Source organism: Macrotis lagotis, chromosome 2 (assembly GCF_037893015.1).
Source record: "Macrotis lagotis isolate mMagLag1 chromosome 2, bilby.v1.9.chrom.fasta, whole genome shotgun sequence".
Classification (NCBI taxonomy): domain Eukaryota; kingdom Metazoa; phylum Chordata; class Mammalia; order Peramelemorphia; family Peramelidae; genus Macrotis; species Macrotis lagotis.
The window spans coordinates 194,019,037-194,091,125 of record NC_133659.1 but is presented as its reverse complement, the minus strand read 5'-3'; the positions used below and the strand labels follow the sequence as shown (position 1 = coordinate 194,091,125).

General features: G+C 37.4%; 1 protein-coding gene, 1 long non-coding RNA gene and 1 pseudogene across 2 annotated transcripts; all 3 read left to right on the top strand.

Moving 5' to 3' along the window:
* Positions 1-11,490: 11,490 nt before the first annotated feature.
* On the top strand, positions 11,491-11,854 carry LOC141511377 (large ribosomal subunit protein eL34-like). Its single transcript, XM_074220596.1, has one exon. The coding sequence runs from the start codon at positions 11,500-11,502 to the stop codon at positions 11,851-11,853; it is 354 nt and encodes a 117-aa protein (XP_074076697.1). The 5' UTR covers positions 11,491-11,499; the 3' UTR covers position 11,854.
* A 17,559-nt stretch (positions 11,855-29,413) lies between these two features.
* LOC141512063 (uncharacterized) lies at positions 29,414-34,420 on the top strand (annotated as a pseudogene).
* A 303-nt stretch (positions 34,421-34,723) lies between these two features.
* Positions 34,724-67,732, top strand: LOC141511376 (uncharacterized). Its single transcript, XR_012475313.1, has 3 exons — positions 34,724-34,877; positions 62,265-62,490; positions 67,511-67,732. It is a non-coding gene; the product is annotated as an uncharacterized LOC141511376 (long non-coding RNA).
* The last annotated feature ends 4,357 nt before the right edge of the window (positions 67,733-72,089 follow it).

Genomic DNA, 72,089 nt, shown 5'->3' with positions numbered 1-72,089 from the left:
TTTCCCAATTTACTACATTTCTTTTGATCTTGGTTACATTGGTTTTATTTGTGCAAAAGCTTTTTAATTTAATGTAATCGAAATCATCTAATTGGTTTTTGGTGATGTTCTCCAACTCTTCCTTAGTCATAAACTGCTCCCCTTTCCATAGATCTGACAGGTAAACTAGTCCTTGATCTTCTAATTTGCTTATAGTATTGTTTTTTATGTCTATGTCCTGTAACCATTTGGATCTTATCTTGGTAAAGGGTGTGAGGTGTTGGTCTAATCTAAATTTCTTCCATACTAACTTCCAATTATCCCAGCAGTTTTATCAAAGAGAGAATTTTTATCCCAATGGCTGGACTCTTTGGCTTTATCAAACAGTAGATTACTATAATCATCTCCTGCTTTTACACCTAGTCTATTCCACTGGTCCACCACTCTATTTCTTAGCCAATACTAAACAGTTTTGATGACTGATGCTTTATAATATAATTTTAGATCAGGTAGGGCTAAGCCACCTTCTTTTGCACTTTTTTTCATTAAACTCCTGGTAATTCTTGACTTTTTATTTTTCCATATGAATTTACTTACAATTTTTTCTAACTCATTAAAGTAATTTTTTGGAATTTTGATTGGTAGGGCACTAAACAGTTTAGTTTTGGTAGAATTGTCATTTTTATTATATTAGCTCTACCTATCCATGAGCAGTTGATATTTGCCCAGTTATTTAAATCTGATTTAATTTGTGTGAGAAGTGTTCTGATTGTTTTCAAAAAGATTCTGAGTCTGTCTTGGCAAATAGACTCCCAAGTATTTTATATTGTCTGAGGTTACTTTGAATGGGATTTCTCTTTCTAGCTCTTCCTGCTGTATCTTGCTAGACATATATAGAAAAGTTGAGGATTTATGAGGGTTTATTTTATAACCTGCAACTCTGATAAAATTACTAATTGTTTCCAGTAGTTTTTTGGATGATTTATTGGGATTCTCTAGGTAGACCATCATGTCATCTGCAAAGAGTGAGAGTTTTGTTTCTTCCTTCCCAATTCTAATTCCTTCAATTTCTTTTTCTTCTCTAATTGCTGACGCGAACATTTCTAATGCAATATTGAATAGTAGTGGTGATAATGGGCACCCTTGTTTCACCCCTGATCTTATTGGGAATGCCTCTAGCCTCTCCCCATTGAATATAATGCTTGTTGATGGTTTCAGATAGATACTGCTAATTATTTTAAGGAACAGTCCATTTATTCCTACATTCTCTAGTGTTTTTAATAGAAATGGATGCTGTATTTTGTCAAAAACTTTTTCAGCATCTATTGATATGATCATATGATTTCTGATAGGTTTGTTGTTGATATAATTGAGTATACTAACAGTTTTCCTAATATTGAACCAACCCTGCATTCCTGGGATAAATCCTACTTGATCATAATGTATTATCCTAGTGATAACTTGTTGTAATCATTTTGCTAAGATTTTATTTAAGATTTTTACATCTATATTCATCAGGGAAATAGGTTTATAATTTTCTTTTTTCTGTTTTAACTCTTCCTGGTTTAGGTAACAGCACCATATTGGTTTCATAGAAAGAGTTAGGCAGAGTTCCATCTTTCCCTATTTTTCCAAAGAGTTTATATAGAATTGGAACCAATTGTTCCTTAAATGTTTGGTAGAATTCACTTGTGAATCCATCAGGCCCTGGAGATTTTTTTTAGGGAGTTCAGTGATGGCTTGTTGAATTTCTTTTTTCTGAGATAGGGTTGTTTAGGTATTTAATCTCTTCTTCATTTAACCTGGGCAACTTATATTTTTGTAAATATTCATTCATTTCACTTAGATTATCAAATTTATTGGTACAGAGTCGGGCAAAATAATTTCGAATTATTACTTTAATTTCCTCCTCATTGGTGGTAAGTTCACCTTTTTCATTTATGATACTAGCAATTTGGTTTTCTTCTTTCTTTTTTTTAATCAAATTGACCAGAGGTTTATCAATTTTATTGGTTTTTTCATAATACCAACAATGATACCTTTTTTAATACTTTAAGTGTTAAGAATTTAATAGACATTTTATGTTATCATGCTTTAAGTGTTTGTCAATTTGCCCTCGTATGTCTTTTGTATCTTAGTATTTCTTTTGTATGGAGAAAATAAATATCTACCCTATATCTGATCTACTCTGAACAGTAAATACCTTCACACTCCGTTTCGAAGAATCCCTAGAAAGGAGCCATACTTAGGCTTTAAGTAATGTTCCCTGAGATTCCCAGGATGAGAGTTTGAAGAGTCAAACAACTCAAGAAAAATAGCCTGTCCTCTTTCCTTAGAGGTCAGGCTTTCAAAAGCCTAAACCCAAGTGAGCCCAGACCTAGGGTCCCCTTAGTGGGAAGGATATCCTGACATTCTGGAAATGATCCTTTCATTAACTTGGAACTGTTTCCAGGATATAAAGGACTGACTCCAATTGACCCTGATTGATCCCTTTTGGGGACTACTACATGTATTTAGAGTTTGGTTTGTTTGCTTTTATTTGAGCTAAACATGCTTATCCTATCATAACTTTGTGTATGTTGTTCCCTTGGTTTTCAGTTGTGTCTGATTATACATGATGCCTTTTGGGTTTTTTTCTGGTAAAAATACTGGAGTGGTCTGCCATTTCCCTCTCCAATTCATTTGATAGATAAGGATACTGAAGCAAAAAGGGTTAAGTGACTTGCCCAGAATCATACACTGGTAAGTGTCTGAGGCCAGATTTGAACTCATAGACAGGAGTCAGGGTGCTCTATCCACTGTGTCACCTAGCTACCCTTGTTGCAGGGCCTTTAGGACTTGGATTTCCTATTCATAGTCAGGGGAAACCAAGAAGGGAATGGATGAGCTTCCTGATGTGCTACAGGAGCCTGTGAAAGAATTTTCACCTTGAATAGCTGGATTTCTCACCTGAAAGTAAGCAAGTTATCTCTGATCCCTACTGGAAAAACTCAAGTATTTTTAGAGCTTATTTGGTACTAGAGTTTCCCTCTGAGATGGAACACTTATTTTGTTTGATTCTTTTCTTTTTTTTTTCACCAAGTTGCTTAAGTTGGGACAGGAAGTAACCTATAAGAACTTTGAAAAATGTTGTTTGTGTGTTGAATTTGCTTAATTTTGTATCTTCCTGCCCACCAGCCATGGTAGGTCTGGATCTTCACTGAAGATTTAATTGTGCTGACTGGGCTGCTTTGGCCTCCATCTAGCATTAAAGAGGTCATTAAGAAGCATGCCATGGGGATCTTGAAATCAGTCTGAAGCTCTGAGAGAGGGTATTGGAAAGCCTCTTAAGATCCTCAGAGTCCTTTTTGTAATTGGGGATATGGACCACATGTGACAAATAGATCCCCAGTGATTGACTGATAAGAGCAAATATTTAATTGGGGGAAGAATATAAAGAACCCATCAGAACAGCCCCCTCCCCTCCTGGTCTGTGGCACTGTGGACCCTAGACCCCTTTCAGTGGACCACATGCAGAGTTCAGTGCTAAAGCACCTGGAGCTTTGGGATGATGCAACTGTTCCCAGCTCCTATGCCAACAGGGTTGGGAGAATGCAGTAAGAAAAGCAGGGAGGATGGGCTGTGTCAAAAGTACATCAGCCACTGAGCCAGAAAGAACCATCAACTCAATAGATTTTAAAGTAAGAGTTGACTCTTGCTTCTTCTTCTCTCTGGAATTTAAGGCATAGAAATTTGTATCTGGAATTACTCTATCTTACTCTCTCAATAAAAACCTTATTTCTTACTTTACTCAGAAGCAGCTAATAGATAGCTGGGTCTGGAGTCAAGGAGACCTGAGTTCAAATCCAATTTTAGGCACTTACTAGCCATGTGACCAAAAAGTCAACGGTCAGTGTCTAAAGCTAGATTTGAACTCAGATTAGGTCATTTCAATTTTGTCTGCCTCAGTTTCCTCAACTGTAAAATTCAGGTAATAGAGTAACACTTATCTCCTAGGGTTATTATGACCTCAGACCTTAGTTGTGTGACCCAGGCAAATCATTTAAATTCTGTTAGTTTTGTTTTCTTTATCTATAAAATCAGGAATAAAAGAGTACACCCCTCCCAGGATTGTTGTGAGGATCAATTGAGATAATATTTGTATAGTGCTTAGCACAAGGCCTGTTATTATATTATTAGATATCATATACATGTCATATTATATATTATCAGATATTATATATATTGTATATATAATCAGGTATAAATTGCTAGCTATTTGTATCTTTATCATTTTGAGAATGAAATTATATATTTGTAAAGCTTTAGCACAGTTTTTGACTTATAGTAAGTGCTGAATTAATGCTTTTCCCCCTTCTTTCCTTCCTTTTTTTTTTAAGCTAAGAAAATTGCTAATAGAATTCATTCTTCCTATTCTTTCCACTCCATCTCAAAACCTTTTGACAATCATCCCTGACTATCTCCTTCTTTCTCACAATCTCTGGTAAGGAAGTGGCCTTTCTCTAGTCAAGGCCAGTCCCTTGAAACCATCCCTTCCCTTCTCTATAAGATTGTCTTTTCTATTATTCCCTGACCCTCCCACCATGTTTAATCTCTCCCCATATGCTAGTTCCTTCCCTACTGCCTTCAAATATGCCTTTCTTTCTTTAAACTGATGACTTTGTGACTTGGAAAGTCCTAAAAGTTTTTGGTTGCAGCAGTAGAATTGTCTCTTGGCATGGCAGTGGCAATGGTGGTCATTGAACCCCCAGTGACTGAAGACAGAGGAAGTGTTCACTCAGGAGCAAGACTATCAGAAAGAAGACAAGCCAGCTTGGCCTTTTGCCAGCTACATTGTTCAGATACCCAGTCAAGCCAAGGAGAAAAGTGAATTGGTGAACCAACAGCCCTTAAAAATATTTTATGTTTTAATGAAGCTTAAGTGTTTGCTTCCCAGAAGATTGTAATCATATTTATGTTACTGAATCCTGTTTAAAATTATTCTGTTAAAATACACAATTATTCATTTACCTTTATCAGAAAAAAGTAACATCTGATTCATATTGCCAATTGGGTTTCCCTTTACAGGAAATCCAGATGTGAACCATCATTATAAGTAACATCTACCCTGTAGTCAGGGGTTTATTAATGAACCAAGTACAGGAGTACAGGAAATCTACTACCTCTAATTAGAGGTCAAGTTTTCCCTGATTGAACCCAAGGCAAACCACTATATTTGGACCCAGAACATACAGTAGTAACAGTAGTGCAGGGTACTAGCTCCATATGAGCAGCACCTCTATGTTTGACTTTTTTTTTTTTGTTTTTGAAAGGTGGGGGGATTAAGTGACTTGCCCAAGGTCACACAGCTAGGTAATTATTAAGTGTCTGAGACTGGATTTGAATTCAGGTCCTCCTGACTCCAGGGCCGGTGTTCTATCCACTGCACCACCTAGCCGCCCCTATGTTTGACTTTTTAAAAAACCTTCCCTAGATCTCAATGTGCCTTTGGGGTATTTTCCCCTACTTCTTTTTTCTTAGACAAACTCTTCAAAACAGAAGTGTATGTTCATTGCTTCTGTTCTTATTCACTTCTTAATCCTTTACAATCTAGTTTTGGATCTCATCAATATATTGAAATTGTTCTCTCCAAAACTGCCCAAAATTTCTTCATATGATGGGTTTGTATTAGTCTCCTCATCTCCTTGACCTCTCTGCATCATTTACCACTGTTGACTGTCCTTTCCTATATGTTCTCTCCCTTCTGAGTTTTAATGAAATGCCTCATCCTGGGGCGGCTAGGTGGTGTAGTTGGGGTGGCTAGGTGGAGTAGTGGATAAAGCACCGGCCCTGGAGTCAGGAGTACCTGGGTTCAAATCCAGTCTCAGACACTTAATAATTACCTAGCTGTGTGGCCTTGGGCAAGCCACTTAACCCCGTTTGCCTTTGCCAAAAAAAAAAAAAAGAAATGCCTCATCCTACCTGCATGGATGGTCCTCCCTCTCCTTCACTGGTTTATGTCTATAGAACATCCCTTAATTATAACTGTCTCTTAATGTTCTTCTTCTCCTCTCTCTCTCTTCAATATTTCTTCCTGACCTCATCATTTACTATGGATTTAGTCATCATTTCTATGCAGATAACTCCCAGCTCTGATCTCTCTCTTGAACTTTAGTTCTACAATTGTGATTGTTTAGTTGTGTCCCACTCTTTGTGACCCTTTTTGGGGTTTTCTTGGTAAAAATACAGGAACAGTTTACAATTTCCTTCTCCAGTTCATTTTACAGATGAAGAAACTGAGACAAACAGGTTTAAGTGCCTTGTCTAGAATCATACAGTAAGTGTCTGAGACTGCATTTAAATTAAGAAAGATATGTCTTCACAAATCCAGGCCCAACACTATCCACTGTACCACCTAGCTATCCCACATTATTAGCTACCTATTGATATTTCAAACTGGATGTCCCAGAGATAACAAAAGTTGTTATTTTTCCCCTAAAACTTCCCCTTCTTCCTAATTTCCTGATTTTTGTTGAAGGCACTATGAATGTTCTAATTCCCCTGATTTGCAGCCTCAGCATTATCCTCACTTCTTTAGTCACACTAACCCCACATATCCAATCACTTTTACCCCCACCACATCTCTTAAAACTGCTTCCTACTCTTCATTCACATAACCATCATGCTAATTTGGGCCTACATTGACTTTCAACTGTGCTATTTCAATGACCTCTCTACTTTCTCTCCTGATACAAGTGCCTAAACCATCCATTTTCACAACCACCAAAGTGATTTTCTTTAAATACAGATCTGATCAGATCTCTCCCCTATACTATAAACTCTTACACTTCCCTGTTGCCACTAGTATAAAATCAAAACTCTTCTGTTTGCCTTTTAAAACCTTTTATAATCTAACCTATATTTCCAATCTCATTATACATGATTCCCTTTCTGAACTCTATAATCAATACAAACTGACCCCTTCACTCTGATCTCAAAAGCAACATTCCAAGTCCCATCTCTTTGACTTTGCACTGACCATCCTGGTTGGGAAGGCCCTCTCTTTTTCCTCACCTCTATTTCTAGACTCTCCGGCTTCCTTTAAGACAAGACTAAAACTTCACCTTCTATAGGGATCTCTCCTGATGACCCCCTACTAGTGACTTCGTACCCCTGTATCCATGATCCCTTAAGTTTAATTAATTTTTAAATTTATTTTCTATTTATCATATGTAGACATACATGCACAGATTGCCTCTGACATAAACTCTTTGAGAATGGAGATTTTTTTATTTTGATTTTCTGTAACCCCAGCATAATTCAGAAACTGAGGGTCTAGCAAATACTTATTGCTAACTTGCTTAATTTACAAAGTACTTCAAGCATTTACTTCCCTGTTAAGATAGGGAGTAGGAGTATTTTGTTTATTCTTTTTCAACAATATAAATGTTTATTGATAACTTTTGGTTTAAAGTCATCTTCACTCCCAGTTCCTTTCCTTATAATAAGCAATAAAAAAGAAGACGGGGAAAAAAATTTCTGAAAAACCAACCAGAACATTGATCATATCCCACATTAAATGTGATGTGGCACAGGGGTTACAGTGATGGGTATAGAGTCAGGAAAATTTGAGTTCAAATCTGGTCTCAGATACTTATTAGCTGTGTTACTCTGGGTAAATCACTTGACTTTTGTTTGTTTCATTTATTTCCACTGTAAAGTGGAATAATAAAACCTTTCTCTCAGGGTTTTTGTAAAAGTCAAATAATTTAATATTTGTAAAGCAGTTAGGAGATTGCCCGGCACATTGTTGTTCCTTTTCTTTTATCCTCCAAGAGGACTGATTGCATCAGGAGGGTGATGTCTTAACTTGCAAATGAATTGGATTGAAGTGAGAGAGATTAGAACTCAAACTATATCCAATTTATACAAATGACAACATCTTTGCAAAAATAAGCATTTTTTTTAGGTTTTTGCAAGGCAATGGGGTTAAGTGGCTTGCCCAAGGCCACACAGCTAGTAATTATTAAATGTCTGAGGCCAGATTTGAACTCAGATACTCATGACTCCAGGGCCAGTGCTCTATCCACTGTGCCACCTAGCTGCCCCCAAAATAAACACTTTTGAAAGACTTTTGATTGGTGCAATAACTAATCATGATTCCAGAGGATTAATGATGATGTATGCTACCACCTCCTGATATTGGGTTCAAGGTTCAGACTGAGACATTATTTTTTTTGAACATGGTATATGTTGGAATGTTTTTTCTTGACTATGCATATTTGTTGCAAGAGTTTTGTATTCCTTCCTTTTTCAGTGGTGGGGAAAGAGAAAATGTTCAGTGGAAAAAAAATAAAAATTTAAAAATATTTTGATGATTCTGCTTACTTCACTTTGCATCAACTCATAAAAGTTTTCGCATGCCTTCCTGTGTTCTTCACAATCATTTTTTTACATTTATGTGTCACAATTTGGTTAGCTGTTCCTTATACATATCCACTTTGTTTTCAGTTCTTTTGGATTTCACTGATATGGAGCATACTCTCAGTGAAGAAATTTTCTCAGTGCAGATTTTCAACAGATTCTGCAATTTAAGAGTCTTAAAAAGCCTCCTAGGGACACCCAAAAGTTAAACAACTTGCCCAAAGTTTCAGAGTATGTCAGAGGTGGCACCTGAATCCAGGTCTTCCTTATTCAGAACCTATCTCCCTTTCTACTACTCTACATTGTTTCTCATGCAAGTATTATTATCTCTATTTTATAGATGAGGAAACTGAGATCCAGAGAAACAAATTAACCAAAGTTATATAACTAATAAGTATCCTAATAAAGTATTTGTTCTTTATTTTTTGAATTAAATTTTATTTTATTTCTATTATCAAGCATTCATTTCTCCTCCCTTCCACCCCCACTAGAAAAAAGAAAAACAAAGCCTGGGCAAATAAAATATAGATCTATATTGGTTATGTCCAAAAACATGTCTCATTCTTCATATTTAGTCTGCTACTTCTCTGTCCACAGGTTGGTAGCATTCTTTTGAGTTATTTTATTTTTAATTTATTTTTTATTTAAGGCAATGGGGTTAAGTGACTTGCCCCAGTAGCATTCTTTATCATCAATCTTCTAGAATCATGGTTAATCTTCATATTGATTAGAGGCTCTAAGTCTTCCAAAACTGTTTTTACCACATGGTTATAGTTGTATAAACTGTTCTGATTCTGTTCACTTCTCTCTGCAATGATTCATTCAAGTCTTCTTAGGATTCTCTGAAACCATCTCCATCAATTTCACAGCATAAAAATATTCTATTACATTCATATCTCTATAGCTTAGTATTTGAATCTATCAACTGGATCGAACCAGCCTCTAACCTGTTGATGGTTGAACAGAGCAGGCTAGAAAGTAAGAAATCAAAGAATTTAATTTCAAAGTGAGGGGAAACAGCTTGCAAGCAAGGAAGTAAACTAGACAAATGTTCCAGTCCCTTGTGAAGGGACTCACTCTATAGATTTGTGGCTAGTCAAAGAGTCAAACAGTGTGTATTTGCTACATTACAACAACAGTAAGGTAAAGTTGTATAGTAATGAAAAGTTTCTTCATAGCAGGAGTTCATGTCTGGACTTCTTGACACTTCCCTGAGCTCAAGGATCACCAGTTCTGTGATTTAGTTGCAGCAGTGTATATCCAAAGGTTGAGAAGAAATGGATTGTTGTTACAAGAAGCTCAGAGCACAGTCTGCTTGCTAGGTCTTAGCTCCGGATAACAGTGTATCTCCTAATTGATTCTTGACAAACACAAGTCTTCTTAACTATACATATTGCCTCTCAAAGCAACCTATCCATAGTTCCAACCCATTATTTGGTTCTAACTGAATAAGCCAGCCCAGAGTATGGCAATGGGATTACATTGCCCAAGACCACACAGCTAGGTAATTATTAAGTGTCTGAGGCTGAATTTGAAATCAGGTCCTCTTGACTCCAGGGCCAGTGCTCTATCCACTGTGCTACCTAGTTGCCCCCGATGCCACCTTAAGAAACTGGAAGGGAATGTTGGAAGAATAAAATACCTTATTCTAGGTTTCTCTATAGAAAGATCTTTAAATTAATAATAATAATAATAGTATTTTTATATAGGGCTTAAAGATTTATAAAGTGCTTTACAAGTATCTCACTTGATCCTCATAACAGCCCTGGAGATAGACATTATTATTGTCTCCATTTTACAGATGAGGAAATTGAAGCAGGCAGAAGGTAAGTGACTGGCCTAGGAGCACATAGTAAGTATCTGAGGCAGGATTTGGTCTCCTGGACTCCAAGTTCATCATTCCAAGGCCTAGCTAGAAGAGTGTCTAATGAGATGTGTCAGAAAAAGTAGGACATATTGGAGTGAGTACTGGTAGAACCAGAATTAGGAATTTCAGATGTGAGACAAGACAAGAAAGGTACCCTTAGTCAGAGAGAGGCAAGACTCTAAGATACAGTCGTGAGGGCCATAGAAGAGGAGGTCATTCCTACATACCATCTGGCAGCTCCCAAATACAATCTAACGAGCATTTATTAAGTATCTGCTATATCCATGACACTTCTAGTCAGTGGAGCTATAAAAATAAAATTAAAAAAATTCCTTTCTTCAAGGAGCATACATTTTATAGGAGGATACATTTAAGTACAAATAGATACAATGTAACTTGAGGATGGGAAAATGACTAAAAACAGTTATAAAATACTTGCTCATGATTAGACCGGGTTAATATAATAAAAATGACAATTTTACCAAAATTAAATTGCTTATTAAGTGCCATACCAAGCAAACTACCAAAAAACTATTTGTCAGAACCAAAAAAATAGTAACAAAATTCATCTGGTGCAACAAAAATGACAAGAATATCAAGGGAATTGATGGGAAAAAATGCAAAGGAAGAGGCTGAGCTGTACCAGATCTAAAACCATATTATAATGTGGCAGTCATCAAAATTGCCTGGTTCTGGTTAAGAAATAGAGTAATAGATCAGTGGATTTGAATAAGTACAAAAGAAACAGCAGTAAATGATTATAGGAATCTACTGTTTGACAAACCCAAAGAAAGTTTCTGGGATAAGAACTCATTTTTCAACAAAAACTGCTGGGAAAACTGGAAAATAGTATGGTTAAAAACTTGGCAAAAAACCACAGCTCACACCCTATACCAAAATAAAGTCAAAATGGGTATAAGATTCAGACATAAAGGGTGATATGATACTATAGACCAATTAAGAGAAGAAGAAATAGTCTATCTGTCCGATCTATGGAGAGGGGAGAAATTTATGACCAAACAAAAAATAAGGACATTATATAAATTACAAGAGGGATAATTTTGACTATATTAAATTAAAACATTTTTGCATTAATAAAACCAATGCAGCCAAGATTAGAAGGAAAATAGAAAACAATATTCACAGTTTTTCTGATAAAGGTCTCATTTCTAAAATAAATAGAGACCTGAATTAAATTTGTAAGACTATAAGTTGCTTCTTCCAGTGGCAAACCTGACAAGGAATTAAAAATGGTTCAGCGCCTGACATATCGGCGTAGGTTGTCCTACAATACAGCTTCCAACAAAACTGGACTGTCACGAACTCCAGGTAACAGGATTGTTTACCTTTACACCAAGAAAGCTGGAAAAGCACCAAAATCAGCCTGTGGTGTGTGCCCAGGAAGACTTCGAGGTGTTCGGGCAGTAAGACCTAAAGTTCTTATGAGGCTATCAAAGACAAAAAAGCATGTCAGCAGGGCTTATGGTAGCTCCATGTGTGCTAAATATGTCCGTGACAGGATCAAGCGTGCTTTCCTGATTGAGGAGCAGAAAATTGTTGTGAAGGTGTTGAAGGCACAAGCACAGAGTCCAAAAAGTAAATAAAAAAGATGTTTTTTGAATAATAAAGAAAATTAAAATGTGAAAAAAAAGAAAAAAAAAAGACCATAAGGTATTCCTCAGCTGATAAATGATCAAAGGATATGAAGACAGTAGAAGAAATTAAAGCTATATATAGTCATATGAAAAAATGTTCCAAATCATTAATGATTAGAGAAATGCAAATTAAAATCACCTCATACCTATCAGATTGGCTAAAATGACAAAATAGAAAAATGATCAATGTGGGAGAGGATGTGGGAAAATTGGAACATTAAGGTCCTATTGGTGGAGTTGTGAACTGATCCAGACATTCTGTAGAGCAATCTGAAACTATGCCCAAAGAGCAATAAAACTAATCCTACCCTTTAACCCCACAATACCAATATTAGGTCTATATCTAAAAGAAATCATAAAAAAGGGGGGGGAAGTGTGTGACCCTGGATAAATCACTTAACCCCACTGTCTTAAATAAGTAAAAAAAAAAAATTAAAAAGTAAAAAGAAATAACATGAAAAGGGCTGTTCAGATCTATGTAAATGTTGGCTATTGTTCTCTCTCTCTCTCTCTCTCTCTCTCTCTCTCTCTCTCTCTCTCTCTCTCTCTCTCTCTCTTCCCTCTTTCACTTCTGGTTGTAAACCCTTTCCCTGGCACTGGGGTTCCCAGGTTTCTTTCCAGCCACGCAGAACCAGCTTTGTATCATCTGGTCAATTATCCCTCTGTCACTGCTAACACAAGTCCCAAAGCTCTCTTCCCCTCCCCCCATTCCCCACTCCCAGAATCCGTCCATCCTTGCTTCCTTCCCCAACACTCATGGCGATGGTAAAGCAAAGGATTAATTTCTATTTGTGGAAGAAGAGCAGACTTAAATAAGCCAGAGGACATTGGCAGCTCCGTGAGCTCTCTTGCTCAGTGAACCCCAGCAGAGTTAAGAGAATCTTAGGAAAGGGGAAATCATTTCGCCGACCATTAGGGCTGGGAGGAAGCAGCAGGCTCAGGTTTTAATGAATATGGGATCAAAAGCATCTTAGAGTAAACCAGCCCTTAAAAACATGTGCCCGGTGACTCTGGAGGGAGCACTGAGGCACTTCCAAGGGAAAACAAAGCTGTGAGTCAAAGGCATCACAAACCCACTTCCTTGCTTGTCCATGTTCCTGAGCATAATGTCTGGCTCAGAAATTAACTTTGCTGCTGTCCTAGAAGGGGTAAAAATAGAATCCATAAACATAGCTACTAGTAATTTCTAGCTTTGAGGTCTTTTCAGGGAGGGCTGGATCCCTCCTGAGAACCCTGAGAAGTAGCTGAAGGGCACCAAGGGCAGAGCTTCCACTGTCCCAATGAAAAAAGCAGCAGGAAACTGGGTGGAGGCTTGGGCTCAGAGGCCAAATTCCTGGCAGAGTTCTGGTAGTTGGAGTCCTTTTTTAAATCTTTCCCTCCACCTCCCATTAAGATTATTTTGCCTCTGAATTTCACTGACTTTTCCTTCTCCTCTTTCTAACTCCAAATTCCAACTGACCTCTCTCAAAATTTACCAATTAACTCTATCCTCACATCTCCTCATCACTCTGCTTTTTGCTGTAATAATGACAGCTGACTTGTTTATGATGCTTTACAACAACTTTTATCTATTGTGGCATTAGGGCAATAGTATTGGAATCAGGAAGCCCTGGGTTCCAACCCCATCAAAGACTGGGTAGTTTCATGAGCCTTAATCTCTGGGAGTATTCTTCATTTTGTAAAATGAAGATGAGAGAACCCAAGGGTAGACTAGTAAAAGTTTAATGACTGGCTCTATGAAAAATAATACCCTCCCCACACACAGACTTTTGAGTCTAATCTGCTTAATGAATATTTTCTTTATCCCTTTCTTAAGTCTTGACAATCAACAAAATGAAATAAAATACCATATTTGTAGTTGGACCTGGCTTCAGTACACTCCTGGGCTACTTTTGAGGTTATTGTATCAAATGAGATAATGAACATTAATTGAGCTGCAAAGAAGAGGATGTGGTATAATTTATGTCAAATTTATGTCAAATAGGGGAAAAGGAAGGAGAGAATTTGGAACTCAAAATTTGAAAAAAAATGTTAAAATTGCATTTACACATATGAGGGTGAGTTCTCACCCAGTTTTCGTCTTAAAAATAATAATTAGATTAAATATATGTTAAACTTCAAAGTTTTGTCCTAATAAGGGACAAAGATTAACCTCCAGAATTGGACCTCAAGAAATGGCAAAACTAGGGGTGGCTAGGTGGCGCAGTGGATAGAGCACCAGCCCTGGAGTCAGGAGTACCTGAGTTCAAATCCGACATGACACTTAATAATTACCTAACTGTGTGGCCTTGGGCAAGCCACTTAACCCCATTGCCTTGCAAAAAAAAAAAACCCTAAAAAAAAAGAAATAGCAAAATAGAATTAGGTTAATATGCATAACGATGCATAATATATGCATTAATATTTCTCTTGGTATATTGATTACACAGCTATGAGTGGAGGAACCTGGTTAGAGAGCCAGCTCCTCCAAGAGCTATGGGTTTTTTTTTTGGTTTTGACTATCAGAAGGCAGGATCTAAAAAGCCAAATAAGGGAGCAACCTCCAACTCTGGATGGGGAGGAGATATCAGGATGGGACAGAGGGAGCTGGATATCAGACATTCCTTTAAAAAGAATGACTTAGCATTTATACCAGGACTGCTGCAAATGTGAATCTCCCCTTCAGGATGTTGACACACCCAGTAACCTTTGATATAATGGGATTAGTTTATTAGCTATATACAATTGGGGAAAAGTTTTTAAAATGATTTTTAAAAATCCAAAAAACACAAAAAGAAAGAAAAATGTAAATGTTATGTATATTATTGTTATAATCAAGCCTTGTATTATTATTTTCTCACAAAAACACTGAGAAGTGGATAATGAAAGTATTACTATCCTTAATTTAGAAGATAAGGAAATTAAAAACTCAACAAAGTTATTTGTTAGAATCAGGAATCGAATCCAGGTCTTCTAGATACAGAGCTATTACAGTGCCAGGCTCATAGTAAAATCTTTGTTTTCCTGTCATTTACCTATCTACTGGCTGTCTCTATCATATCTATTATCCTTCTTTCCCTATCTTCCTATTCCATTAACTGTATCAGTGTATAAGTTTGTATAACTTGTTTCATGTGTAGGTTGTTTGTCTCCTCATCTAGAAGTGGCATAATATAATGAAAAGCACTCTGAACTGGGAGTTGGGAACCCTGAGTTCTAATTCCAGCATACTACTTTAGAGCTCTGTGTCCCTAGGAATGCAATTTTTTTCCTCTAGGATTTTTTTTAAATTATAAAATGAGGGGGTGGCTAGGTGGTGCAGTAGATAGAGCATCAGCTCTGGAGTCAGGAGTGCCTGAGTTCAAATCTGGTTTCAGATACATAATAATTACCTAGCTGTGTGGCCTTGGGCAAGCCACATAACCCCATTTGCCTTGCAAAAAAAAAAATTACAAAACAAGGGGATTGTACTAGAGTAGGCTAGCTTTAAAAACATCCTAGATGTGAGACCCTGGGCAAGTCACTTCACTGCTGTCTGAGTCAGTTTCACCATTTGTAAAATGGGGTTAATTATAGCACTTTCCTCCCAGGGTTATTATGAAGATTATATGAAATGACATTTGTAAAGCGTTTTGCAAATTTTCAGGCCCTATAGAAAAGCTAGTTGTTACTATTACATGGTCAAGTCTTTTCTAATTCCTGGTCAAAAATTTTCCTGCAGATCAGGGGAAATGATTCTTCTCAGGGTAACTTGCACAGGGCTCTGCACATGTGGGCCAAAAAAATCACCAGAATTATCCACTGTGATAAAGATAAGCCATGGCTACAGTAATCCAAAGGAATAAATAATACAAAAGATATTTCTCTCTGACCACAAGTTCCTGTTTGACCCTTCACCAGCTGCTAATATTATTCTTTTGTCTCCATCATGGCTTCCGATTCCTTCTCTCCTCTATACTCCCCAATTTGGTTTCTCTATTTACCAAGCCTAGGTTCCCACTGTCAACTATTTCAATAGTATAATAAATACCATGCTATTATCCTTTGCCCCTCTGGCTCAGGTTTTGAAATTCTTAGGCATAGGATTATAGACATAATGCTGGAAGGAAAGCTAGTGATCATTAACCCAAGCCCCTTATTTTATAGAAGGGAGAAACCTGAGACCCAGAGAGGGAAAGTGATTTTCTAGGGTCCCAAAGAGAGCAAGTATTAGAGCATGGAATCATACTTAAGGTCTCTCATTCCTAATATACATCCATTTCTACCACTGCCTGTTTTTCTCCAGCCTTACCCCTAAGTTATCAGGTATTGTTTAAGAATTTCAACAATACAGGGAGTCACAAAATGATCACTAAAAGTCCACAAAATCAAGCATAGGGTTGTTTTTATCTTCCTTGTGCCTACCACAGTACACTGTTGACCCCTAATAACTAATTTCATTGCATCAAAGGTCACTGGGTGTGCCAACATCCTGAAGGAGAGATTTTATATTTGCCAAGGTCTTGACATAACAGATAAGACACAAAACTCCTGGATTTTGGGAGGAGCCACCCCTCCTGGCATTACCTCCAGGATACACCTCCTTGTATCTGATATCTAGCCCCATCATTAATTGAAAGCCACTCCTATCCTTTGATGGAAAAGCCAGATGTAGCTTTTCAGGTCCCACCTTCTGATAGTGGAAGTATAAGGACCATGGTTCCAAGCTGTATCTTTGGGGGGTTTGACTCTGTAGTCAGATCAAACCCCCCACATGCCTGCTTAACTTAGGGAAATATTAATAAAGGGTATGCTAGCCTAATTCTGTCTTGCTCTTTCTTGAGGTTAAACCCTGGAGGTTAAAGTTTATCCTTAATTAGGACAAACTGAAGTTTAACACATATTTAATCTAATTATTATTTTTAAGGCCACAACTCAGTAAGGACCTGTCCTCAACATAAAAAATGCTGAACAAGTGCTGGACGATTGATGAATGAAGTGTTCTAGATGCATGTTAGCTTAACTGTCTTAGGTCTCTAACAGTTCAAGATCCAGGGATGCCATGAACTCTAGGCCGACCCTTGCTACTACTATTCTAATAATAATCTCTTTACAGAGTTACTCTAAGTGATTCCAGAGAAAACTAGGAAGACTTGTCTGAACTGAAGCAGAGTGGATTGGACAGAAGCAGAAGAAAAATTTATACAATAACGATACTGTCAAGACAAACAGCTGAAAAGGCTTAGGAACTCTAATGAACACAATGACCAACCACAATTCCAGATGACTGCCACTTCCCCTTAGAGTGCTGCAGTGATTCAGAGTGAAAAATTGAGAGACATTGGGGGTGGAGCAGAGATATGACCAATGCAAGAGCTTGTTTTTCTCAACTGTGTGTGTGGGCAAAAGAAGTGTTTTCTTCTCAATTTGCTAAAGAGGAGAGGGAAAGTATGAGGGAGAGAGGATAGGTTTGAAAATAAAATAAAATAGAATTTAAAATTTAAAGTGTCTAAGTTACTCTGTAAAGAATTAATTAATCAACAAGTATTGTTTGTTCCATGTTTGTTTGATATGTTTATATCCAGCAGTTAGCACAATGCCTAGTTCATAACTAGTGCTTAATAAATGTTTGGTAATTAGAATCAACTTAACCTACCTCTGAGCTAAACCCTGGAAATACAAGACAAAAATAGAAGCGCCCCTGCCCTCTGAGTTTGCATGTGAAGAAACATGCATAAAAGTAAGTTTAAAATTTGGACAAAGTAAATCCAAAGTTTTTGGATGAGGCACTGATAATTCAGGGCAAGGCGTGGATCAGAAAGGACTTGGTGGAGATGGAGGGAATAAAGAGAAATTGTTTTTTCAGTGGATTTTAGTTGTATGTCTTACTCTCCATGAGCCTCTTTGGTGTTTTCGTGGTAGAGATATTGGAGTTATTTGCCATTTCCTTCTCTAGTTTATTTTGCAGATGAGAAATGATGTAAACTGGGTTAAGTGACTTATCCAGGATCACACAGATTCATATCTAGCCAGATGGTACTGGAGGAGAAAGTGAAGCTAGTGACTTAGCACAGCACCCCCTCACTCAAAGGTGTCTGGGGTCAGATTTGAACTCAGGAAGATGTGTCTTCTTGCCCCCAACTCTGGTGCTCTATTCACCGTACCACCTAGCTGCCCAAAGAGGGATTAAGAGGTAACACTTCAGCTGAATCCAGTAGGAAGGTAGGAATTCTATGGTGAGGCCCAGGATCTCTCCTAAGGAAGATCAGGAAGGAATGCATTCCATTGATGGGAGGAAAGGCTGTGCAAAACATGGAGCCAAGGGATGAGATACTATGTGTGAGGGACAACAACAAATAGATCAGTTTGGCTGGACCATAAAATGTATTTGGGGGAGTTATATATGTATATGTATGTATATATACATACATATACATATATATATATATATATATATATATATATATATATATATATATATATATATATATAGTAAACCTAGAAAAGTCAGCAGGATCATGAATAAGAAGAGCTTTAAGTACCATACAGAAGAGTTTGTATTTGTTGTATTTGATCCTAGACACAATGGGAGCTTCTCGAGAAAGACAGTGATAGGGTCATGTCTATGCTTTAGGAATACGCATTTTGTAATTGAGGGGTGAATGGATTGGAGCAGGGAGAGAGATTTGAGGCAGGGCAATCCATTACAAGGATATTTAGTGCAATAGTGCATCTGAGAGGTGATGAGAGCCTGAACTATGGTGCTACCTGTGAATGAAGAGAAGGGAATAGAGGTGAGAGATATTGTGGAGGTAGAATCAATAACACTAGAAATGACAATGCCAAGCCCTATGAGTTTGCCATGATTGGAGGTTTGGGGAGATAGCAACTTTTACCTCCTAACCTGATTCCAGGATAACCCAACATACTTCTGGATGCCCTTCAAGACAGAAGCACCACAAGATCTTGAGGACTAGATTTAGGGATCTTCTAATCACCTACCTTCTTCAACAGACCTCTACTCATGCTCTGCCTTGATTCTTTCCTCAAATGATTAGCATATTCCCCCACCTCTTAGATTCTGAACCCCATTCTGACAAAAAACAAACTTCTTCTCACAACCCCTCATTTTCATTCACTTCAATCTGCCTCCTCCACCCTCTAATGTCCTACATTAAATCTTTCTACTCCTTGCACTTTATTCTCTGGACATTCCATTCCACAATTAGCAAACTTCTTTTCATTTAAAACTTTTCTTTTCTTACTTTTTCCATCACAAATTTATATTCTTTAATCTCAACTAGACCCTCACTATACCAAGGTCTCTAATTAATTTTCTATTATATTCATCTCAACTATTTCAAATTTCCTCTTCTGTCCTCAACTATCCCTTTTATTTCGATGAAAGAATTGAATACATTTGCTGAAAGATCCTTCCTCTCATCTCACTCCCTCTGACATCCCCAACTATCTCCTCCATTCCAATCTATGATGGGAGATGATCCTTCTCTTTGCAAAGGTCTATAACTTTGCATGTGTCCTTGAGCTTGTCCCCTTCAATATTCTCCAGTATCTCAGTGGTACAATGGATAGAGCACTGGCCTTGGAGTCAGGAGGACAAGAGTTTGAATTCAGCCACAGATACTTGACTCTACTCCCTAGCTGTGTGACCTTGCACAAGTCAACTAACCCTTATTACCTTGCATCTAGGGCCATCTCCAGTTGTCCTGATTCATAACCAGATGGTACTGGAGAAGAAAGTGAGGCTAGTGACTTAGTACAGCACCCCCTCACTCAAATCCAGTTCATAAGCTTGTCATGGCATCACCTCCCTGATATCATGATCTTCTTTCAAAGGACAAACATCACAACTCCTCTATGATCCCTGTTCTCTCTCTAATCTCCATTCTCTCTTCACTTATTAGTACCTACCTTCACCAGATCCCTACCATTTCCACATCTCTCCTTCTCTTCTTAGCTGTTGTGGTGTTGCTGTTTGGCTTTCATTTTTGAAGGCATGTCTTCACTTTTGCATGGACTGGATTTAAACTTGACAGAGTTGCACAAAGTTGTCAGGCTCACTTTCTCTTCTAGTCATTGAAGTCTCACCAGTGGTGAGACAAAAATCAAGATGATTCAGGATGCAGTGAATGATCTTGGAGTCTTCCATCTCTGACCAAGCTCCACACTCTCCTCAGCATTTTCTTGTTCCACCTTCATGGGTGTTGGAACAAATTGTACTCATACACTCATTCTGGGAAGTACCCACATGCTTGAAGTACACAACCCCCTGCCTTACCTAAGGGTTTAAGGCCTAATATTTACCCTCAACCTGGTTTAGTCATTTGCTGAGATTGTTTACTGGGATGTGGATTCTACACATCCTACAACTTCTTGGAGCCACAGATAAGAGTTGGGCAAAGGTGGGCATCAAGGGGGATGAGCAGCCCTGAAAAGTACTCAGCTAACCCTCACACCAGAGCTACTAGTTCTCCTGAATACTCATATACCTCTCCTTAACTAAACTCCTTAAAAAAACAATCCATACTAAGTGCATCCAATTCCTCTCCTATCATTCTTATAACCCTCTGCAATCTACTTCACCATGCAACTGAAACTGTGGTCTCCAAAGTTGTTAATGATCTCTTAACTGGTATTCCTCATCCTTCTTAACTTCTCTGTACCATTTGATGCTGTTGACTACCTTCTCCTGAAGATTCTATCCAATCTGTTTTCATGACATTCCTTTCAGTACTCCTCCTATATATATTCTTTGTTCCATCTCAGTTTCCCTTGCTAGATTTTCAACCTTATCATACTCACTAGCTGTGAGTCCCATAAGACTCTTTCCTCTTTTCTTCCTCTATACTATTTCACTTGATGTGTGTTTATCATCTCCATGCTGATGATTCCCAGATTTATATATCTAGCTCCAGTTTCTCTCCTAAGCTTCATTCTCACAACACCAACTGGACATTTTGAACTGGATATACTGTAGACATTTTATTTTCAACATCTCTAAAATGGAATTTATTATATTTCCCAAAATGTACTCCCCTTTTCCAAAATACTGTATTATTGTTGATAGCCCCATCATTCTCCTAGTCACCCAAGGCAATTCTCTTAACATCATATGGTCATCTATGTAGAATTAGAAAGGATCTAGAAGTCACTTAGTCAAAACCATTCATTTTTCTGACGAAGACAATAGGACCAAAGAGATTAAGTGACTTGTGCAGGATCACACAGCTAATAAGTATCTGAGACAGGAATTTGAACCCAGATATTGCTGATTCAAAGTCCGTTATAACATTATGCCTTGATTCCTCATGCTCATTCACACTAGATATCCCACAAATTACTAAATTTTGTCATCTCATTTTTCTATTCCTGACTCCCTGACCATCTTCTTAATAGCATCATCACTCTCTTTACCATCTACATTGAAGACCATGCCTTGGAGACTCTGACTTTTCCATTTTCAGAAATACAATTCTGGGCCCCTGCTGTCTTGATGGACAACTGTCTCTCTGGGCCTACTATTTTAGGAAAACCAGTCATGTTTCAGTTTACATTCAGCTCTCTGGTCATATCCTCCTTAATTTCGAAGATCACCTTGCAGCCAAAGTCAAAGTATACTAATTAATCTACTCCCCTGTGATTCCACTCACCATCCCTGCAACTTCAGGGCCAAAGTGTCTCTTCCTAATTCCTAGTGCCCTGTTTTTATTCTCTCCTGTTATTAAAATATAGGCTCCTTGAGGTCAGGGGACTCTCTTGATAGCTTTCATCTATTTCTCTAGCACTTAGAATAGTGGGCAATTAGGTGTCACAATGGATAGAATAGTGGCAGTGGAGTCAGGAGGACAGGAGTTTGAATCCAGCTTTAGACCTTTTACATTTACTAGCTGTGGGACCTTGGGCAACTCACATAACCCTGACTGCCTCAAATCCATGTCTCTCTCCAGTCTTCCTGATTCAGTCTGGCCACTGGACCCAGATGACTCTAGAGGAGAAAGTGAGGTTGGTGATTTAGCACAGTACCCCCTCATTCAAATCTAGTTCATGTGCTTTTCATGGCATCACCTCCCTGATGTCATGGTCTCCTTTGAGAATGAAGGACAAACATCATCATCACTTAGAACAATGCCTGATATATTTATTAAGTATGGCTTTAATAAATGCTTTTTTAAGGATTTTTGCGAGGCAAATGGGGTTAAGTGTCTTGCCCAAGGCCACACAGCTAGGTAATTATTAAGTGTCTGAGGCCAGATTTGAACTCAGGTACTCCTGACTCCAGGGCTGGTGCTCTATCCACTGTGCCACCTAGCCACCCCTAACAAATGCTTTTTATTTTGAATTTTACAATTTTCCCTCTAATCTTGCTTGCCTCCCACCACTCCCCACAGAAGGAAGTCTGTAAGTCTTTGCATTATTTCCATGGTATGCATTGATCTAAGTTGAATGTGATGAGAAAGAAATCATATCCTTAAGGAAGAAAAATAAAGTATGAGATATAACAAAATTACATAATAAGATAACTTTTATAAAAAATTGAAGGTAATAGGGGCAGCTAAGTGGCACAGTGGATAGAGCACCAGCCCTGGAATCAGGAGTACCTGGGTTCAAATCTGGTCTCAGACACTTAATAATTACCTAGCTGTGTGGCCTTGAGCAAGCCACTTAACCCCATTTGCCTTGGAAAAAACCTAAAAACAAAAAAAAACAAAAAACAAAAATTAAAGGTAATAGTCTTTGGTCTTTGTTCAAACTCCACAGTTCTTTCTCTGGATACAGATAGAATTCTCTGTTGCAGATAACCCAAAATTGTACCTGATTGTTGCACTGTTGGAACGAGCAAGTCCATTAAGGTTGACCATCACTCCCATATTGCTGTTAGGGTGTACAATGTTCTTCTGGTTCTGCTTATCTCACTCAGAATCAGTTCATGCAAATCCTTCCAGGCTTCCCTGAATTCCCATCTAATAAATGCTTTTTTAATTCATTCATTCATTCCTGCTTTTAAAAAGACAACACAAGACCATGTCAAAGAAGCAGTTGTTCTTCATATTCTTTGACTTCTACTTTGTCACTGAAGGTTGTAGTCAGGGTTTTGCCATCAAATTATTAATAGCTCTTTCTTTAAGATATGTTTGTAAATAAGATTAACAAAAATGATCAAATTCACTGCAAAAAATTCAATGATTGTGACTTTTTTTTAGAGATGGGGAAAAATCATCAACAATATTGTGGAATAATCCAATGGGGCTTCTCAAATGAGAGTATGATCCTGGATTCATGTTTCTGACTTGCCAGTCAGAGGATAAAATCCACATGAGGTGGGATAGGGATTAAACATCAAGTAACATTTATTTTTGATTGGAAGTCTTATCTAGATTAGAGTCAGAGGCAGGCACAAGAAAGAAGCAATTCTAGGAGTTGACTGGGTACAGCTGCCCATATTGATTCATAAAATAAACCCCAGAAGGATTTTTCATACATCACAGAGGCATGTAATAGCCAGCTCATCTGAACTGCTACATTATCCATCTAGTGAAAAGTACATATAAGTTCATTTTCAGCAAGAGAAGAATCATTTTGTGACAGACTCCCTGGCATATTTCTCATATTGACTATTCTAGACCTTTTCTATTCTCCTACATTTTAAGATAATCTACTTCAAAGAATTTGTGAAAAGGATAGTTAGGATTCTATGGTTCAAAATTCTACAAGACAAATCAAATCAAAAGGGCTAAGACAACCTCAAAAAAAATTTCAATGGCTCAAATACAAAGGATTCCACTGAATTAAAAGGAGGGAACTATGTAAAGAGAACAATGTGACTATGCAGGAAACTCACTGGACAATACAGGGTTTCAAAAGATGAGTAAATAAGAAGTAACTGGGAATGGACATACAAATAAGAAGTAACTGGGAATGGACATACAATATTAGCATGGTCTTATAAGAATGATATCAGGAACAGAACAGCCCAAAGAAAACTGAAGAATGCAATCAATTCAAAATAAAAAGCTTTTTATAGCTATGTTGAGACCACTGCTTTGTCCATTATGATTACACATGATAGAGGTAAAACAATTCTACTCTATTATCATTTTATTTCTGCTTTCTCTAGCAAATAATGTGATATTAAATTTGGGAAGAACATAATTAAGATGCCCAAGGTGATCAGCATAAAAGGAAAAGAACCCATATGTTCTAAAATAGTTATAGCAGCTCTCATTGTGATGTAAAAAATGGAAATTGAGGGAATGCCTGTCAATTGGGGAATAGCTGAACAAGATATGGTATATGATAGTGATAGAATACAATAGTCCCATAAGAAATGACAAACCAGTTGATTTTAGAAGAAATATGAGAAGATTTGCATGAAATAATGAAGAGTGAAATGAGCAGAACCAAGAGAACAATGTAGACAACAATAGCAATATTGTTCTAAGAACAGCTTTGAACAATTAAATTATTTTGAGTAGTAGAAATGCTCAGATCATCTACAAAGGACCTATGAACAAAGATACTATTCATCTCCAGAGACAGAACTGATAAGTTTGTTGTTACATATATTTGTATCAAATGATAGCCTTCTCTGGTGTGAGATGTGGAGGAGGAAAACAGTTTAGAACTTAAATTGTAACAAAAAATAAATTTTTAAAAAAAAGAAAGAACAACTTAAGTTTAAAAAAAACCAATAAAGATGGATAACAAAGAATCAAAATTAAAGATAAGCAACATGATGGTAGCAGAACATGTAGATGTCTTCAATGTGTTTAAGTCACTAGGTCCAGCTGAATAATATCTACTGAAAAAGCTTGTGGAATTTAATGTGATTTTAAAATCACTATTGATCATAAAATAAAATCATTAAGAATAGAAGAGATATGGGGGTGGAGCCAAGATGGCTACAGGAGAAGAGTCTCTCTTAGATGCTCTCTCTCAAAACTTATAAAATAAGGACTCTAACTAAATTTTTGAGAGACAGAACCCGCAGAGGGATCCAGTGAGGCAATTCTCCAGCCCAAAGAAATGCAGAAAATAGTGGAAAGGCTCCACTCCACGGGATTAGAGGAGCGGCCACCAGAGTGAAGGAACTTCAGCCTCCTGGAGGCAGCCCCAGAGCGCTGGGAGCCACAGCTCACAGCAGCCAGGGTAGTTTCCCTGATCTACACTTGGGGATCACAGGGCACAACTTGGAAGATCATAGGGTGTACTTCTGCCAGAGCAAACATGTGAATCCCAGCCCTCAGGGCACTCAGCGAGCAGCATGGTGGGCAGCCTAGATTCAGGAACAGGAAGCAGGCAGAGCTGGTAAGCAGGAGCCCCCAGGCAACTCAGCCTTGAGTGCTCAGCCTAGGTAGGGGAGAGGAGAGAGACTTCCAAGGTCTGTCCTCTGTCCCTGTAACAGGACTCTGGGGCTCTGACTACATTCAAATCCTGATTGCAGTCTGGGCCCCCCAATAGAACAGCAGGGCACCCCCCCACCTCAGCCCCATGGGGAAGGGGTGTGCTTGTGGTCATTCACAGACCCAGAGGGAGGACAGAGCTTCACACACTGAGATCCTCTCTTCATGTGGGGGGGGTGTCCCAATAATACTCAAAAGCTCAGGAAGCACCCCAAGACCAGGCACAGGCTGGGGAAATGAGTAAACAGAGAAAAAAGAGGAATACCATTGAGAAATACTTTGTCTATGATCCCAAGAAGGATCAAAATACTCAGTCAGAAGATGAGGAAGTCCAAGCTCCTGCATCTAAAGACTCCAAGAAAAACAGAAAAAAGGAGATAGAAGAAAAATTGGGAAAAGAAATGAGAGAGATGCAGGAAAAAACATGAACAAGAAGTCAGCAGCTTAGTCAAGGAGATCCAAAAAAATACTGAAGAAAATAACATGTTAAAAACCAGCTTAGGCCAAATGGATGAAACAGTTCAAAAAGTTATTGAGGAGAAGAATACTTTAAAAAGCAGAATTGGCCAGATGGAAAAAGAGATAAGAAAGCTCTTTGAGGGAAAACAAATGCTTCAGATATAGAATGGAGCTGAAGGAAGCTACTGACTTCATGAGAAGTCAAGTCAGGACACAATACTTCAAAACCAAAAGAATGAAAAATTAGAAGAAAATGTGAAACATCTCATTGAAAAAAACAACTGATCTGGAAAACAGATTCAGGAAAGATAATTTAAAAATTATTGGGATATCTGAAAGTCATGATCAGGAAAAAGAATCTTGACATAATTTTTAAAGAATTCCTACAGGAAAATTGTCCAGATATCCTAGAAGCAGAGGGCAAAATAGAAATTGAGAGAATCCACTGATATCCCCTGGAAAGAGATCCTGCAAAAAACAACTCCCAGGAATATTATAGCCAAGTTCCAGAACTCCCAAGTCAAAGAGAAAATATTACAAACAGCCAGAAGGACACAATTAAAATATTGTGGAGCTGCAGTCAGGATCACACAGGACTTAGCAGCAACTACATTTAAGGCTCGTAGGGCTTGGAATATAGTATTCTGGAAGAAAAAAGAGCTCAGAATGCAACAGAGAATCAACTACCCAGCAAAACTGAATGTCCTCTTCCAGGGAAAAAGATGGACTTTCAATGATCCAGGGGAATTTCAAATGTTCCTGTTGGAATGGCCAGAGCTAAACAGAAAGTTTGATCTTCAGGTACAGGACTCAGGTGAAGCATAGAGAGCAGAGGAGAAGGGTAAAATATGAGGGACTTAATGATGATGAGCTACATGTATTCCAGCATAGAAAAATGATACTGATAATACTCATAGGAAACTTCTCATTTAATAGAGCAGGTAGAAGGAGCTTTTATGAAGCACAGGAGAGAGCTGAGTTTGAAGATATTGTAAAAATGGAGTCAATGGCTAAAAGGGAAATGTAATGGGAGAAAGAGAAAGGAGAGGTAGAATAGGCTAAGATATTTCATATAATAAGATTTTTTATTACAATGAGCTATTGCAGTGATATGGAAGGGGGAAGGCAAGAGGGAATAAGGGAACCTTCACTCTCATCAGAGGTGGCTCAGAGAAGAAACAGCATATATACTCAATGGGGTATAGGCATCTAGAATAAGAAGGAGAGAAAAGGGAAAGGGGGATGGGGGTATGAGTGATGGAGGAGAGGGTAGACAGCAGGGGAGAGTGGTTAGATATAGCACATTTTCTTTTTTACTTCTTGCAAAGGGATGGGATTGGATAGCCTGTCTGGGACCACAGGGTAGGGTGGTTGCTGGGCCTTAGGGGTGGTAGGTGGACTCGAGGCCTCTTGGCCCCAGGACCAGTGATTAGTCTGCTGTGTGACTCAGCTACCCTATAGCACATTTAAGAAGAGGGACAGAGTGAAAGGAGAGAGAAACTATAGTGTATGGTAGTGGGGAAGTACAAATGGAGGGGGTTGCGATCAACAATGGCAACAGTGGAAAATTATGGAAGTAGCTTTTGTGATGGACTTACCCTAAAGAATATGATCCACCCACAACAGAGCTGGTGGTATTGGAACACAGACTGAAGCACATTTATTATTATTATTATTATTATTATTATTATTATTATTATTATTGTTATTGTTATTTTTGGGGGGTTGCAGGACAGATGGGGTTGGGGTGGCTTGCCCAGGGTCACACAGCTGGGTGATTGTTGGTTGTCTGGGGCTGGATTTGGGCTTGGGTGCTCCTGACTCCTGGGTCAGTGCTCCATCCAATGTGCCACTTAGCTGCCCCTATTATTATTTTTTAATTTTAATTTTTTCCTCTTTCCTTTACTTTATTGCTCATGAGGGTCTATATTTTTGGGGGGGAGGAGGTATTATGTTTGCTCTTAAACAAGAATATTTTAATAATGTATAAAAACATCATTTGTATACAAATAAAATAAATATAAATAAACTTAAAAAAAAGAATAGTAGAAATGCTTCAGAATATAGGCAAATGTTCCAGTTTTCAAAAAGAGAAAAAAAGAAACTGGATTATTCAAATTTTTTGACCCATGAGCTTGATTTTAATTTTGAAATTCTAGAAATCATAATTAAAATAACAGTTTACAAACACTTAGGGAATTGATTATCATTATGAACCAGCATGGATTCACTGAAAACAGTCATGTCAGTCTAAATTAATTTCCTTTTCTGAAAGACCAGGCATGTCCTTGAATAAATATTCTCTCCAAACATTGTTATTTTGACCTTTATTGAAACCAAAATATATATTATGAATGCAAATATTATCATGTAGAGATCTGTGAAATTTGTGATGTTAAAAAGGCATCTTTATATCTAAAAAGTTTATTCCCACATCCAAAAAGGGTACACTATATCTCTATGTTATATAATTGGATTTTGGCAATGAGTTTGACAACATCTCTCAGAATATCCTTGTGAGTAAGATGGAGAAATATGAATTGGATGTACTGTTAGGCAGATCATCACTTGTCCTCCCCTCCCCCCTCACTTTTGCTTTGTTTTCTCTTCACTCAGATAAACATCCCCAGTTGCTTCAAGTGATCCCCAGATGGCACAGATTTAAGACCTTTCATTTTGTTTAACTTATTCTGGATACTTTCTCTAGCTTATCAATATGCTTCTTAACCTGTGGCATGAAGAGCTGACCACAATATTCCAGATGAGATCTGATAAGGGAAGAATCTATGGGGGCTATCCTCATCTGACTTTTGCAAGCACTGCCTGACCAATGCAGCCTAAAGTTGCATTGACTTTTTCTGGTTGCCCCATCACACTACTGATTCATATTGACCTTGAAGCCCATTAAAAGGCCCAAGTAGTTTTCAGACCAACTGCCCCCAGCTATGCTTCTCCCATCTTGTATTTGTGAAGTTCATTTTTTTTTACCATATCCAAGCATAAAGTTTTATAGTTCTCCTTATTTAGATTGTTATATTCAGTCCAATACTTTTGCTGTCAAGCTCTTTTTGGATCCTGACTCTGTAATTCAGTGTATTAGCTCTCCTTCCCAGACTTGCACCATTTACAAATTTGATGAGCATGCCATCTATGCTTTTATGTAAGTCTTTGATAAAAATGTTAAACAGACTTCCAGTTAAGATGGTATCATGAAAGGTCACAGAGGAGTCCAACCATCCCATATATACTCCATCAAAGTTCCAAAAATAGCACCAAACCAAATAATGATTAAGAAATCCAAAGAGAAACTACTCTAAGTGGTTTCATCCAGCCAGGAGACTGTAGAAAATGACAGCCAGAGGCTAAAGGATCCTTCCAGTAGGGAAGCTAGTGTGTTGTAGATAAACAATTTGAAGTCTAACATGCTCTGGATACATAAGGCCTCCAGCCTACTGAGCCCTGTGGGCAGGAAACTGAGAATAAGCAGATAAAGATATCCCAAAGGGTTAGGAACCCTGTAGCACTTTGACTGTGGATGCAGAGACAAGAATAGGGATAGAAACAGGAGCACAATTATGCTCTGACTGCAGTGTTTCCAAGGGGGACAGGAGGTATACAATAATGTGACCTGATGATACCACAAAGAGCCCTGAAAACCAAGTGTTCTAAACATGGATGATTCAGGGCACCTGAAACCTGCCAGAATTTTGAGTGCAGACACACCAGAGAAGATAAAGTCAGTGACAGGAACCCAGGAGATTGGGGTCAGAAACAAAAAGGGTCTAACTTTCTCAGCCAAAAGTTTGGAATTGAGCAGAACCTGGCCCTGGCACAAAATTCAAAGTCAGGAATTAAGGCTAGAGATATGAGAAAACATAAACTACCAAATGTGGTGGAGGAATATTTTGAGTCAAAAGATTCCCAATAGATACACCCAGAACAAGAGAATAATTCTACAACTTAAAACAGAGACTAAGAGGATAAAATGGTTTGGTCATAGGAATATCCAAAAGAAATGAAGCAAGAGATAAAAATGAAAATATAAGCTAAATAAAAGAATTGCAAAGAAGAATTGAAAAGAGCTTAAATGACTCAGGAAAAAAAGTTGCAAAATTTTGCTCAAGAACCTTAAAAATTAGGATCAAATAAACAACTCAATTCCTTCAGATAATAAGAAATACAATTTTTTTAAAAAATCTAAATAGAAGAAAATTATTAGGCACCTACTATCAAAAAGAACTTTAAGAATCATGATAAATGGGGCAACTAGGTGATGTAGTAGTTAGAGCACCCACCTTGGAGTCAGGAGAACCTGAGATGAAATCTGGTCTCACATACTTGATATTTACTAGCTTTGGGCAAGTCATTTAACTCTATTGCCTGAAGAAGAAGAAAGAAGAAAGGACGGGGTGGCTAGGTGACGCAGTGGATAGAGCACCAGCCTTGGAGTCAGGAATACCTGGATTCAAATCTGACCTCAGACACTTAATAATTACCTAGCCATGTGGCCTTGGGCAAGCCACTTAACCCCATTGCCTTGAAAAATCTTAAAAAAAAAAAAAGAAGAGGGGCGGCTAGGTGGCGCAGTGGATGAAGCACCGGCCCTAGAGTCAGGAGTACCTGGGTTCAAATCCAGTCTCAAACGCTTAATAATTACCTAGCTGTGTGGCCTTGGGCAAGCCACTTAACCCCATTTGCCTTGCAAAAACCTTAAAAAAAAAAAAGGAGGAGAAGAAGGAGGTGAAGGAGAAGACGAAGGAGAAGAAAGAGGAGATAAAAAAAGAAGGAAGAGAGGGTGAAGAAGAGGAAGAAGAACAAGAACAAGAAGAAGAAAAAGGGAAGAGGAAGAAGAGGAAGAACTGATATTTTCTGAATGCAGAATGAAGCATAATATTAAAAAAACTTTTAAATAAAAAAGAATCATGGTAAAAATCACGACTCATTAAAGAAAAAAACAACAAATCCTGATAACATATTCATGAAATCATAAATGAAAAGTGCCCAGATCTATTGGAACCAGAGGGTAAGGTTAAGAAAAGATACATTGACTTCTGTTTTGTGGAAGAAATGTCAAAACTTAAACTCCTAGAAATGTCAAAACCTAGGCCTTCCAGGTGGAAGAAGAAACTGCACACAGTATTTCAAGTTCAAGTACAAAAGAACTACAGTCAGGATCACACAAGACCTATCAGCTACTATGTAATGGAGAGAAAATTTCAAAAGTAAAAGCTTATAAATAAGAATGACTTTATGTACAAACGTTGAGGGTCAGGGAAAAAAAATCAACTTTTAATGGGATAGAAGATTTTCAAGTATTAGTGATTAAAATATCAGAGGTGAAGTTACTCTTTGAAATACAAACACAGGATACAAAAGAAATTTAAAAATATATTTGAACAAATGGAAAGGGTTATATATCAGGGCAGGCAAAATACATGCAGTATGGCCAATGAATTAAGAATTATTAAGTTCATTATTTAAAAAATATAAAAACTATTCTTAATTCATGGTCCATACAAAAATTCTTAATTCATGGTCCATACAAAAATAAGCAGCAAGTCGATCTGGATCATACTCTTCCTTTGCTGACCCTTGGGCTAAATCTTAATAAAGTATTTCCATTCTAAGAAGAGGAGGAAGAGGGAGAAGAGGCAACTGTCTCTTGATAGGAAATTAAGGAAGTCAAACCAAGAGTGTAAGGATGATTCTAGGTAACAGGGAGGTAATAAGGAGTCCTTGTAGTTTATTAAACGGGGAGTGATAAAGTCACTTTGTCCTGGGCTTTAGAATGCCTCCCTCTGCTTTGGGTAGGCGTCTTGAGGAGGGAGACCCACTGAGAGTCTGCTGAACTAGTCCAGGCAGCTGCTATTATGTTCCCTCTCCAAATTACTTTGTAATAATAATGATAGCTAACATTCATCTAACGATTACATTTACCAGGCACTGTATAAAAAGCTTTACAATTAACTCTTTTAATCCTCATAGCAACCCTGGGAGGTAGGGGCTCGTATTATCCCCATTTTATAGATGAGGAAACTGAAGCAGAGGTTAAGTGATTTTCCCAGGTCACACAGCTGGTAAATATTTGAGACTAGATTTGAACTCAGATTTTCTTGACTCCAGGATCAATGCTCTATCTACTGTGCCAATTTTGCATATATCATATCTGTATGAACCTATTTATGTATATGCCATTTCCTCCTTCAGAATATAAGCTCTTTGAAGGCAGAGGTGTTCCACTTTTATATTTGTATGCCCAGTATTATGGACTGTGAGGTGGCTCAGTGGTTATAAGTGTTGAACCTGTAGTCAGGAACACTCATTTTCCTGAATTCAAATCCAGCCTCACACACTTAATAGCCTTGTGACCTTGGGCAAGTCACTTAACCCTGTTTACCTCATCTGTCAAAAGATCTGGAGAAGGAAATGGCAAAAGTACTCCAGTATCTCTTCCAAGAAAACCCCCAATGGGATCACAAAGATTCAAACATGATTGGGAAAAAACCCTAATAGAACATACCAGCATATCTCTTGCTTCTTCCACCTTCCCATCCAGAAGTATGGGCTGTCTTCTGGCTCTTCATTAAACCATGTGAAGCTCCAAGGGCTTCACCATGTGACCTGGTTAACCCAAGCTTTGTGGCTGCCTGTCCTTCTCTCTCTCTCTCTCTCTCTCTCTCTCTCTCTCTCTCTCTCTCTCTCTCTCTCTCCCTCTCTCCCTCTCTCTCCCCCCCCTTTTCCAAACTTCAGCTGAGCCTGCCAACTGACCTGCCAAATCCACATGGCTTTTGCTTAAACTCTTCTTAACTTTCCTATCATTTTCTTATGTGTGGTAACTTGTTTAATAAATTTTTATTTATTTTTTCCACCCTTGCTTTCCCAAGTCTAAATAATGAGTCCACATATACAGAACTGAACTCAAGTAGCCAGTGGGTACACATACAAAAGACACTAGTTGATTAGAACCTTTTCTCTTTGGTTTATCTATCTGCCTGGTGGTCTTGTATCACTATTTACAGAAATCAATGAATCAGCAGACACATTGTGGTGTACTAGAGTGGAATTTCAGTGTTCTTCAGGCCTAAGATGACAACCCTCTGGGACACTAGACTCCAATAATACCACGAGAGAATTTTAAAAGTTAAATTGAGAATGAAGGTTATAATTTCAGACAAGATTCCATTCTGCCAAAGTATCTTAATACCAGAGAATTTTTCTGGCTATGCTTTTGGTAGTTTTGCTACCAAGAAACCTCTGGGCCTCTAGAGGCTTTGAGCAGACTCCAGGAGCTCTACCACCGATGACTAAGACCACAGATACACACAAAGGAACAGGTCTTGGAATTTCTCGTACTAGAGCAATTTCTAACCATTCTGCTTGAGGAGCTTCAGATCTGGGTGCAGGAACATCATCCACAGAGTGGAGAGGAGGCAGTGACTGTGCTGGAGGATTTGGAGAGAGAGTTTGATGAACCTGAACAGCAGGACTCAGGATATTATACATGGACAGGAAATGTCTTTGAGGGAGGTGACAGCCCAGTTCAAATGTGAATCACCAAAGCCCCAAACCCTACATGAGAGAGTTTCAGATGATGAAACCAGAAGTGAGCATGAAAAATTGAGCAAGGAAAACTTTGAAGAAATGAAAACAATTAGGGACATAGCTGACAAACAATAAAAGAATTCCTATGGGTCCTGAGTATGACAAAATCTATGAACAGCAGGAGGGGAAAAGAAGATTCCTGAGGTTATCCTTTAGGAGATAAACAGTCTACGAGTGATGAAAATGGAACAAACGTCACTAAGAGCCCGAGTGTTATTGAAAATAAGAGAATATATTCTGGGGAAAAACCTTATGAGTGTGATGAGTGTGGGAAAACCTTTACTCAGAATTCTTAGCTTATGGAATATCAAAGAATTCATACTGGAGGCAGACCTTACAAATGTGAAGAAGGTGGAAAAACTTTTCATGGGAGAACTGTATTTATTTGACATAAGAAAATCCACACTAGGGAGAAACCCTATAAATGTAATGAGTGTGGAAAAGCTTTTGATTGATAGTCAACCCTTAATCAACATCAGAGACTTCATACTGGAGAGAAACATCATTGTAATGAATGTGGGAAAGGCTTCATTCAAAAGACAGGTCTTTTTCATCACCTCAAAATTCACACTAGAGACAAATCCTATCAGTGTAGTAAGTATAAAAAAAGTTTTAATCACTTTTCAATCCTTGTTTAACATCAAGGAGTACATACAGGGGAGAAACCCTATGAGTGCAGTGAGTGTGGGAAAGCCTTTGTTTACAATTCATCTCTTGTTTCACATCAAGAAATCTACCACAAAGAAAAATGCTATCAATGTAATAAATGTGGGAAAGCCTTCAGTCAAAGTGGCCTTATTCAGTATCAGAGAACTCACACTGGGGAGAAACCCTATAAATGTGATGATTATGGGAAAGTTTTTACTCAGAAATCAGTTCTTACCGAACATCAAAGAATCCACACTGAGGAAAGACCTTATAAATGTGATGAGTGTGAAAATGCTTTTTGTGGGATCACCAGTCTTATTCAACATCAGAGAATGCATACTGGGGAAAAGTCCTATCAATATGAGTGTGGGAAAACCTTCTGACAGAGATCAGATCTAATTAGACATCAGAGAATTGTCAAAGTTTAGCATTAGGGCAGTTACATTGGAATGGTTCTCAAAATAATTTGGGGTAATGTTTCAATCATCATTCTTACAAACAATAAATACTTAGTAATAGATGCTATGTGGATCAAGAAGTATGAGATATGATCCATTGCCCTTGAGGATCTTACAGTCTCCTTGAACAGATAAAACATATAAACATTAAAAAAAAAAAGAATGTACTGGCACAACACAAGCACTTAATAAATTCTCTATCCTTCTAACTATCCTCAGAAGTATATGGGTAGATATGTTCCATCTTAACTTCATGCTCTGAAAATCAAATGACATGGCCAATCCTCCCCAGGCACTGTGGGCATATATGAAATAATGCCTTCTGTTTCTGTCTGCTGCCTGGATCCACCACAGACTTCAAGAAGACCAAGTCCTCTTATCTGATTGAGACCCTAGATGTTGGCATGCCACTCCAATAGATGCCTAGGTAATGTTTTACAAATGTAAATGAACGTCAACTTATTTTCTGACAGAAACTTGGACTCTGATTGGTGTCATTAAGAGTAAATAATAATCTTAGAGAAAGTTATAGTTTAACTGTCATCCTAGAGTGACTATTAACTGTCATATATGGAGGAGACTGAGGTACAAAGAGAAAGGAATAAGAGGACTTTTTTAGAAAACTTTTTTCTTGAGAGAATTACTTTTGAGAAAGATTAAAGAGATATTTTTGATAAATCTAATTTAATGTTTATAAAGAAACATGATGAAGAGAATTCATGAGATATTTTCAGCAATCTTCTGAAAGATCTGAATGGTGGGATTGTGTTCCCACAGTTTAGAAGTCAAACATTACAGCAGATGATGAGAGGTAACTGACTATGATTTTAATTACAGAGATATAGCTTCGAAATATTTAAATATGGATTGGAAAAGCATTCATGAAGTGTTATTATATGTTAAGTATTATTAATACAAACTGGGAATTCATGTACTTCAAAGAATTCATTCTAATTGGGGGAGAAGAGTTCAGCTGCAGAGCAGATGGAAAAACTTGGTGATCCTTAAGCTGCAGCTATAAGATAAATAGCAAGATTCACAGGGTTCTTAGGGTCCTGGGGAAGGGTAGATAGCAATGGGCATGAACAGCTAAGTCTATCTCATATCTAGGGGACTGGAGAGGTTTAAGCACATAACTGTTGGAAAGGTAAGATTCTGGTAAGATCTGAGAAGACAGACTAGGGTATTAGAGAAAGATGTCTTGAGTCAATCTGGTAGACTCCACTTTCTAGCAGCTACTGGTGAGAATTTGAATGGATAAGAGTTGGATTAGAAAGGGAAAGGGAAAGGGATCCCAAACCAATCCATTTGCACTGTTAAAAAAAATTATCAAGTCTCTGAAATTAGGGTGCTTGAGAAAGAGAAGAGAGAAAGCTTACGGAAAAGAGAATTCTTCAGTTTATCTTATAAACTGATGAAGGAGTTCAGAACTAATTTGATTAATTAGCAAATGAAATTACACATTGTTATTAATTTTTGAGACACTATCAGAACATGGGATGACACTTAATAAGGTAGTGAGTCATGAAAGGGGTGAGAGCTAGTGGTTTGTTTGTTGACTAGAGTATTATATCCCATTTTTGAGCTGATTCCATTTGGACTATAAGTGGAGGTCTCCTTTCTAATTAAACCCCACTCCACCTACATTATCTCATGTGATCCTTACAACCATTCTGTAAGGTAATATTATTAAGTATTATTTTCCCCATTTTACTTGCTGGGTGAGCAAGTCTCTGAGCCAGTTTTGTTCACCTGTAAAATGGGTAAGCATTACTGTGAAAAGTTCAAAGAAATTAAAAGACTTGCCCAAGATCATACAGTAATTGTCTTAGATGGGTTCCAACCCAGTCCTTCTGATCCCCAAGCTCAAATCCACTGGTATGTCCACTTGTATGTCAGAGTTACCTTTCCTGAAGGAAATTATGCCATGACTTCTGTGCTTTAGCACCCAATTTACCTCTCAGTATCAAGCTTCAAAAGTTATTCTTATTACCCATTCAAAAGTTACTCTTGAAAACTTGCCAGCTAGGGATAGCTGGCAAGGCCTATTAATTGATGGTTGAGACATAGGGAAATACTGTCTAAATGATTAAATATAAGGGATAGACAAGAATAGAGGAAGAGTACATACTACTACCTTTGCAGTAGTCTCTTTGTGGTAGGGGAGAGAGAGGATCTTTGCTTTTTTTTTTTCCTTCTTTCAGTCTTGTCATATATGATCAATCAATCAAACAGCACAAGGGCAGTTAGGTAATTTAGTGGACAGTGTCAAGCCTAGAGTCAAAAAGACTCATCTTCCTGAGTTCAAATCTGGCCTCAAATACTTACTGGACAATTTATAACTCTATCTCAGTTCTTCATCTATAAAATGGGTTAGAGAAGGAAATGGGAAACCATTCTATAATCTTTGCCAAGAAAACATTAAATGAGGTTATGAAGAGTCAGACATGACTGAAAAATGACTGAACACAAGAGCTAGAGATACAATGAAGAGGAAAGAATACTCCCTGAATTTGAGGAGCTCAATCAATTAGGAAGACAAAAAGCAAATGACTATGTACAAAGAAGCTATATTCAAGATAAAGCAGGAAATAATTTTCAGAGAAAGGACACTAGAATTAAGGGAGATTTGGAAAGCCTTCCTGTAGAAGTTGGGATTTTAATTGATACTTAAAGAAAGCCAGGGAAGCTAAGAGACAAAGATGGAGAGAGAGAGTTCTAGGCATGGGATACAGCAGAGAAAATGCCCAGAAGTGAGAGATGGAGCTCAGTAAATCCAAAGTCAATAACAGAAAATGCCCTTTTATCCTTTCCTTTTACTCCTTGATGTTTTGTAAGGAGCCAGGTCATAGATATTTGCTGAGCAGGCCTACACTGTGGAGGATAGCAGCAGATTATCAAACTATCACTATAGCCTTAAAGATTGACTCTGGAGTATTTACTTTAGGACTGATTCCATAGCTATGAATATGACAGTCAAGGGTTTCATGTCTTCAGTTCCTACTTCCTTTCTGGAAAAAATCAAGAAGTGGTCAATACTGGTTTCTTTTTCATACAATCCCAGGCCACAGTTTTGTTTTGTTTTTTGGGGGGGAGGTGAGGAGGAATATATCACTTAACTCAATTGTTGTTCTAAAACATCTTTGGGTTAGATCAAAACCCAATGCATGCTCCAGAATTGGGAATACTGGGGCCCAGGATGACTGTATTCTTATTCTATGCATTTTTGCTCTAAATGACACCTAAAATTACAATCATGGGATAGCTCTATACTAGTTAAGAACCTGTGATCAAGTTGACTTGTATAATTGCTATTATGTCATTTTACATCCTATTTAACATCCCAATTTTATATTGCCTATAAACTATGTTTTCTTTTTTTTTGACAAGGCAATGGAATTAAGTGACTTGCCCAAGGTCACACAGCAAAGGTAATTAATTATTAACTGTCTGAGGCTGCATTTGAACTCAGGTCTTCCTGACTCCAGGGCCAGTGCTCTATCTACTGTGCCATCTAGCTGCCCCCAAACTATATGTTCTTCTAAATAGTTAATAAAAATTCTCAATAAAAAAGGACACTCCTAGGGGCGGCTAGGTGGCACAGTGGATAGAGCACTGACCTTGGAGTCAGGAGTACCTGAGTTAAAATCCAACCTCAGACACTTAAAAATTACCTAGTTGTGTGGCCTTAGGCAAGCCACTTAACCCCATTGCCTTGCAAAAAAAAAACTTAAAAAAAAAAAAAGATACTCCTCTCCCCATTAGAGTAAAGCTCATCATTTTACAAAAGCTGCTATGAAAACTGGACTGCAGCCTGGCAGAAATTAGGTTTAGAACACCTCATGCCATATACCAAGATAAGTTCCAAATGAGTACATGATTCAAGCATAAAAGATCACATCATAAACATTTAGAAGAATAAGGAAAAAAACATCTTCTGGACTTATGAACAAGGGACAAATTCAAGACTAAACATAAGAGAAAATGAATAATTTTGATTATATGAAATTAAAAAGTTTTTGCACAAAAAAATTAGAAGAATAACAGGAACTGGAATGGGGGTGGGGAATCCACAACAAATTTCTCAGATAAAGGTCTCATTTCCAAGTCATATAGAAACTGATTCAAATTTGCAAGACTAAAATTTATTACCCAATAGAAAAATGGTCAAAGGATATTAAAAGGTGGTTTTCAAATGAAGAAATCTGAGATATCAACAATTATGTGAAAAATGCTCTAAATTACTAGTAATTAAGAAATGCAAATTAAAGCAACTTTCCATCTCACACCCATCATAATTGCTAAGATGTCAAAAGCTGGAGGAGCTGTGAGAAAACAGACAGCTGTGGGAAAACAGACACAGTAATGCATTGTTGATGGAGCTGGAAGGTAATTTGGAACTATAACAAAAAAGTTGCCAATCTATGCATATACTTTGACCTAGTTAGCTATATTATTATTAATCCTATATTTAAAAGAATTCAAGATGAAAAAGATTTACATGTACAAAAATATTTATGGTAGCTCTTTTCATAATAGCCAAAATTACATAGTTAAATGGAATGTCCATCAACTGGGGAATGGCTAAAAAAAATTGTCTAATCCAGAGTAACCTGGACTTAGATTTTGGCTTTGCTACTTACTATTTCTTCAGCTACATGTAAACTATTCCACTTCTTTGGGCCCATTTCTTCATCTATAAAATTATTTCCAGGGTCCATTGTAGCAGACCTCTATGATCAAAGCTTCAAAGCTGAATTCTGACCATCTGCATACCATGCTGCCTGTACTCTAGTCATTATTTTCATTCTCTCCCTCTCTCACCTCCCCATTTACACACCCACTGGAACCTTATATTCCATCTGGAGTATGTCAGACTCTGACAGGTGAGCTTTTTACCTTTTCTAGCCCAGAAATAGACCTCCATGCCATTTCCTGGCCATATATACACCATGACTCCACAAAACCATAACCCACTCCATCTTTTAACTCCCCTTTATGTATTATTTCCCCCTATTAGAATGTAAATTCCTTGAGGGCAGGGGTTGTATTGCTTACTTAAATAACATTATATTCTGAACATACTTTCCCAACTCCAATCTGCACTGATAGGAGCCCAGAGTATAGTTATTAAGTATTCTCAGGACTCTAGGGATAGCCCTAAAGGGTTGAAGGATTTACTTTTCCAATATATTTTATTATTCATTATTATATGACTTACATTTAATTGGTCAGACCTAATTACATTTAAATTATGGGTATTTAAAGTTGATAAATTAGTATTAAACATTCCCCACCAAGTACTTGACACTTTGTCCTCATTGGTACAAAGGGGGTCCCAGAGGAAGTGAGTTCAAGTTCAGGGAATATATATGGCAAAGGATTAACACAGAGTTCCTGCTGGCAGAATTGAGATGCTCCTTTTCTATTATATGGGCTCTTCTTTGTAAAGGGATATATTCTGCTTTCCTTATCAGATCCAATTTGATTTCACATAGGCAAGCATTGCTATTAGATTTTCTCGAGACTGATGGGACACCAAGGAAACAATTCAAATCCATGAGTCCAAATAGGATTTGTAGACTATTGTCAGTTAAGCACTGCTAGAAGAGAAATGAGAAATCCTCTAGATGACCTCCAAAGTTCATGAAAGCCTTCTTAGTTCAAGAGTTGGAATGGAGGGTGGAGGGGAGGGAAGAGGCAGAAATTTGTTTTGTTTTATATAGAAAAAAAGGTTTTCATTCTCTTCCTCTTCATCTTTGCTTCCTGGTTTCCCTTGGCTTCCTTCAAAATCTCACCTAAAATCCTGCTTTCTACATGAAGTTTTTTTCTAGTCACATAGTACCTTCTCTCAGAATTACCTCAAATTTATTTAGCATTTTTGGTGCTACATAATTATTTGCATGATGTTTCTTTTATTAGGACATGGGCTCCTTGAGAGCAGGGACTATCTTTTGCCTTTCTTTGCCCAATGCTTATTATAGCACAGTATCTAACCCTTAATAAGCACTTAATACATGTTTGTTGACTTGATTCCCTGTCTTGGATTCCCACCAGTCCACCTCCCATCACTAAAGGAAAATCACCTATGTCATATAAATAAACTAATGTGTTCTTGATCCAGGACATGGCAAATTCTAAGTTCAAGAAAATAAACTGCCCCTCTCAAAATCTTCAAATATCAATGATAAATCAAGCTACATCCCCTTTCTTTTCCCAAAGGGAGGCTCCACTGTGCATGTTTTGATTCCAAGCCAAGCTAATGCAGAATTCTGTCCTCCCATCTGACAAAATGCCCCCAGAAAATAACAAATTAAATCAAGGAGTGAGGCATGAAAATGAACAATAAAAAATATACAAAATACTCAAAACCCTGGTTTAGGTGGGAATCCAGGGAATAGAACATGATGGGAGTGAAATTCTATGGAAAACCTGGTATCAGAAAACATCACAGACAAACAGGACTGTGGAGTGTTGGATCCAGTCAAGTTCAAAGAAGTGATGCCTCCTGGTGCCTCCAGAACAATTCAAAAACCAGATTTCATTCATGGTCAAGTCACCAACGGTTTCCAAAAGACCTGAGTAATTCAGAAGCCTTCAGTGGGCAGACTCTACCCATCATCAAAAGCAGGCTACAGGCACTACTTGGGTCCTTTCAGTTCATTTCCAATAAATAATACAATAAATATATAGGATTACCAAAAAAAACTTATCAGGAGGGACTTTTCTCCAGGAAAAGGTAGAAATCAGAGATGAAAAAATTTCCTCCAGGAAGATATTAAAGTCTAAAAGTTAGCCTTCACAAAGAAATATAAGAGGGTTGCCTCCTAGGAAGACACTTTGGAACAGAAAGTGTTTTTAAGGCAAGAATTCTTAAATGTGGCCTACAATTTGGATGGGAAAAAAATTCACATCTTTATTATAACATATGGATTTCTTTTGTGTTTTATTTTATATATTTGTTTTTTGTTGGGGGGGGGTTTAGTTTTTTTTTTGCAAGGCAATGGGGTTAAGTGGCTTGCCCAAGGCCACGCAGCTAGGTAATTTTGAAGTGTGTCTGAGGACGGATTTGAACTCAGGTACTCCTGACTCCAGGGCCTGTGCTCTATCCACTGTACCACCTAGCCTCCCCTTATTTTATGTATTTGAAGCATTCTTCTGAAGAGAGGCTCATAGACTTCACCAGACTATCAAAGGGGTACATAACACAAAAAAAGGTTAAGAATTCCTGGTTTAAGGGAAGTGCTATGAAATCAGACTGGGAAAGTAGGTGGAACCAGATTGTGAAGACGGGCTTTAAATGTCAGACTCAAGAGTTTGTATTAAATTCTAAAGGCATTAGCTGACCTTTGAAGATTTTTGAGGTGATAAAGGGAACTGAAGATGTGAAGTTACAGAGTCAAATCTGTGTTATTTTAGGGAAAATCCATAAGAGATAGCCTGGCATGTTAAACATCGCTAATTTTGGAAAAAGTGACACCTGAGTTTAAGTTCTACCCCTGATAAATACTGACTGTGTGACCCTGAGTAAATCATTTAACCTCTCAAGGTCCTAAGAAGATACATTGTTAGAGACTTTTCTATTTTGTTAAAATGATAGATAAAATTCTTATTCTTATCTTTATCCTATTAATTTGATAAGCTATCCTGGGGATAAGTTGGAGAAGGGGGGAAATTGTAGACAAGCAAACCAATTAGGATCATTATTTTAATGGTCCAGGCAAGACCATGATGAAGGTTTAAAGGCTGTGAGAATGAAGAGGAGGGCATTTATCACCATTCACTCTAACATTAATTCTATTATCTGTTCAACCTTCATCTCTACCCTTACCAACACTAATGTAATTTGTTTGTTTTGTTTACTGCAGTCCTATGACTGCTTAAGATTTAGAACCAGTACCAAGATAAGAACAAAATGAATACAGGATTTAGACATAAAAAACAATATTATAAGCAAACTAGGAGATCAAGGAATAGTTTACCTGTCAGATCTATGGAAAGGGAACCAGTTTATGACCAAGGAAGAGATAGAGAACATCATTAAAAACAAACTAGACAATTTTGATTACATTAAATTTAAAAAGCTTTTGCACAGACAAAAATCACTGTAACCAAGATTAAAAATTGTAGTAAATTGGGAAATAATTTTTACAACTAGTATTTCTGACAAAGGACTCATTTCTAAAATATACAGAGAACTCAGTCAAATTTTTAAAAAAGCGAGCCATTCCCCAATTGACAAATGGTCAAAGGACATGCAAAGACAATTTATATATGAGGAAACCAAAGCAATCCATAGTCATATGAAAAAATTGCTCTAAATCACTGTTTATTAGGGAAATGCAAATTAAAGCATCTTTGAAGTATTACCTCACACCTCGCAGACTGGCCAATATGACCAGAAAGGACAATGATCAATGCTGGAAGGGATTTGGGAAATCTGGGACACTGATACATTGTTGGTGGAGCTGTGAATTCATCCAATCTTTCTGAAGAGCAATTTGGAATTATACCCAAAGGGCAACAAAAATGTGCATACCCTTTGATCCAGCAATACCACTACTGGGTCTATACCCTGAAGAGATTATGAAAAAGGATAAAAACATCACTTGCACAAAAATATTCATAGCAGCCCTGTTTGTGGTAGCAAAGAATTGAAAATTAAATGAATGTCCTTCAATTGGGAAATGGCTTAACAAACTGTGGTATATCATGGAACACTATTGTTCTATTAGAAACCAGAAGAGATGGGAATTCAGTGAAGTGTGGAAGGATTTGCATGAACTGATACTGAGTGAGATGAGCAGAACCAGAAAAACATTGTATACCCTAACAGCAACATGAGAGTGATGATCAACTTCAATGGACTTGCTCATTCCATCAGTGCAACAATCAGGCACAATATGGGGGTATCTGTGATGGAGAATACCATCTGTATCCAGAGAAAGAATTGTGGAGTTTGAACAAAGACCAAAAACTATTACCTTTAATTTAAAAAAAATCATTATCTTAATATGTAATTTTGCTATCTCTTATACTTTATCTCTCATCACATTCAACTTAGATCAATGTATACCATGGAAAGAATGTAATGACTAACAGATTGCCTTCTATGGGGAGTGGGTGGGCAGGGAAGCAAGATTAGGGGGGAAATTGTAAAATTCAAAGTAAATAAAATCTTTCTTTCATAAAAAAAAATTTAGAACTGGAAGACACTATCCTCATCAATGAATCCAAGGGTTTGATTGTTAAAGATTGTAGGATCATAGATTTAGAGGTTAAATGGAACTGAGAGATTATCTGTTCTAACTCTTCCATTCCACAGATAAAGAAACTGAGGTCTTAAAAGCCTGAAACTTACCTGACATAACAATGTTGTTATTGTTCTTTAGTCTTTTGTCATGTCTGACTCTTCATGACCCCATTTGAGGTTTTCTTGGTAAAGATACTGGAGTAGTCTACCATTTCCTTCTCCAACTCATTTGACAGATGAGGAAACTGAGGCAAATAGGGTTAAGTGACTTACCCAGGATCACACAGTAAGTTTCTAAGATCTGAACTCATTTTCCTGATGCCAGGTCTTTCTTGCAGCATCACCTAAAAGAGCCAAAATCCATCCTTTGGTTTCAAAGTCAAAGTTCTTTCTACTTTGTCCTTCTGTTTCTAGTCCCTAAGATAACACAGAGTGATAACATCAGGTGCCCAAGGACACATAAGTGGTAAGAAAATAACAAAGCCAGGATTTGGACACGTCTCCTAACTTTTCCTAGTACTCTTTCCAGGACAACATCATATTATCTTATAAGTATTCACCTGTTCTGCCCTTCCTTGGTTCAGGATTTTTTAAACTCAGTCTTAGGTATGTAAATCTTTTTTTCCAATTGACTAGTACCTCTGGGAAGAAGGGACCATATTTCCTTTATAATATTGAGAAATGTCTTCTCCCCCCCCCTTTTCAACCAAGTTCTGCCCCCTCCATCTTTCTCTTACCTTCCTTCTTTCTGTGTCTCTCTTTATCTCTCTGCCTCTCTCTTCTCTTTCCTCCATTCTTCTCTTCCCTCCCTGCCTCCCTAAATGGATTAAGTGACTATCCAATAATGTCACCTGAATTGGGAGAGACTGAGGATTATTATCTGTACACTGCCTTTCATATTACCAGAGGTTAGCACAGAACTCTTTTAAAAGTGTGTGGGGGTATCCTTTGAGATTATCCAGTATAATTCTCTCACTCCACAGATGAGGATACTGAGGTACAGTCAGCGTAAATATTAACTAATTCTCAAGGGGAAATTATGCAGACTTTTAAGTGTAATCTGCATTTCCACATTTTATCCTTTACCTTCTTAAACTTCAACAATCAACAAAACAATAAATCGAGCCCTAATTTGTACTGTTTGCAAGTTTTGAAGGTGCAAGTGCTAACATTAAAAAAATAATTAAACAATGTTCTCTTAAGAGCCTTTAGAACTGCTTCCAAGACACCAAGGGGCTATAATCAATATTTACTAAGTGCCTACCATGTGTCAGACACTATGCTAAGCACTGAGAGATACAAAAAAAAAAAGCAAAAAGTAACTCCTATCCTCAAGGGACTTACAATCTATTAAAGAAGACAACATGCAAACAATTACATACAAAGTAAACTATATACAGAATAAATAGGAAACAAATAATTAACAGAGGGAAGACACTGGAATTAAGAGGGGTTTGGGAAGGCCTTCTGTAGAATCATTTAATGATGGCTTAAAGGAATCTGGAGAGGGTCAGTAGTGTAAACTGAGGAGAGAAAACATTTCAGGAATTGGGGGTGGGGTGGGGGTGAGGGAGAAGAAGGAGAGCCAAGAGCTGAGATGTGTCTTGTTCTTGAAACTTCTGGGGGCCATTGTCCCTGGAATGATGAGTATCTGTAGTAAGGGGTAAGAAAACTGGAAAGGGAAGAGTAAATTAGATTATGAAGGGCCTTGAATGTCAAATGATACATTTTATACTTGTTCCTAGAAGTTATAGGAAACTAATGGAATTTATTGAATAGAGGGGTAAAATGATCAGACCTGTATTTTATGAAAATCACTTTAGTGTCTAAATGGGGGTCAGATTAGGGTTGGGAGAGATTTGAGGCAGACAGATCCACCAGCAGGCTATTGCAATAATCAACTTGATGTTATAAGAATTGTAGAAGAGAGAAGAGGGCATATAGGAAAGCTGTTGAAAATATGAAATTGACTCATAAAAGAAATTTGTTCAAATAGAGTGAGCAAAGAGTTGTGAGGGGAAGTGGCTACTTGAAGAAGTATATCCTGAATAGGAAAAACTGTCATCTCTTGGGGCCATCACTTCCGGGATGAAATCCCTTGTGGTTCAGTCTCCTGGGCTAGGAGGAAATGCACACTTCTTGGTACTATGCTGCTAGCAAGCTGAACATTACAGAACCCTGGGTAAAGTCCCAGACACCCTGTCCTAGTTACTGCTTTGCACTGAGGTCAGGAAGCAAAAGTTAATTGTCCTAAATAACACAGCAAATCAAAGGCAGAACCAAGACTCTACTAGGTCAGTTGAAATTGTTGGTCAATCAATGAACCTTCTTGCTTCCACTTTGCTTACAGTCTTGGTAAAATGGAGCTTTCTCTCCACATCAGTTAAATGGGACCAATGATCCCCATTACCTATGATAGATATTAGATACTTGCATTTGAGACTGATGGGGATCAGGAAGAGCCCAGATCTATTGATAAGCAGTTTGAAGCCTTTCCTTGGGAAAAAGAAAATGAGTTGTACTGTTTGTTTCCCATCAGTAAACTGCCTGCCTTTGTGTGTTTGACTGTTGCCTGGATAAAAGGCTTATTAAGTCCCTCTTGTGGACCCGCAGATTTTGTAATTTTTTTGTTTGTTGTTGCAGTAACAAAACAAATTTTTTTCCATAGCCAGAGGATGAAATAATAAAATAATTTCATTTTGTGGTATGCTCTCCCCCCCACCCTTCATCAAAAGCCTGGGTGCATTTTTAATTAGTGCTGCATTTTCAATAATTCGTATCTGTGCATAGTGCAGATTCTTCCCTGGATAAGGGAAAGATAATAATGAGAATCTTGTTTTTCAGCCCCACACTAAAGGGATGCCTGGTATATTTAATCATGCCGTAGAAATCCTGGCAGCTTTCTCTGAGCCTGGCCTCTCGCTCTAATTACATTTCTAGATTTTAGTAAATTGAAAGGGAAAATGTAGGAACAAAATAATTAAAACCAAAGAGGAAGTGCATATTAAAAAGGAGCAGCTGTTTAAAATTCTTCCATTCTGAACATCCAAGGACATCAACAACTGTTTAATCAGTCCATACTGAATGGAAGTTCTTTAGACAAGAGAGGAGCAGAATCACACCCTCCACCAGGTAGGGAGGTCCCCAGGTCCAGGACAAGAGAGACTCTAACAACAGGGCCAGCTTTCTCATGTTCTCTTAGAGAACTCTGCAAGAATTTTGGCTAAGCTCCAGCAGGTTCCTTTGAACTGACTCAGAATTTCTCTTCTAATTCTTGCTTCATAGGACTTCTGGGTGTCCAGAGCAGTCAGCAGCAGAGGCTAACTAAACTATGATGATTTAAACTAATTTGCCTGCTTGTAAATAAAGGAAAGTTTGTGTTCTGTGTCTCTGGTCTCTTCTTTTTGTATTTTTTTCCTTTCTATGAGTCTCAGTCTAAGTACTAGTAATCATAGTAACAGACTAATACTTCTCTTATAGACTTGTAAGAAAACTGAGATTGAGAAGGTTAAATGACTTATGCAAGATCACATAACTAGTAAGATCTGCTTCTAAATATTCTGTTTTGGTATTTAGCCTAGCCTCCTTTCTAGGCTTCTATCTTACTCCTGCTATATATTCTTCACTCTAGTGAAGACCCACTATCTCTTGGCTCCTGATATTCTCTCTGTCTTTCCCCCTTGCCTGGAAGTTGTTCCCCCTCTGTTCTGCTACTGCTGTGCTGACATCCTTAAGATCCAACTAAAATTCCATCTTTTACAGCAATATTTTCCCAACTAGAATACCTTAATCCTTCTATTAGTTATTTCTTAATTTATCCTATAAATTATATATGTATATATTGCATATATAAATTTATCCCATAAATTATATGTACATTTTACTTTATTTATTTATGTTTGTGTGTTGTCTTCTCTTTTGTTTCTCCTGTTAGACTATAAATGCCTTGGTCAAGGTTTGTTTTTACCTCTTTTTATATCCCCATTGTTTAGTATAGTGACTGGCATATAATAGGTGCTTAATAACTTTATATTGATTGATTGATTGATTCTAACACTATTTTCCTAACAGGTCTGTCATTAGGGTAAAAAAGTGATGTGAACAGTGTTGGACCTAGAATGAGGAATACCTTAGTTCAAATCCATTCTATGACACTTGATAGCTATGTGACACAAGCAAATCATTTAACCTCAGTCTTCTCATCTGTAAAATGAGAATATAGTAAATACCTCCCAGTATTGTTGTGAGGATCAGACAAGATATTTATAAAGTACTCTGCAGAACTTAAAGCAGTATATAAATATTAACTGTCAATATTTTATTAAAGATAATTTATTAAAGATAGTCAATATAAGAACTCAGCAAATCTTAAAACAGTCATTTAATAAGTATCATAAGTTCTACTGGATACCCTCACTTACTATCAGTAAACTTTAAAGCCCATAAAAAATTTGAATTAACTCTGCTTTCCTTCTTTTCAAAATCTGCTCCAAGGAAAGGGTCTGATAAACTTATTTATGCAACTTCAAAGAGTAAAGATGTACTACCACAGGTGTTGAAGAAATCATTAGTAGGTGATGTTTGTCCTTTGTTCTTAAAGAAGATAATGAATGACATCAGACAGGTGATGCCATGACATGCACATGACTTGATGCTAAGTCACCAGTCTCACTTTCTCCTTCAAAATCTTTTGGATTCAGTGGCCAGAAATGAATCAGGATAAATGGAGGTAGTCCTGAATTCAAGGTAATAAGGGTTAAGTGACTTGCCCAAAGTCACCCAGCTATTAAGTGTCAAGTTTCCGAGACTGGATTTGAATTCCTATCTTCTTGACTGAAAGACCAGTGCTCTATCCACTGAGCCACCTAGCTGCCCTAGGTAAGGGCAAGAAAGTAGGTGAGTCCTAGGGAGGTACCTTAGGAACATCAAGGTTACTGACTTGCTTAAGTTCACAAAGTTAAGTGAGGAAGGGAGAAGGGGATTTGACGACCAGGTTTCCAGTGTCTAAGCCAGATACTCTTTCTACTAAACCTTGTTGGCCCCCATCCTTGATCACAAAATAGGTAAAAGTGATTGATATTAAAGGAATTGTAAACTCCCAAGGATATTTGATTTTTAGTGAGGGTCATAGCTCTTGTGTGTGCTTCAGTCAAAGGAATAAATATTTGCTGATTACTTTGGCAAATGAAGTCATAAATAGAATGGGGTTTGTTTTATTTTTTGAGATGACTAAGTTTATTATTTGGGCCTCTGCAGTTTGGCTCCAACCTACCTTTTCAAGGTTATTCTGAATCACTCCTCCACTCCTACCTTCAAGGCAAGTTGGCTGTTCCCAGAAAACTTGACACATCATGTCCCCACTCTCATCCCAATCCTTTCTTTGCCTTCACTGATACCAGCCCAGCCCTAGAAATGCATGTGTTGGCCTTCCAGACTTAATTCAATACTTTCTCTTTCTTCTTCAGTACTGTGAGATGGTTCTCTCAAATTTTGCTTCTAGCCTTTTTTTTTAGGGAGAATATTGTTTATCCCCCAAGTAAAATGTCGGCTTCAGAGCATAGGAACTGTTTCACATTTTATTTTTGTATCTTCACTGCAAGTAAAACAGGCATATTATGTTTAATAAGGGTTTATGAGATTGAATGTTTTTTATTTCTAGTTCTAGCTGAAGTCAATATGTGATTGTCTTCTAAAGTATGTTTTGTAATGGAAATCTGACCCCACATTGTACACAGAACCCATTAGCTTCTCTGATGATGCAACTTTTTCAGGTGGAGGAAAGAAGGAACCTTGCTTCTGGGAGAATCTTAAAGATATATAAAGAGAAACCATGGAGCATTCATAGCTTTATATAAGGCAACTAATATGGTAAAAGGTCTGTAGTCATTTGCCATTTTCTCTTTTTCCTCAGTATTATTCTCTTCTGAGGAATCTTTGGGATTTCTTAATTTGTGTGGTCTAACGTGAAGAGAAGTTTTAGGGTTTTCCCCCTTCTGAAATCAGTTGACCTCCCAAAACCTTGGCCTCAATCTTTGGCCATTGGTTTAAAAGGACTGGAGTCCCTGCAAAAGGTTGGAAGAGTGAACTATTGGAGTTGGCTAGGTTTTGCAGTCAGTACTGGGGAGCAAAGTGCATCTTCCTGGAGTAACCTTTGAACCCCAGCCAATCAGTGACTGAGGTAAAGACTCTTCCACCTTTGCTATCTTTGGATGTGAACTTGGTGGAATCAGTGCTATATGAGAACTGAGTTGTTTTAAACCTATTCCTTCAAAAGACTGCAGTGGGGCGGCTAGGTGGCGCAGTGGAGAAAGCACCTGCCCTGGAGTCTGGAGTACCTGGGTTCAAATCTCGTCTCAGATACTTAATAATTACCTAGCTGTGTGGCCTTGGGCAAGCCACTTAACCCCATTTGCCTTGCAAAAACCTTAAAAAAAAAAAGACTGCAGTGATATAGGGAGAAGGTGGCCGGGGAAATGTTTGTTCTGTAGTTGCCCTTGCCTTATCTTTGAAGTAAATATTCCTTTGTAAATCCAATTGTTGATAAGAAGTTAAATGAAATTGAGATGCTAGTCACTGATTAGGTCCTATCTTTGAGGGGACATGGCCTGTGTGGGCTTGAGTCAATGGCACGGAGGCATCCTAATCCCTCAGGTTCCAGAGAATCCTGAGGAAATGGAGTTTATTTGAATAACTAGAGCATACTTGATATAGATTTATTGATACTTTTAATATCACTATTACTTCAGAATACTATAGAACCTTCTTTTACAACAAAGAAAAATGTTTCAGCAATGAATTAACAAGCATTAAGTATTTTGTACTAGGTTTTATACTAAGCTCTGAAAACACAAAGGCAAAAAATTGTCTCTGCTAACTTACCATACCATTTGATCCAAAGATTTCACTTCCAGTCATTTACCCCCAAGGAAGTCATCAATTTAAAAGAATTCCCACATTCACCAAAATATTTAGAAGTGTTTTTTGTAGTAGCATAGAACTAGAAACAAAGTAGAAGCCCATCAACTAGTGAACTGTAAAATAAATTGTGGTATATGAATGTAATGAAAATTACTACTGTACTGTAAGAAATGATAAATATGATGAATATAGAGAAGCATGGGGAAAGACACACATGAACTGATACAAAGTGAAGAAAGCAGAGTTACAAAGAAATCAATGTACACAATAACTGTAACAATATAAAGGGAAAAGACAAACACCACAAAATTGAAAAAAGAATGTCACAAAATTACAAAGAACAAGTGTGATCCCAAATAAGAGATATGAAAAAATACCTCTCATTCCTTTGCAAAGATAGGAGGTTCAATATATGGAACACTGCATGTCTTTTCAGATTTTTTTTTTGATGTACTGATTAATTAAATTGATTTTTAAAAATTCTTTGATATATGGGAAGGGCTCTCTAGAAGGGGATGGGAAAATACAGGGGGAAATTTAAGTGATACAAACACACACACACACACACACACACACACATGCACTCATAGGGTATCAATAAATATTTATTTGTTTGGAAAGTAATACAAATGACTTTATAATTGATCCTAGACATAACAGAGAGACGTTGAAATTTATAGAGTGGGGAAATAGCAATCAGATCCACAAACAAGGAAAATCTGTGTGGAGTTGGGCAATACAGAAAAAAAAAAAACCCAAACATTAAGTTCTTGCTATATTCCAAAACAAAGGACTTTATGTTTTATCCAAGACACAATAGCAAGCCATTGCAGTTTCTAGAGTAGAGGAATGACACAGTCAAATCTATATTTGGGGAAAATCATTTTGGCAACTGAATGAAAGACAGACTGAATTGAAACCAACAGACTATTGCAATAGTCTAGGACAGAGGTGATGAGAGACTAAACAAGGGTAGTGGGTGTGTGAGTGAAGTAGACCCATAGGAGAAATGAAACAGGTAAAACAGAAAGCATGAGGCAACTTTTAATCCTTGCTTACAGTAACCCTTCTACTAGTGCCTTTGTTTTCATTCCCTCTGGTCTTCTTTAGGAGGTTTGCCTCTTCAATTATTTCTTCTCTTTCCCTAATTTTCAACTACTTCTTAGACAATGATTCCTTTCCAATTCCTGACTAATATATCCACATTTTCTCATCTTCTAAAAAAAGCCTTTATTTGACTCAATACCCTCTAGTATTGTCTTACATCTCTCCCTCTATTCTTAACAAACTCCTAGAAAAGGTGACCTAATCACCTTCTTTACATGTTATCCTTTACCTCTCATTTTTTTAGTACTGCAATTCAAAGAGCACTTATGTTGCTAGGCTCCCTAGCCTGGAGATAGGCTCATTTGGTAAAGAATTAACAGAACCTGGAGATCTGTGGTATTGTGTAAGGGTAAAAAGAGGAAAAGATTTATTAAAAGTTGCAGCCAATAAATAATAGACAAGTGATTGAGAAAACTAGTCAAACATCTCATAGAAGATTAAGGAATTTTTTTATTTTTAATATTTTTCCCCAAGGCAATGAGGTCAAGTGGCTTGCCCAAGGCCACACAGCTAGGTAATTATTAAGTGTCTGAGGTCACATTTGAACTCAGGTCCTCCTGACTCCAGGGCTGGTGCTTTATCCACTGCACCACCTAGCTGCCCCTGATTAAGGTTTTTAAGAAATATAGCCATGTGGAGAATTCTCAGTAGTGAACAAGGCTGCCTGCTTCCTTAGCTGAGCTGTGCAGAAAAAAAGGGGTGATGATGAGGCTATGACTCCTTAAGTACACTTTTTGTGGAGGGAGGAGCAAGGGCAGTGCTTGAGGAGTGGTTTAACACTTTGGCCTGTGAGGCAGTCTACAGCACATACTCCAGGGGAGGTGCTTAATTAACACTTGGTGTGAGTTAGCATTTACTGCACATGAGTAGCATCTTCTGCCCCCAAGGGCATGACCAAGGTCAAACATATGGGCAGCTACTGTGGACCTCAGAGTGGCTTAGGATTAAAGATACAGGAATATATAGGGGTTGTCAGACTTATTACTACAAAAGTCAACACTTTTAAAATAGTTCAGAAAAAAATCACAAGATCTGTTTCCCTTATAAAAAAGAAGATTGCAATATTTCTCTGTGACCAGAGTTCTCCTGCTACACTACTATATGGCTCTGATACTTTAATTTTCTTTTTATTTTAAGTTCCAGTTCTCTCCCTTTATCACCTGTCTATCCATTCAGAAGGCAAGAAATATGAAATTCATTGTACAGATGAAGTCATGCAAAACATATTCATGCATTAGCCATGTTCTGGTAAAAAAAAAATCAAAGGAGAAAGGGAAAAAGTATACTTCACATTGTACTCAAAGTCCATCAGTTCTTTATCTGGAGGTAGATAGCATTTTGCTTCATGAATGTATTGGAATTGTGATATGGTCATTGTAATGATTAGTTACTTAGTCTTCCATAGCTGATTATTATTACAATATGGTTGTTACTATATAGATTATTCTACTTGTTCTCATTTCACTTTCAGTCAGTTCATACAAGTCTTCCCAGGTTTTTTGTGAAAAAATTCATAATTTCTTACAGCACAATAATACTCCATCACAGTCAGAGACCATGATTTTTTTAGCCATTTCCCAATTAATAGGCATTCCCTTAATGTCTAATTATTTTCCACCATAAAAAGAGTTGCTATCAAGTTTTGTACATATGGATACTTTGATCTCCTTGACGTTTAGTGATATTGCTGGATCAAAAGATATGCACAGCTTCATAACCCTTTGGAGATAGTTTCTGAATTGTTCTCCAGAATAGCTGAACTAGTTCATAGCTCCATTAACATTGCATTAGTGCAAAAAAACCTAAAAAAACCTCCCAAAAACAAACAAAAAACCCCATTGCATTAGTGCTTTTGCCCACATTCCCTCCAGCATGTGTTGTATTATTTTTCTACTATTTTAGGCAATCTGATGGGTATGCAGTGGAACCTCAGAGTTGTTTTACTCAATCTCTGTAATATTAGTTATTTTTTTATGTGACTATTGTTTGCTTTGATTTCTTCCTCTGAAAACTTCCTGTTCATATCCTTTGACCATTTACCTTCTATCTCTATAAATTTGGCTCAGTTCTCTATAAGTTTGATAAAGTAAACTTTTATCTAAGACATTTGCTATAAAATCTCAAGCCATAAGATGAAGTGTTGAGTATGAGGAACAGCAAAAAAAGGCCAGGGTCATTGGGGAGTATGTGGAGGAGATTAATAGGTGAGAAGACTGGAAGGGTTAGAAGAAGCTAGTTTATAAGGCTGCCAAATAACCCTAAAGTATAGGACCAACCATGGCACTCACCTGCTATAGAAGCTTCAATGAATCTCTATTCCCTTTAGGATGACATACAAGTTCCCCTGTTTGCTATTTTATTATTTTTATTAGGGTTTTTTTTTTTTGCAAGGCAAATGGGGTTAAGTGGCTTGCCTAAGGCCACTTAAGGTAATTATTAAGTGTCTGAGGCTGGATTTGAACCCAGGTACTTCTAACTCCAGGGCCAGCACTCTATCCACTGCACCACCTAGCCACCCTGCCTGTCTGCTATTTAAAGCCCTTCATAATCTAACTTCTGCCTTTCTTACCAAACTAATTATATACTCTATCTCCCTTCTCAGACTGTTTCAGCCAAACTAGCCTCCTTGCTGTATTCATTATAAGGAATTTAATGATACTTAGAATGATCTCTTACCTCACCTCAATCAATCAAGAGGAGTTTATTCATTTCAGTTTTTCATTGTGTGCCATTAGGGACACAGATAAAAAAATGAGATAGTCCCTGCCCTCAAGAATATGTACAAATGGAAATGTTACAAAAAAAGTAATTTTGGCTGTACATTAACAGCTAAAGAGGCCTCATATAGGAGGTGGCACTTGAATTGAGCTTCAAAGGAAGCAAGGTGTAAGTTAAGGGAGAAGAGGATCTTTACAGATACTGACATTATGGCCTGGGTGATGAAAAAGAAATGGAAGAGGGATGTTCTGTGGGAGAAACAATAAGAAAGCCAGTGTTGGATCATAGAATATGTGAAAGAAAGTAATGTAGTTTGGAGCCAGGCTGTGAAGAGATTTAAATGCCAAATAGAGGAATTTGTAATTGATCAGAGAGATAACAGAAAACTTATATTTGATCACAAAGACAATCAAAAATCACTGGACCTTCTTCAGCCTATGGTCAGACAAATGACTTAGGAATATCCCTTATGTGGAGATTGGAATGGAAAGAATCATGAAGCATGGAGGCCAATTAGGAGTTAATGCAATGAATGGTCCAGGTGAAAGGTGATGAAGACCTTAACTAAGGTTTGAGTCTTGTGAAAGGGGAGAAAAAGGACAGGTTGAGTTTTGAGTAAGTAGAATTGATAACATATGACAACTGACTGGATCTGTGGAGTCAAAGAATGATGAAGATTAGCAGAAGGATAGAAATAACGTTCAATAGAAATGTAGGTAAGTGCGGAAATGGAAGTCATTTAGAGGAAAGATAGTGAGTTTTTTGGATTTGAGGTGTCTACAGGACTTCAGTTTACTGTGTCTAAAATGGAGTCAGTGATGTGGGATAGAACTCAGGACTGTGGGTGGCTAGGTGGGGCAGTGGATAGAGCACGGGCCCTGGAGTCAGGAGTACCTGAGTTCAAATCTGACCTCAGACACTTCAAAAATTACCTAGCTTGTGGCCTTGGGCAAGCCACTTAACCCTATTTGCCTTGCAAAAACCTAAAAAAAAAAGAGCTCAAGGCTGGTCATGAAGGCCTGAAAATCTTCTGCATTGTGATGATAACTAATATTTAGAAGTTCATGGGAGAAAGAGAAGAGAAGTGAGAAAACACTGGGAACCCAACAGTGTTGTACATTCCCAAGTACCAGGGAATGGTATGAATGAAAATCCTGCCAAGGAGACTCAGAAGGAGTGTTCATACAAGAGAAGAACACAGAAAACAATGTCAAGAAAACTCAGGGCTGGGGGGGCCAGGTGGGGCAGTGGATAGAGCACCAGCCCTGGAGTCAGGAGTACCTGAGTTCAAATCCAACCTCAGACACTTAATAATTACCTATCTGTGTGGCCTTGGACAAGCCACGTAACCCCATTGCCAAAAACCTAAAAAACAAAACAAACAAAAAAAAAAACCTCAGTGAGGAAAGACAAGCCAGCCAGAGAGGATGGTCAATAGTATCAGAAGCTACAGAGGTCAAGAAGGATGAAGTCACCAAGAGAGAAGAGGCCACTGGATTTGACAGCTAAGAGATCACTGGAACTATTAGAGGAAGCAGTTTCAGTTGTAAAGAATTCAAAAAGTCAGATTGCAAAGGGCTAATAAGTGAGAAAAGAAGAAATGAAAGTAGTTGATGTAGACAGTCTCCCACTTCCACCCCTGTGAGTTTGGTTGTGAAAGAGGGGAAAGACTTAGGACTATAGTTTGAAGGCAGGTCCAAGTGAGAATTCTTTTAAGCATAAAAACAGGCAGGAAATAGGAAGCGATTTCAGTTTCAGAGAGAGTGGATGATTATGGGGAGTCATCTGTAGTAGAATAGGAGAAGATGGGATAAAGGCTTACAAGTAGAGGGGTTGGTTGACTTAGCAAATCAGTGGTCTGCCTCTTCCTCAGAGACTAGAGAGAAAAAAGAGAGGGTGGGCAGAAATAGGTATATGTATAGAGAAATGATAGCATTAGATTTTGTGATATAAAGTGGTTAAGCCAAACTCAGATAGAAAGCAAAGTGAGAGTATAGGACTAAGCCATTGGAATGCTGATTTAGTTATGAAATGTGTTATTTATGTATTTTTATTATCATAATTTTTTATTTTATTAACTATTTCTCAATTACATTTTAATCTGGTTTCTGCACTAGGTAATGTTATTCTAACATCTCTGATGGAGATAAAGAGAGAAGAGGAAGACCGAGAAAAACATACTCCATTGTCTCAGTGAACTATGGGGTCAGTTCCTCTGTTGAAAGTGTGAAGGAAGTGAGTTTGGAAGAATTGAAGTGAGAAGAGAAGGTTTTGAATAGTTTCTGTGAGGAATGGGATAGAGAGGAGATTAGGCAAGAGTGAAAAAATGCCTCTTTACAAAAGGATTTTTAGCTTCCTTCAAAAACTCATCTCAGGGACTACCTTTTTTTTAGGAAAACTATCCTGATTCTCTCAGTTTTTCGGTGTCACTTCAACCAATATAATTTTATATTTACTCTATTACCTTATTCTTCTATCTGTGCCCATATATTTCCCTTACAAAATGTTAGCTCTTTGAAGGCAAGGGTTACAGGCTTTTGTGTCTGTATCATTGGAACAGTGCTTAGCACATGCTGTTCATTTGTGTCTGACCCATCATGTCCCCATTTGGGGTTTTCTTGGCAAAAATACCAGAATGGTTTGCCATTTATTTCTTAGTTCATTTTACAGATGAGGAAAGTGAGGCAAGCAGAATTAAGTGACTTGTGCAGTCACCCCAGCTAGTGTCTGAAGTTTGATTTGAACTCAGTCTTGCTGACTTAAGACTTGACACTCTATCTACTGTGGCACTTAACTGCCTAGCTTATAGTGGCCACTTAATATTTGCTAACTGATAAACTAATTGAACAAATCATTGCATCTGACAACCTGATAAGTAATAATGATTGGACTGGGATGGAGCCCAGGTGTCCGAGTAAAGACAGGGACTCACCATGAGCTCTGCCCATATCACTCCAAATACCTTTAATAATGACTAACCAAATAATTAGAGTGGCAGAACCCACAAAAAGACTTGGATGAAATAATTTTCCAGCCCAAGACAACTTGCAAGATCTGTGGGAAGAGTCTGTACACCAGGGTTAGAGAGGGCCCACAGCACAGCCCAGGCCATCCTGGAGAAAAACCTGGCTCCAGCCATCCAGGAATAGACAATAGGGTGCCTGAGCCCTGGGGACACCTGGGTCCTTGGCAGCAGGGCAGTTTCCAGACCTCTCAGTTCAGGGACTGCCAAGAAGAACCTGGAAGGTCAACAGGAAAACTCTGCCATACTGGAATGAGAGTAGAGTCTAGTTCAGTGTAGACCTCAGCACAGACCTGACTTCAGGGGCACAGGAGCAGGCCTGGGGAACTACCTAGCAAGGAGCCATCCAGCCGATGCTTCCAGAGTGCTCAGCCCACCAGATGGTAAGGGGATCAGGAGAGATTGCAGAGGTCTCTTTGTTAACCCTGAGGCAGGACTCTGCTGTTTCTTCCATACTCAGATCCGATCACAGTCTGGGGGACCAGTCTTAGGAAAAGGAGCAGAAGCACAACAGAGCATACTGCCTACTGTGGAGCGGGGACTCTCTTCAAGGTTCCAGGATGGAAAGTAGTGCTTGTATTCATACACAGATCAGAGTACAGGCCAGGAGAACAGATATATCTTCTCATAAAATCTTGGGAGGAACTGAGAACTTGCAAGTCCTTGGGGTACATCCTTGAAAGCAGATGTAAAAACCCACAAAAGCTTAGGACAGTGCATCCTCCACCCTAGAAGCAGAGCCCCATCTTATCAAAGAGTTTAAATTAGGTCATAGACTGGGAAAATGATCAAACAACAGAAGAAAAAAATCTGACCTTAGACAATTATTTTGGTCCTATGGAGGACCAAAATACACTCTCAGAACATAACAAAATCAAGTTTCTGATTCAGAGGCTTTGGAGCCTCTGAGAAAAATATGAATTTTTCTCAGGCTATGGAAGAACTCAAAAAAAAGATTTTAAAAATCAATTAAGGGAGGTAGATGAAAGATTGGGAAGAGAAATGAGAGTGATGCAGGAAAATCATGAAAACTGAGTCAGCAGCTTGGTGAAGGAGATATCAAAAAATGTTGAAGAAAATAATATCTTAAAAATTAGTTTGGATTAAATGGAAAAAACAGTCCAAAAGGCCTATGAGGAAAAGAATGTCTTAAAAAGTAGAATTGGCCAGAGGGAAAAGGATATATAAAAGCTCTCTGAAGAAAATAATTCCTTCAAATGTAGAATGGAGCTAGGGGAAGCTGCTAACTTTGTGAGAAATTAAGAAACAATAAAACAAAACCAAAAGAATGGAAAAACTAGAAGAAAATGTGAAATATCTCACTGGAAAAACAACTGACCTAGAAAATAGATACAAGAGAAATAATTTTAAAATTGTTGGACCACCTGAAAGTAGTAAAAAAGAAAAGAAGGGGGAGGCTAGGTGGTGTAGTGGATAAATCACCAGCCTTGGAGTCAGGAGTACCTGGGTTCGAATCTGGTCTCAGACACTTAATAATTACCTAGCTGTGTGGCCTTGGGCAAGTCACTTAACCCTGTTTGCCTTGCAAAAAACTAAAACAAAAACTAAAAAAAAAAAGAACCTAGATGTCATTTTCCAGGAAAACTGCCCTGATATCCTAGAAGCAGAGGGTAAAATAGAAATTGAAAGAATCTACCGATCACCTCCTGAAAGAGATCCCCAAATGAAAACTTCCAGGAATATTATAGTCAAATTTCAGAACTCCCAAGTCAAGGAGAAAATATAACAAGCAACCAGAAAGAAACAATTCAAAAATCATGGAGATACAGTCAGGATAACACAAGATTTAGCAGCTTCTACATTAAGGACTCATAGGATTTGGAATATGATAAATAAAGCAAAATAGCTTAGATTACAACCAAGAATCAGCTACCCAGAAAAACATACTCTTTCAGAGGAAAAGAAGGATAATCAATGAAATAGTGGACTTTCAAATTTTCTTGATGAAATAACTAGACAGGAACAGAAAGTTTGATCTCCAAATGTAAGATTCCGATGAAACAGAGAGAGTGTGGAGGGGAAGGACAAATCATGAGGGACTTAATGATGGTGAACTGCTTATATTTCTACATTGGAAGATGATACTTGTTAATTCATATGAACTTCATTTATTAGGGCAGTTAGAAGGAGTATATATATATATATATCTATATCTATATATATATATATACAGAGAGAGAGAGAGAGAGAGAGAGAGAGAAGGCACAGGAGGAAGTTGAATTTGAAGGTATAATATATTTAAAAATTGGAGTTAACGAGGGAGAAAGGAATGTACTGTGAGAATCTTGGGAGGTAATAGGATGGAGGGAAATACAATTAGCAATAGCAACTGGGAAAAAATATTGAATTAATTTCTCTGATGAACTTTTTAAAAATTTTTATTTATTTAAGGCAAAGGGGTTAAATGACTTACCCAAAGTTACACAGCTAGGGCTGGTGCTCTATCCACTATGCAACCCAGCTTCGCCTCTGATGGACTTATGATAAAGAATGCTATCCATCCCAAAGACAGAGCTGATGGTTACTGAATACAGACTTTTCTTCACTTTATTTTTCTTGATGTTTTTCTTTCTTTGTGGGGATGGGAAATTGTATTTACTTTTACAACATGACTATTGTAGTAATGTTTTTTCATGGTTACATATTTTTAACCTATATAAAGTAACTTGCTCTCTCAATGGGGGGAGTTGGGTGGGAGCAAGGGAGAGAATTTGGAATTCAAGGTTTTAAAAGTAAATGTTGAAATTTGCTTTTGTGTGTAGCTGGGGGAAAAATTTAAAAAGAAAAAAGTTCACAAGACTTTTCCATTATTATATTTTGGTTTCAGACAACTCTGTTAGGTTGAGATGCCACCATTTCCAACCAACTTTATAAATATATGCCTCCCACTACCATTTTTGTGTTGTCTATATATGATACATATGTGTGTTTATTTAAAAAAATTGGAGGGTGGGACACTTTCAGCCCAACAAGTTTATTCTGAGGCTAAAATGGGATCATGTATGTACAGGTGCTTTGTAAACCTTTAAAAGGATATATATGTATATGTATATGAATATGAATATATATATATACATGCATACATATTCTTTTAAAATGCTTCTTTGTATATATTTAAGCATATATGTGTATTTATATATACTTTTAAATAGTTTATACTATGAAGTATTATATACATGTGTATATGGATAATTACATACCAGTCGTATCAAACTCAAAGCCTACAAAACTCCCAAGTTCTAACAAAATAAAAACAGAATATAAAATAATAATTGACCTAGCTGTTGTACTTTAAATATATTATTTCATTTGAGTCCCATAGCCATGTGTAGCCATGTCACCCTTAGCTCAAAAGACTTCAGTGATTCTTTCGAATGCATACTCTTCCATTTGGCATTGAAAGCCCTTCTCAAACTGGTTCTATCTTTCTTGACTGATTTTACTTTGATGCTCTTAATGAATACAATACTCCAGCCAAACAGGTCTACTTAATATTCTTTTTTTTTTTTGGTTTTTGCAAGGCAATGGCGTTAAGTGATTTGCCCAAGGTCACGCAGCCAAGTAATTATTAAGTGTCTGAGGCTGGATTTGAACTCAGGTCCTTCTGACTCCAGGGCTGGGGCTCAGCTGCCCCCTACTTAATATTCTTGTGATATTCCTTGTCTTGTCTCTGTGACTTGAAGGATTCCTTCCTCAAGATGAAAGAGAATTACCAAAATGACCTAAGCAACTAGAGGATCGAAGCCACCTCATGGGGATCTGGGACCAGAGATCTGGATCTTACACTTGCCTTTTATTGACTTGTGTTGACTGGACAGTGCAGGCCAAGGGAATCTACTATTTGTTCAGTAGCTTCCCCAAAGTGTGTTTACTTTCTTGGTGCATGTATGTGAGAGCATGCACATATACTAAGTGGTTCTAATGACCATAAAAACTTATAGACAAAGACAGTTTGTGCCTTTCCACTGTTTTGATCCAATCAATTCAGTTTGGCAGATAATGCTAGAAGCCTTTGATTGAATTGTAGCAGCTTTACCTGCTGCAAGGTCCTGAGCCATTCTTCTGTTGCCTTAAAAATTTAACTATCTCCACGAATAAATTCTACCTAACTGAACTTCACACAAGCCTGGTATCGATAAGTGACCCCAAGAACTTTTCTACCCCATCTAGGTCTGATTAGAAATGCCCCTCCAGCATCTGGCACTGATTACCTGTTTACAACTCAACCCATTCTTAGGGTATATAACTTTGCCACCTGAACCCCAACCCATGGGGGCAATCTTCTGTTTAAATCACATAGTGTGTCTATCTGTGTGTGTGTGTTTGTCTTTTATCTACTTGCTTGCTGCACCACATAATAATAAAGCTCTTGTTTGTACCAGCTTTCTAAGAGCCAAGTTCCTAGAAATTCCCCAGCCTGGGTCTTTGCTTTAACCAGAACAATGACGACAAATGAAGCATAGAGGTTAAGTGACTAGGCTACATTTGAACTCAGATCTTTCAGACTCAAGACACAACTGTTCCAGGATATTAAATCTGGCCATTGTGGTGGGTTGGGGGTAGGGGGGTTAGTTGAAGTAGTGATTTGATAGGCCTGGCATATACTGCCTCTTGTCTCTTTCTTGTGGTACTAAACTGTTTTTACAGCTTACTTAGTTTACCTGCCCCATACTTAAATGTTTAAATGGGAATTGGGGAACCAGCTATGCATGTTGGGTCAATCTGGATTGACCTATAAACTATAAACTATAACTCACATTTCATTTTATTTTTAGAGATTGGAACAACAAATCAAAGGAAGAAACTGACTCTTTGTGATCAAAACCCCAGGATTGGACGGAGTCTACAAAAACCAAGAGTCCTAAGGAGATTCCCAGGCTATGTGTGACCTGTAGGAACAACTCTGGTGTAAGGACTTGCCAAGCCCTTTTTAAGGTTGCTCATCTATCTTTGGTGTCCTCCTGGCATTCAACTTCCACCTGTGGCTTCAAGAAGTTACAGGTAATCAGTGGCCACATCCCAGTAAACTGTCTTGGTAGACTAGTTAAACCAGGTTGAAGGTAACTGACATGGTCACAACCCATCGGTGAGTTGTGGGGGGCATAGTGTCTACTTCAAGCATGTGAAGTCTTTTCTGGCTAGAAGGAGTGGATGAGAACAATCTATTCCAATGGTCACTGAAACAGGTGCTGTAGAGTGCTTAGAGCTTAGTCAGATGTTGAAGATGCAAAGATCATCCACTACATTCTGGTCATCATCAGTTATCTTGACTTTTGTCTTGCCACTGGATTTCAATGACTCTGGAAGAAAGAGTGAGTTGAATTACTTGGTTCAGCTTGGCCTCACTTCAATCCAATTTATGCAAAAGTCAAGCTATCTCCTATGATGTCATTAGTCCTCTTCAAAAATGAAGGACAAACATCACTTATGAGCATATATGCTATTTCCTCAAGAAAAAAAATGTAAGTGCCTTGAGGACATTTCTGTCTTGTCAAAACCAATGTGATTTTATATTATAATGTCTAGCATGATACTAGGCACTTAATAAATCCTTACTGAATTGCATCCTGAGAGATAGGAATTTTATTATCCACATTTTCACATGAGAAAATTGAGGATAAGAGAATTTAAATGACTTGTCCAAAGTCACACAACAAGATAACAGGAATCAAATCCAAGTATTTTAGACATTGCCTTTAGTCCACTAATGCAGAAAGAAAAAAGCAGAATGAAAAGAACTAAATAAACAATGATTTCAATGATATAAATGAAAATGATACTAAAAGACATCAGAATTCAAATTAATTACAATGACTAATCTTTTTTCATTATGCAAATGTTTTTGCAGGTGTTCCAATGGTTTTCTATCCCATATTCATCATTTTTCATTACATTATCTTCCATTGTCATATTTCAATCTTTCTGCATTGATAGGTAGAAAGGCAGAAATATTAAATGCATACTTATCACATCATGATGCAATAAAAATTATATGGGCCCTGAAAAGATACACTAAAAATTAATTCAAAACTAAATAACTCAATTTTAAATAATGAGTAGTCAAACAACAAATCATGGAAATGATCAATAATTTTATTCAAGATAATGACAATAATGAGACAACATACCAAAATTTGTGGGATGCAGCCAAAGCAGTTATAAGGGGATATTTTATATCTCTAAATGTTTACATGAATAAAATAGAGAAAGAAGAGATCAATGAACCTAGAAAACAGCAAATTAAAAATTCTTAAAATTAAAGGAGAGATTAATAAAATTGAAAGTAAGAAAACCATAAAACTAAGAATTGATTTTATGAAAAAACAATAAAATAGATAAATCTTTGATAAATTTGATTTTAGAAAAGAAGAAAACCAAATTACTACTATCAAAATGAAAAGGGTGAATTCACCCTCAAGGAAGAAGAAATTAATAATTTGGGGCTATTTTGCCCAACTGTATGTCAATAAATCTGACAATCTAAGTGAACAGTTGTCCAATTGACAGGCACCTGTTTCCAGTTTTTTGCTCCTATAAGAAATAGTTTATATAATAGACTTGTAATAAACATTTGTTGAACTGAATTAAAATTCTTACCAATTATTGCTTGACTATGATATCATTTTCTCAAGAGGAGAATTTGAAACCCCTGGTCTTCATAATTTTGGCTGTATTTATGAATTGTGTGGGTTCTAGGAAAGCTAGTATTTTTTCCAAATTACATGAGGAATTGAGTCAAATTGCTAAGACTAAGAGCCATTCCACAGTTGATAAATGGTCAAAAGGTAAGAAAAGCAGTTCTCAACAAACTAAACCCATGAATATGAAAAAAAAATGCTTCAAGTAATGAATAATTAAAAATGCAAATTAAAGCAACCATGGGATTTCATCTCTTATTGATCAGATTGACAAAGATGTCAAAAAAAATAATTGTTAGATGGGATATGGTCAAGTAGGCAATCTAATGCACTGTAACTGGATGTGAATTGGTCTAGACATTCAGGAAAGCAATTTAAAGCAAAATTTTGCATATCCTTGACCCAGTAATACCACTAAAGAAAGAGGAAAAGAAGCCCTAAAAAAATTTGACATCTTTTTTTTGTATTGACAAAGAACTGGAAACTAAGGGATATCCATGAACTTGAGGAATGGCTGAAGAAATTATGCTACATGAATGTAAGAGAATACTATAGTGCTGTAGGAATAAGGAAGACTTTATGAACTGATATAGTATGAAGTAAGCAGAACCAAAACAATGTATACAATAACAACATTATATACAATAACAGCAAAGTCAAACAACTTTGGAAAATTTTAAATCTCTTTTTAATGTAATAATGAGCCATGATTCAAAAGGACTAATTGCCTTCCTTGCTATCCTATCTCCTGACATCCATGATACAGAATGAGATTTAGGAGAGACTAGGTGGCACAGTGAATAGAGCACCAGCCCTGGAGTCAGGAGTACCTGAGTTCAAATCCGGCCTCAGACAATTAATAATTACCTAGCTGTATGGCCTTGGGCAAGCCACTTGACCCTATTTGCCTTGTAAAAAAAAACAGAATGAGATTTGAACATAGCCTATGTGGGAATCTATTTTGCATAGCAATGCAAATTTGTTACAAGAGTTGTGGTTTTTTCTTTTTTAAAAAAAGATAAGTCTTTGTGGGAGAGAAAATCAGTGCTTGATGATTGAAATAGAAAAGCTTGCAATGTAATAATGCCCATAACTTCTTTAAATCTTAATTTTGGGAATATGTCTATAGAGGAATTTGAAATCAAGAGTTTGGCATTATTGATAATCTTTTTTTTGAAAAGTTATTTATTTAAGGCAATGGAATTAAGTGACTTGCCCAAGGTCACACAGGCAATCACTATGTGTCTGAGGTCAAATTTGAACTCAGGTCCTCCTGACTCTCCAGGGCTGGTGCTCTATCTACTGCACCACCTAGCTGCCCCTACTGATAATCTTCTAAACTCCTATGGCTTTGCAAATATATTTACAGCCTTTTGAACTGAGCTAAACTTCAGTCAGTCACCTAACTCCTGGCTATTACCCAGGAGCCAGAATGAGCATGGCAGGAGACCAGGGAGTACCATCTCCTAGTAACAGTTCCATAGGCTTAGGAAACAGGGTCCCTGGGGGATGTTCCCAAGGTAACCCTTCTCAGTCTCATTCTATGATCCTCAGTTGGTTGTTTTGCCTTTCTTGGCCTTGGTTTGCCCTTTTGTGAAGGAGAAATAAGGTCAGAAAGCTATAATATCTCCCTTGGGGGTGAAGAGGTTGAAAAGGAGAAGGTTGCATCTTTGGGACAACTTATTCCAGCTAATTCTGTGTAAGAAATATACACTTTCATATGTGTTTATATTCATATATTTACATATGTGGGGGATACCCCCTTTTATGCCACTGTCCTTACACATCCTTGCATTTGAAGGTTGGGTTCTTCCAAATGTACTTACTGATATTCTCTTTGGGGTTCTATGGGCTATCCTAAGAGCTTATATTTTTAATACTGCTGCTTATGAAGCCCCACCATTATACTTCCCAGTGATAACCAGTCAGTTAAACCTTAAATACAGAGAACATTCCCTTGAAACTAAGGTATATTTCTTCTCTTGGACATTGAAGATGACTGAGAAGACTAGGCTCAGACATAAAGTATAAAAGTAGTGAGGCATATGTGTAAAGAAACATCTGGTAAAGGGGTAGTTCACAATTGTTGTTACCAGAAATCAATTCCTCCTCTGTAGAATCTTTATCCCCTTAGATGTAGTTCCCTGCTGGGCATGTAGTCCTGCTGAATCTTGAGGGTCCATACCTCTGTTGAGGTCAGAGCAGACACTTCTTTCTGATACTAGGGAGTCATTCTTCTTGAAGCTATTTTTTCCTAAAATCAAGACTGTCATTCTTTGTCTATATTCGATCTCAGTTTGTCTTTCTGTGCCTTGATAGGGGTATTGTGTCCTACTAGTCTAGTTTCTCTGATATGAATAGTGGGGGGAGGGGAGAGAGAGAGAAGGAGGAACTGTCCTTTCTGACACCCATCAAAACTGATTTCCTTTCACAAGTCTGGAATCCTGAGCTCCTGAATTTAGAGTCCTTCTCCAAGATAGTGGTTCCCCTTTTAACTGACTAGCTGCTGGAGTTTCTTCCTCCTATTTTATACTCCAGAAGCCTGGTTAACTTGTTTGGTTAGCCAATTGTGCTGTTCTTAACTCAATTAAAGAGGGGTTTATACTTGAAAATAGGATCACTGGATGAAGAAAATCTTGTTTAGAAATCTGAAAAAACTTCATCATGTCTGTTGACTGATTAAAATTGGATCTTAAGGGTTTGGTTTTGGAGCCAGAAAGACTTGGATTCATAACATTTATTGGCTAGTGTGACCCTAGACAAATCATTTAACCTCTTGGTGTTCTAGGTCAGAAGAGTCAAATTCTGATCTTCCAGTTGCAGAAAAAGTTCAAAGTGAGTCCTGATTAAAATGCAATTGGGAAATGTTTAACAAAATAAATAAAAATACAATATAATAAAAATAATATTAATGTGTAATTTTCTAAGTGAATATGTTGCCTTTCCTTTTTGAGTTTGACTTCACTATCTAGGCAACCTTCTAAAACTACAAATTGCAGAGACAGGCTTACCTAGATTGGTAGAAAGACTTTCCTTATCTGGAAGCTTCTTGTAGTACTGAAGCTATATGAAGAAGATCCTTTGCATATGCTCGAGTTTCCCCAGTGATTTGTTTTAAGCAAGCCATACAGAATAAACTATGAGCAATGGAACTCACTTCCCTCAAAATATATATCATGTTAAAAATTCAGTTTGAACAGAATTATAATCTAATATTTCTTGACATCTTTTTGGAAGATATTTTCCCTTTGTTTTTAATTTATCAGATTCTTGTATTTTAAAAAATATTTTCATGTCTATTCATCGAATTTTTTCCAGTCCTAAATTTTTTTAAAGTTATTCTTATTTTCTATTTATATTTTTCTATTCTTTTTCCCAAATAGATATCCCTCTCTTGGAATCAATTTGCTGAATTCAGAGAATTCAAGAAAAGTACCTTATTCAATGCCAATTACTGCATTCAGGATGTATAGAGAAGATAAAATATATGTGCAATTGATTTTGGTTCACTGACTGTATTGCCTAGTCATATACTAATTTTTGGCCTATGAGTTCGAACAGGTCCACCAGTTTATATATGGGCCTTATATGTACACCAACTGAAGGATTTACTCATTGTGTTAATGTGCATTAATAGACATGTATTAATGTAATTATATGCATTCTTAGTGCTTAAGTTACCGTTACTGGTTTGCTAATGAGTATAATAATAGAGTGATTGATTTTTTTAAAATGGGGGCTGATTTGGTTGAAATGTATTATGTGAAAGGTATGGAGATCCACAAGAAGCTTTCTGATATTGAATGGACTCACAAAGTTTGATGTGTGTGTGTGTGTGTGTGTGTGTGTGTGTGTGTGTGTGTATACATAGACATAATAAAAGCACTGACAAAAAATGTGAAAAAGTTGGAGAATGCTGAGTAAACATCACAAGATTGACCTGAGAAGATTACTAAGGGTAATATTATGTGACTTATCAGATTCATTTGCTCATTCAGAAATACCTTCTATGTTGACAATAAAAAATGCTGTATATTAATCTACAGGTCTCCCCTCCCCCTTGCTATGCCCCGCTCCAGGAGTTCATAAGGAGAATAAAATATTTGGCAAGCAAGAGGGATTGGCAAGAAGGAAATTGAGAGGATTATTTAGTGAGGAAACTGAAATCCCATCTATAGGTAGGGTCAAAGCTAGATCCCCTACAGTAGAAAGAGAAAGCTCATGTGTGAGCTTGGCTGAGGCTAGATAATCCACTGCAGAGGAACATAATAGGTCTAAATTAGGGACATATTTGGGAAAGAAACCTTGTCCCCATGGAGAATACCCAAGGGAGGATCAACAAAAGGATAGAATTGCTGCAGCAATGGGAGGCATTTAGATTAGAAAAAAGGGAAAGATCAATGGAAAATCTTAAAGGATAGACTTTTGGATTTCCCTAAGGCATGTAATCTAACCAGCCTGGACTCATACAGAATTTATGCACAAACTAGAGAAGCAAGATGGTGATGGCAAGACACCATAGCAAATAAATGATCTATTTGCTCTTTTTACCCTTCAGTACAAAGGGGAATAATCACCTAACTTTGCAATTTCTATGAATGCTTCACTATAGAAAAGGAAAAAGAAAGATGAAATAAAACCCTGAGGAAACAGATGTTTCACTCAACCTGAGAGAATGGAAGCATGCTACACAACCCAGAAATTAAATGATATCTATCTGCTATTGCCATTTGACATTATCTGACAGCCTGTGAACAATTTCTGACCTGGCTGGAGGATGGACAAGGGCTGGTAAGAAGGACTTGCCCTGGGAAGGCTCAACTTCATTTGACCTAAGGAACATTATCTACTTTATGAAACATGGGAATAAAGCAAGAAAATCTTGCTGAAAATGCAGAGCCTTTTGAGAAACAGAACTAGGCTCAAAATCATGTTATTTAGAAAAAAAGGGAATGGAGAGCACAGGCTGATACAAAGATGTCACAACAAGATACAACCTTTATTGATTGTTGTCCTTTTTTGAAGAGAACCAAAATGACATCTTACTAACCTAAGTTCTGTAGACCTTAGTTTCTATATCACCAAGGCAGCAATCTCCTCACAAGGGCATGCCATAGCAGCGATATTTGTCCTTCATTCCCAAAGACCACTACTACATTGGGGAGGTGATGCCATGACAAGGACATGAATTGGATTTGAGTGAGGGAGTGCTGCCTCACTTTCTCCTCCAGTCATCTGGATCCAGTGGCCAGATATGAATCAGAACAACTAGAGCTGGCCCTGTATGCAAGGCAATCAGGGTTAAGTGACTTGCCCAAGGTCACACAGCTAGTAAATGTCTGAGGCTAAATTCAAACTCCTATCCTCCTGACTCCAAGACCAGTGCCCTATCCTCCGCACTTATACCTTAGCAGCATACTTTTCAAGGATATACAGATAGGTGATGAGGTCGATACACACATTACCAGAGCTAATATGTTGGGGTCAAGGTACAGTGTATCTGACTGTGACTGATCAGACCAATACAAGAAGTTTATACTACAAGTTGGGCACAAAAAATCCATATGAACATTTGAAAAGAATATATTTCTTTTGAGCTGCTACAATTCTGCTTTGTTCTTGGAGCACAACACCTTCTATGAAGTGGGTATGCTATGCTGGGTGGTTTTGTGCCAGGGACTCCCATGGCTCACAATCTATTCCAAAGTTCTTCAGAAAGACCTTAAGACTGTCCTCATCTTTCTTCTGACTTCCATGTGAGTGCTTGCCTTGTGTAAGTTCTCTGTAAAATAGTCTTTTAGGCAAATGTACTTTTAGCATTCAAAATCATGGCCAGTCCATTGGAGTAGTGCTATCTGCAGTAGAGTTTCAAAGCTTGGCAGTTCAACTCAAGGAAGGACCTCAGTGTCTGCTATCTTATTTTGCCAGGTGCCCTTCAAAATCTTTCTAAGACAATTCAAATGCAAGTGATTCAGTTTCCTGGCATGGTGCTAATAGACTGTCCAGGATTTCACAGGCATATAATAATGAGGTCAGCAAAATGATTCTGTAGACCTTCAATTTGGTAAGCAGTCTAATGCCTCTTCTCTAACTGACTTTCTTTTGGAACCTCTGAAACACTGAGTTAGCTCTGGTAATATGTGTGTCAACCTCATCACCTAGTGTATGTCTTTGGAAAGTATATTACAAGGGTATGCCTTTGTGAGGAGAATGCTGCCTTAGTGATGTAGGAACTAAGGTCTACAGAACCTGTGTTGTTAAGAAAAGGAGATAGTATTGGGGAGGTCATTCTGGATCCCCTCATGATAATAATATTTCCATATGGACTTATAAGACCTTAAACAAAGAAGATTAATAAGATTGAAAATGGGGAATACAATGCTATTCTGGACAATGAATCCTAAGTTATCATTAAATTTTAACCATTCTATGACAGTCATTTGAGAAAAAAATGTTTTTGTAACCTACAAAAAGCCTGGGATTAAATAATAATGACAGTTTCTACTATTTGCTAGGCACTGTTTTAAGCTTACAAATATTATCTCATTGAATCCTCACAAAATATCTGAAAGGTAGCTGTTACTAATATCATTATTTTACAATTGAGGAAACTAAGCAAATAGAGGTTAATTGATTTGTCCAAAGTCATATGTCTAGTAAGTGCCTCAGTCTGAATTGGAACTTGGGCATTCCTGACCCCAGGTCCAGTACTCTAGCTATTATTTCAGTTAGCTGCCTTTCAAGGACTGAGTGACAGATACTATTCATGCTTGGAAAACATAAAATAAGTTTCAAATTTCCTGAGGTAATCATTGGAGTCAACATGAAGGTGGATTCCATAGCTCTGGTATGGCCAATCAATCAGATATTTATTTATTTATTTATTTTTATAAGTATTATTAATTAAATAATACATTGTTATACATCAGATATTGTGCTAGGTACTATGGATAGAAGTACAAAGAACTAAATAATCCTTACTGCAATGAGCCTATGTTCTAATGAGGGAAATGATAAATTCATGCAATTATATATACAATATTCATATATATATATAAAATGAAACAAATATTAAGTTAATAAATACACATATATTCAATATAAAGTAATGAAATACAATTTATTTTGGGTTGGAAGAAAAACTTCATGCAATTCAGATCTGCCAGCTCTCACAAAGTTTTAGCATTAACTGAAACCAGTTTATTTAAATTAATATTGGGATTAAAAAATATACTCTCTAGATAATATAGTAACAAGCTGGGACTGAATATCTGCACATTTTGACTTAACATGCATCTTGTGCAGTGGCCTGCAAAAGGAAAGGGACATATGTGAAGAGTGGGTATCAGCTCAGAAGTGGATCCTAAGAATTCTGACTTTGTTGATGCTTCAGAAACTGATGATTGGAAGAATTTGCTGAGTCAGAAGTTCAGCAAGAGGATAGGTGTGTTTTCATTACAAGAGTAGGATGCGGAATGTACCTGAAGATTAACATTTCCCAGATTTGAGTAACTTATCTAAGTAATTTTTGGAATAAGGAAAATCCTTTATCTGTGATGGAAGACCTTATAAACTATCTTAAAGAATTGTCAGCATCCTCAACACTGAACCCAGAAGCCTATTGTGGTAATATGGAAGCAAAAGGTTCAAGACTTCCTAGACTATCTGTTAGGTATTTGGTGCTTTTCAGTGTTCAATTTACACAATGCATACTATCAGATTCTTATAGCAGAGATAGAAAACAAATATTTTCTTTAGCTTAGCTGGATTTGCCATATTAAGTGCATGTCCCAAGGCATCTCAAAATTTCTTGTCACTTTTCAAAGGCAGATGGAGAAAGTAATCAGAGATATGAAATAACTATAAGCATCAATGTACCTAGATGATCTCATTGCCTTTGCATAGATTTTGGAAAAACATAAGAGACTGATGAAATGTTAAATCAATTAAACTAATCAGGGT

Coding starts and splice junctions, on each gene's coding strand:
- LOC141511377 (XM_074220596.1), top strand. CDS start 11,500: ATGGTTCAGCGCCTGACATATCGGCGTAGGTTGTCCTACAATACAGCT.